A 67,631-nucleotide genomic window follows, 5' to 3' on the forward strand; every position below is an offset into this window, starting at 1 on the left:
TTTGAAATCTAAACAAAATTCCATAAACAAAACCTAATTCCAAAAAAATGTAACAAAATAAGAAGGAAATGTTTGGGAAATCAAATGTTCCAGTAATCAAAATGTTAAAAAAATTAAATAAAATAAAAAGTTGGAACCAGGTATTATGGGATGTCACAGACTGGATGACGTTTGAGTTTGAAGAAGATGAAGCAGACAGATGTTTGATCTGAACTCTGGTAAACGATCTGTCATTCAATCAATCAAAGTAAAATATATCTATTTTGATTTCTGGAAATTACTTTGGTATTCTAAAATGTTTCCTTTCTTTTTTTGGAATTACTGGTACATTTTGGTTTCTTGGTACTTAGATTTTTTTTCAAAATAATATTTTCATTATGAGCTTTTCTTTTTCAATAATTATTGTAATCTTTAATATGTTTTTTGGTGTCCATTGATTTGTTTATGTGATTTTCACTTCCGGGCCACTGTATGAATTTCACAAAAGACATTTTTTGATGCCCAGCTGAATAAATTGCGAATGTTTTTGGGAAAAGAAAAAAAAAATCTCCCTGATTAAAACTTCTATAAGTATTAAAAAAAAAAAAAAGAATGATTTTTTTTTTAACCTCACAATTAAGTTAATAAAATAAAATCTGCATTAATTAGAGTCCAGTATAATCATTTGATCTTCTTGATAGTTAATATTAATACAAATTCAAGCTACATTCAAAGGCACAAACATCCAGTTTTATTCAATGTTAGGAGGAATCATAGCCTGAAACCACACAGAGCTCACGTACATACAGTATGTGCTGTGCTGCCCTCTGCTGCCCACTCATCACATTGCAACCGTTTGTCTCCATTATTCTGCTCATTTATTTGTTAACATTTGAAGGAGCAGCCTCTTCAATAAAACTGATTTTTTGTCTGTCTTACCGTGCACGTTCCACCCACACATAGAGAAGCGTCGTTTGGCCCACACGGCGTTCCATCGATCACCTTTTCCGAGTGCCGAACGTAGAACCTGAAGCCCACGGCGCGGCAGTGCAGCTCACAGAGCTGCTCCTCCTGAACTGAACAGTTTTAAGCATAAATGTGGGTTTAAAATCTGATTTCTTTAGATGCTTCAACATCTCCACCAACTCAGTTTCAGGTAATAACCTGGATAAATATGAATGTTCACCAACTTTAAAGCATAAAGATTTTGATCCTGCACTTTCAAATATTAATCACAACAATAAAAGTCCATCAGATTTGAACCGACTGTGCAGATGAGTAAACGAGCACCAATGTTGTTGACAAGTAAAAGATCATTTCAATAGATTCATTTTCTATATGGAAAGATGTTCTGATAGACAAAATATCCATTATTTTACACCAAATCACATCAAACTTTTTTTTTTTTTAATAAAGAACTTCGTTTGCTTTGTGCTGCTCAAAGTGCTTCTGAATTCAAATACGATGCAAGATTTTTAAGGTAAATTCACATATTTTATCCTGCTCTTTTTTAATAAGCTCTTCAAACTCATATTCCCCCCTTTTTTTAAGATTTGTCCATTTTCCTAAAGGTTTCCAAAAGTTGGATCATAATCAAAGATTCTGTCCGTTCAGGATGTAAACATCATTTTTTCTTATTCAGCTTACTGGATAATCTTGATTTATGATTTTGGTTGTCAAGGTTACAGCCTAGACCAGCAGTGGGCAAACTATGGTCCATATGCGTCCTGTTAAAACTATTCATTCTGGCCCGTCAAACTGGAATATATTACAGTTATTACTCCTTATTAATATTTTATTTTCCCAATAATCCTGGTGTCTAACCATAGATGCTGCACTATAAATACACTGACTTTTATGTAGGTGCAGAAAGTTATTCATGAAGTGCTGGAAATATTTGTTGCTGTTCTGATTTCCCTGTGTTTTCCCAGTTGGACGATCATTTTTTCCAATCACACCACATGAACGCAGCATTTCTCCTGATTGATATTAACCATCGGTGCAATTGGCATGAAAATGAAGAAGAAAAGTCACACTTTAAGTAAAAATTTCAAACATTTTTGTTTTAAAATATATATATATTAACTTTTAATCAAAATTAAAACACGTTTTTATCCAGATTCTACGTCATTTGTTTCTCTTATCAAAACATCTCGGCTCCTTTTCTGGCCCTTCTGACAAATTTTAGAAACTTTTGTGTCCAACGGGTCAAAAAGTTCGCTCATTCCTGGTCTAGACAATTGAGTCTCTTCATATCAAGTTTTGATTTATTGTTTTCTTTTATAAATGGCAATGAAAACAAAAACTATTAAAGAAGAAAAACAAAAGAGATACATATTTATACGTATATACATTCAACTTTGGAAGAGGAATCATGAATTGATTAAAAAAAGGTAAACAAATAAATGTAAAAGACGACACCCGTCCACATATTTACATTAAGAACATATATTTCCAGTTTTATTTCCTACATGTTGCTTGTTTGCTTCCTTAACTTTGTTGTCCATGGAAACGGCACGCTGCTCTGATAACCGTCAAATGCAGCGAGGACTCATGGGAAAACAATTTGTCTTTATAGAGTCGTGAAAACTGCGGCTGTGCATCTCTGCACAGACACCTGCAGGTCCTTTTCCAAAATAAAACCTGGTTTTGGACAATATTTCCATCTCTGTTCAGAGCCCAACAGGTGGAGGCCGCTTTTTAAAGTCAGATTTTACGGGAGGTCATTTCATGTTAAATGGCGTGGCGGTGGGGGGGTTCTTCTCCTCTTTCACCTGCTGCTTTGGTCACGCTCAGAATAGAAAACCACATAAAAACACCTTCAAAGCAAACTGTTGCTCTTTAATCATTCTTTTAATTGCATGAATGTGATCATGTTTGAACTAGAATCTGTTTAAATAAAGTTTACTAAATCATTTATTAATTGTAATATAAATAGACTACACTCAACTTTAATGTTACATTAAACATTTAATGTTTTTAGGAAACTCCAAATCCTCTTTAGCTGTAAAAATCAACTAAAATGTGACAAAAGATGAACACAACAGCCTAAAGATAAATAAAATAAACTGATAAAATAACAGAGTTGTGACACCCCTGCTGTAGATGTTCATCCTCTTGGACAATATAAATTACATCGAGTGTGAGACCTACCCTCATTGAAAGGCTCCCACTCATATAGTCGGCCCATGAACGGCTGCTTGTTATACGAAGAGCACTGCAGCGCTCGGATGTGTCTGCTGGACGGAGGGCAAGCCTGCAGAGGGAGCGGACGAACTTTTATTCTTAGACAAAATGCAAAACCTAATCTGGTGAAAGACTTTGACACAAACAGACTCCACACATAACGTGAAGCTGGGCTCTCTTGACAAAAACCTCTGAAGTTAAAGACCGTTTAGTCGTCATGCACCTGGGTGTGCAAAATGTATTCTCCACATTTGACCCACCCCCTGTGGGAGCGGTGAGCTGCAGACCCAGTAGTCCTTGGAAACCATTTAGTGGCTTAAACCCCCCAACCCCTTTATGCTGAGTATCAAGAAGGGAGGCACTGAGTCCCACTTTTAGAGACTTTAGTTTGACTTGAGTTGAACGCATGATCTTCTAGTCTCAGGGTGGACACTCTACCACGAGGCCACTGAGCTCCTACAAGCTCTAGATCTCCACGAAGTTCGTGTTTAAAAAGGCTTCAGATCTGCTTCACTTGGCCTTCTGTGTCACCTCTCATAAGAAATCAATCTTTGATGGAAGGATTTCATCTAATTCACACAGATAAAAGTTATTTAAAAAAAAAACTGAAATTTAAACCTATGGAACTGTTTGTAAAAAAAAATTATATATATTTTTTTAATGGATGAAGAGTTAATGAGCAAAAAAAGTATTTTATTTGTGCAGAACTTGATCAAGTTTCATCAAAAGAACAGAATTACTTTAAATTATTCTCGCTATCTTAAACAATTTTGGTTCTGCATCTTGTCACCTTTAAATAGAAACATTTCTTTAACTCCAATGAAAACGTAATGATAAATTAATCACTTCATTAATTTGGCAGAAATGTTTTCTGAGTTGTTTTTGAACAAAGAGTGGGAGGAAAAAGTGTTAAAAACACACAAGTATCCTCGATCTGCAACAGAAAACTCCCACAGTGACGACCAGAACAGACTGGACACATGGTCAAACCATGAGAAACTTGTGCAAAAACAATTGAAACAACAAAGATGCAGAAGCTGCTCACAGCTGGAGTTTTCAAGTGTTCCCAATATTTCCACAGAAAATTGGGCTGCATGTGTTCATCATCCTAATGCACACAGACTGATATTGAACTGGTTAATTTTGAAGTACAGCTATGCCTCTCTGTGAACTTGTGCACAAACTAACCAGAAAACTTGTTATTCTGTCGCTTTCTTGTTGTTTGTCGTTTCCATGACATGGTAATGAATAAAGTCCAGAACGACATTGACAATTTTCACATTGATTAAACTTTGCAAAGTCGATAAAAAGCAGGTGAGCACGGGTTTACGTACATTACTGTTGCAGATCCTGTAGTGAGCGTGCTCCCCTGAGCAGGAGGAAGTCGGCAGTGGGTTGTAGGGCCGCTCCTGACTCCTCGGATTCACCTCCGGCTGCACCCTGCCTGTGTCGGACGAGGAGGGCTGGTAGAGGGGCGCCCACACCTGGTTATGTCTCAGGTGTGCATTGGAGTGTGCGGGTCTCCTGAAGTGATGGAGGTTGTTCGGGTTGGTGGACCGGAAGCTGCTGCGCCCCGTCGCTGACGGGTGATGGGAAGTCGCTGCAGCCGAGCGTCTCTGTTTGTGCAGGTTGGGGGACTCAGATCGCCGACCTGCATCTGTCTGAAGAGGAACGTAGAGGCCTCTGCCGTAGCCGTATTTGCCTGGAAGAATGGACGTGCTACGACTGGAAACAGAAAAATCTGCTATTAAAACGTGTCGTTTCACCTCTTTATTAAGAATAAATCCTAAATAGCCAATAGAGATATAAGTTATATTTCCAGAAATGCAGTAGTATGAGAAAAAAAAAAACATTGCAATTACCAAATAAGAAGACATTTACAAGCGAATGGGACCATTAAAGAGGATTAAGGAAAGCTGCAAGAATATAAAATACCAAAGCCCTTAATGAAAATAAAGATTATATTTTTGATCTAAAGTCAGTTCAATAACATTGTTAAAACTTTTACATCAAAAACCCTTAAACAACTATTTAATTGCAACTAAAACTAGAAAAGTTGCATTACTTGCGATAATGATTTTTGCTGAAATAGTCGCTGAAGATGCTGAAGCTTTTTGCTGAAAACGCTGGCGCAATTTACTTTAATTGCTAAAGGGATTTGCTGAAAAGGCAAAACCTAATTGCAAAATGTTAAATTTGCTAAAACACTGTAAATTTCATTGAAAAACTATAAGAGAGGGCTTAAGTTGACCTAAATTTCTGAATAAAATAGTCATTACATTGCTTAAAAATCCCTAATACATGCCAATTTAGCAAAAATATTTAGTGTGTTGCTTAAATATGAGCCAACCTCCAAATTAGCCAAAAAAAAAAAAAAAACTCAGTCGATTCCAAATTAGTCAAAATCATTAGCCTGTTGTTTAAATACGAGCTAAACTCCAGAAAAGCCACAAAAAAAAAACTTTAGTAGACAACAAATTAACCAAAAACGTTAGCATGATGCTGAAATATTTGGTAAACTCCATTTAAAAAAAAATAATAATTACTATAAAGGATAAAAACGTAGCCCATGAATATCTTTAAAGGCTTGTTGCTAATCTACTTAAAATGTTGACATTTGAAGACTCATTCATTTCCTATGAGGTATATTTTTCCTCAGTATTTCAAAAACTATCAAGTTTATGAATTAAAAAAAGTAATATTAGCAGTAATATCATGAACAAGCTGAACGTTTTGATTCCAAGATTTGCTGAAAGTGTGATTTAGTTTTTCATGTGGAAAAACGTACAGAAAGGAGCAGGAGAATCACTTTAATATGAAAGCTTTGAAGCATTCACACAATAAATCATTAAAAGTGAGGTAATGCGCTGCAGAATCCTTCACCACAACAAATTGAATGTGCCACGGTGAAGAACTGCTGTGCAGAAATACCTGAAGGACTGCTGGCCGAGTGTCAGACCTTCAAAATAAAAGAAACTTCATCTGAACTTCAGCTTTTTCCGATTCACCAGTGTGAGCTCTGCTGGTATTTGGCTCCTCCAAGCCCAACTCAAACATGCTCCAATAGCGGGCTGTCAGTGCTGTTTGTTTAGCGGCAAACACAACAGGAAGAAAATCACAACACCGCTAGGAACAAGACAAGCCTTTGAGTGAAACTTGCATAACCTTCTTTCAACCGTGAAAGGCTGGCTTTCCATTCAGGCTTCAAAGAGTCACTTTTACTGCAGGCTCCTCAGCATGCAGCAGTCAGAGTGCTTATCTGCAGAACCTCACCACAATCAAACCTCAAAAATATAAAGTCATATACAGAAACGATCGAAAATGTAAACAGGAAGTCATTAATGAGCAAATATTGACTATAATTTCACATTTGTTTATTGTTCTCTGCTGAAGGGACCTCCAACTATCCAGATATGTAAGTAGCAAAATCAAGTTTTGAGCTTTTAACTGTATTATAGAGTTAATTAGTCACAAAAACCACACCAAAGTGGTATTGTGCTCTATTCACGCATGTCTGAGCATTCCTCTAAAACTGCTCTCTGAGCACCAGCTACTGGGTCCCCACATTTATACGTGTGAACATGGGGGAACAGCCCCTTCCAGCAAGAGGAACTCTATATGCTTCTTTAGATCTTTACTCCAAGTAAAAACTAGAATATATACTGTATAGGAATTATGTCTGGTTGTCTGCAGATAGCTTTATTTCTTATAGAGATTGGAAACAAATTTGAATTATTCTGTTGAAATACCTTCAACTCTGAAAGCATCAAATAAACTGTTTACCAGTTAATATTTGCTCCTTTTCTGTACTTTTTATGTTTACAGATACCTTTGTGTTTTATATAAATAATGTGCTTTTTATGCAAGTTTGCTGCTAAAAAGACGGTACAATTCTCAAACAATGCTTTTCATTTTTAGTTTTTTTCTTCCTGGAAGCAGTTTCAAGTTTGGACACAAAGTGCTGACAGTGTCTCCGTTTTTAAGAGGCTCTAGGAAAACTTTATTTGTGTATTTATATGCATTAATTTGTTTTATGATGCTCATTTTAGCTTTTTATGTTTGGCTTTATTGTGTTTTTATTGAAAAGTGTTGATGTAAACAGATTTTACTGTGCTGTATATTTTTTTATTTCAGTCCTCAAGATAGTTGGTTTTTATCATGTTATTTCATGTCATGTAATGTGGACGGTGGTGCAGTGGCTTGCAATATCACCTTACATAGAGAAAGTGCTGGTTTGAATCCCGGCTGGTGCCTTTGTGTGGAGGTTGCATGTTCTTCTAGGTCCCGGTTTTCTCCAGGTGCTCTGACTTCTGAACTGAATGGACAGTTGATTTAAATTATGCTAGCACGAGGTGCGCGCGCATAGGGGGTAGGGTGGTCCATGGTACACGCGTGTGCAGTCAACAGGCTTTTACCTTCTCGCTCTTGCAGCTTTTCGTAGAAGATCGTGATAAAACAATCTCTCAAAAATGACAGATTGCCAGCTTTGGAGATCGTAAGACGGTTTTATATCGTCATATCGCCCACTCCTAGTTCGATAAATACTTATCTTGCTCAGCCCGCGACCTAAGGTGTGTTTTGGATTTTGGCCCCCTGTGTGATCGAGTTTGACGCCCATGCTCTATAGTGTGCATGTGTGTGCAAGGAACTGTGTCCCTCTGCAAGAGACTGGTGACCCCGGGAACCCCTAAAGGCATGAAGTGGGTTAAGAAAATGGACGGATGGATTTCATAAGACAAAGTGGTCCAGAACTGTACCTGCGTTCACCAGGTCTGGTCTGCTTCCCCCTCCTCAGGTCCATGCTGCTGCTGTTGAGCGCTCTGCCTCCATCACTGTGCAGAGAAGGTCTCAGAGCTGAAATGATGCGGCCCGGATGCTGCAGCTGAACACTGGAGCGCTGCATGTACACCGGCAGACAGGCCCTGCTCTGCTCTTGGACTCCATTTCCACAAGTCCTGGAGCAAGACGACCACGGACCCCATGCACCCCAGGAGCCTGGAGGGCCTCCACTCTCTGCCCTCTGAGGAACCTTTAAGAAACAAAGCATCCTGATCATAGATGTGGGACAGGGCCAGACGATGGGAGAGCCAAAAACTGATAGAAAGCCTTCATCGAGACTTTGATCTGGGCAGATTAGTCGAGACAAAAGCTGGAGTCAGTGACCTCATCTCATCATCATGACTGTCCTGCTCCACCACCCTCCAGCAACCGAGCAAGAAAAAGACCTCTGTTCTGTTAGAAAGCCCACATTTGGCTGATTAGTGTGTCGGCTGCTGGCCCGTATCCCATGGGGTGCCTGCATTTCTGGTGGCCTTAGCCCTCCGAGTCTCAGTGCCAGGGAAGTATTAGCTGTGATCGCTTTGTTTGCGAAACCTGCCAGCAGGAGTCCAGTGCCAGGCCAGCTCTATCCTGGACTTTGCATGGAAATCCTTTTTAAGAAGCACTTTGTCTCCGGTCCAAGCAACTTCTCTGACAAACACATGGCAGTAGTAAAAACTCAGTTGTGGTTTACTTTTAGCAGATGGAGGGAGAATACAGAAACAGTAGAGAGTGCTGGCAGGGAGCTCCTCCTCTGTCAATCAGCCCGGGCTGCTATTCAGCAAACCTCAGACCCCCACCGCCTTCACAGCGTTGGCTTTTGTAACTCAACGCCACTGTCAACTTCGGGTCAGCAGCGGGTCACACAGCCGGACTCGGAGTGGAAACGGTGGCGCTGACTCACAGCAAGCCTTTCTAAGTTACAGGGTGTGCTGCTCAGATTATTAAACACACTTCATCTGTGTGAACCCTTTGGCTGCAGCCGGGTTCAACACACACTTCCTTCTGTCTGAAGCTCACCTTCCTGTGGTCTGCTGCGTGCTGGCCGTCCAGCAGGTCGGAGCAACGCAGCAGAAGCAGCAGAACAGAAACTCTGCAGAAAGAAGACAAAACTACTCACATTTGCATATCTCTAATAGTTAAACATTAGAAATGCTCATATTTTTCAATTACCTGCCAGTCCAGGAGCAGACTTCTAGCATGATCCCTTGAACTTCAGAGTTGGACACTTTTAGATTGAAGAGAGTTTTACATGAGAATGCATCAAAGCAGCACTGCTATCTGAGCATAAATGTCACATTTTAATCACAAATGGAAGATAAAGTGCTTTTTTTTGCTGGGTGGTGGAGAAGATTCTGATGATTTTGCCTTTAAATTTTTTGCGTTTTTGGAATATTAAGATAAAAAATAAACTGCAAACTGTTTGATATCAGAATCAGAATCAGCTTTATTGGCCAAGTACAGGATATATACAAGGAATTTGGTTCCAGTGACCTGTGCTCTTATGCTAAAAAGGTAAACAATAAAAAATAATATAAGATTTCATACTGGACATACAACATATTTTACCAGGTTTAAAGTTGCTTTAGCTTCTCTTTGGCCTATATCTCAGCCTTTCTCACAAATCAGAACAGCTGCGACAATCTTTTTGTCATTTTACACTACAACAATTAAATCTTAAGAGTGTAAGAAGACCCTTGTTTCAAGGGCAAAAAAAGTCTTGTTTTCTGTCTTGCAACAAATATAATTTTAACAATAAAGTTTTTTTAATGGTAAAATAATTGTAGTTTGATAAATCTGTCTAGTGAGAAGATTTTTTCTTAGTGAGAAATTTTTTTTAACTTTTTTATTTTGTTTGGCTTATATAAAGAAAATCTACAGTGTCACTAAAGGGACATCAAAGTTTTAAAAGATGATGTGCAATATTTTTTTTTCTAAAAATTGAAGTACATTTTTTTTTTTAAATTATTATCTGGTGTGCATTAATTACTGACAAAAAATCTGGTTACATACTGGTTAGTAAACAGAATTTTTTTACTTACATTTTTGCAACATTTTTTTTTTCTTTAATTCATTTTTTTTACTTCTAGTCCCTCTAAAAATCTTCCAATGGGGTAGGAATTTTTGAATTATTTCTAAGGGGTCTGTTTTTTACTAGAATCTAGTTAAAAGGAAATAATAGTTATGATGAGTCGAAATCTGTTTCATTTCATACTCTTCACAGTAGAAAAACTTGATTTAAGACTCAACAACCTCAAATTGCTTGATTGAATAAATGTTCATAAGACACCAAAACACATTTTATAAAACACAATTACTTGGAGATTAAATTAGTTTAAACATTAAATTAGTTTTAACATTTGTACACTTTAACTTTAAAATGTATGCCCTTCAAATTGAAGTAATTTTATTTAACAGTTAGTAGAACTTGTGTCTAGATTTCTTGCCGAGTAAAATTAAATTGCATGGACAGATCATTTTTCTGTCTCCTGGTGATTTTCTTCTTATTTTCCTACTTTTTGGCTACTTCCTCTTGTAATGTAGGCTATTAAATTTAAAATGCAGAATTATAGATTGTGATTGGGGGGATTTAACAAACTTCTTATTATAGAAGTTTCTCTAGAGCGAATTCTAAAAATATATCAATTCATGGGTAAATATATGCATATAGATGATATTCTCTTAGCTTTACTGTTAAAAAGTTGTTTAAATCCCACAGTTCTATATAAATCTGTTTCTCTACAGACAAAGTCTTTCTGTCACTAAGCCTCAGGGCCTCACATTTCCACAGACACTTAACTTAATGACTTCAGGCCACTTGACCATGTGAGTTGACCCCTGACCTCATGGATTCCCCTCTTAGACCCCTTTCAGACAGCAGGTCTGAGGTTCATATCTTCCTTTTCCACATAACTCTTGTTTTATTTAGGAAAACAGATCTAAAAGTTCCTAAAATTGTTCTGCAAACAGTAAAGCAACGATAATAAGGATTTGTATTTCATTTTAGAAAGAACAAATCACTGTAAGTGGGCGAAATGATCAACAGTTATAACAGAAAAGTCCTCTGGACTCCAGCTTTCCTACCTGCAGATGGTGGAGTTCTTGCTCCTTCACTGGCCTCTCACGCACGAATCCCCCTCATGCTGAAAACATGGATCCGGGTGGGAAAGCCTCGTGCGCGTTAGATCTCTCCACAGGTGAATCCGACTCGGATCCTGCAGCTCTTCAGCAGGGCTGCCTTTACGCACCGACACTGACGGACAGACGGCTCCGCAAACGCGCTCCGCTGCGCCCCCTGGCGAAACCCCCGCGTCACCTTTGAACGTGGACTTCCATGCAGACGCGGGAGTCTCCTCCTTTTTTCCCACCCTGGTGGACTTGGATTTGCCTGAACTTGCAGGGAAAAGAGGGAATTTAAAGTTTAAGGTTCCTCTGACATGACAGTCCCACAGAGGGAAGCAATCATGCACCAGGACAAATACTTATTTAAATCAATAATAAAAAAGCAAAATATGCTCTCTAGTATACATTTTCTATATTTGCATTTCCATATCTAATTTAATGTGTAAAAGTATGGGTGAGTAATTATTAAAGGGCACCATTTTCAACCTTTAATCTTCAATAATGTCAGAAAAAAATAAGAATAAACGCAAAGTTGTTTTTTACACTAATCATTTTTTTCATAAATATATTGTAATAGAGTTTTTTTTAATAGCACAGCAGAACTCATATGCAAAGCTATTTAAAAAAAAAAAAACGTATTGCCATGCATGCAGTATCCAATATCTCATTTTAAAAAACATGAGAGGAGAGTTCTTATCATCTGATAGCAAATTTAAATAGCAAATACAAACAGAACAGCAAATACTCAGAACAAAAAATAAATGTTTAGGCTTAGACTCTGGAAAGGCCCTGGGTCTCAGCTGAAACTATTCAGACATCTATTGCTTTATGTAAAAAATAATGGAATGCTTATCGAGAAATGCGGGAAAGAATAATTATTGTGTATTTATGCAAATATATATAAATATGGTTCCATTTTCGCCAAAAACACAATGTAACAGATCACCAGATCCATCAATAATAGCAAAGAAATAATGCAAAGTTTTAAATGTAAAACAAGCTCAAACATTACAGAGTAATCATCAAAGACATGCAGAAGATATTGCTTATTACTACAGAGACATGAACCAAATATAGACCAAAAACACATTTTTGGCACAAATAGAACCCCGTACTAATGATATGCATGTGTGCATACAGTGAGCAAAACATATTTAGTCAATCACCAGTTGTGCAATTTCTCCTATACTTAAAATGATGAGAGGCCTGTAATTTTCATCATAGATATACGTCAACGAGGAGAGAGAGAGAAATTTGAAAAAAAGAAAATCCAGAAAATCACATTGTCTGATTTTTAAAGAATTTGTTTGCAAATTATGGTCACCTAAAACCATACAAGAATTCTGGTTCCCACAGACCTGTAGCTTCCTCTGGATTCTCTGTCTTCCTCTTGCTACCTGTATTAATGGCACCTGTTTGCTAAAAACAGCCCCAAAGCATGATGCTTCCACTCCCATGCTTTACAGTAGGTATGGTGTTCTTTGGATGCAGCTCAGCATTCTTTATCCCCCAAACAGTAGAATTCTTTCCCAAAAGTTCTATTTTGGTTTCATCTGACCACAGGACATTCCCCAAATCTTCTTCTGGATCATCCAGATCCTCTCTAGAAACTTTAAACGGGCCTGCACATGTTGGCTTTAGCAGGAGGACACGTCTGGAACTGCAAGGTTTATGGTGCGTTACTGATGGTAGTCTTTATTAATTTGGCTCCAGCTCTCTGCAGGTCATTCACTAGGACTCTCCGTTTGTTTATGGGATTTTTGCTCACCGTTCTTGTGATCATTTTGAAGTCATTGGGTCAGATCTTGCATGAAGTCCCAGATGGAGGGAGATTATCAGTGTATGTCTTCCATTACTTAATAATTGCTCCCACGGTTGATCTCTTCACACCAAGCTGCAGACCTATTGCAGATTCAGTCTTCCCAGTCTGATGCAGGTCAACAATTTTGTTTCTGTTTTCCTTGGACAGCTCTTTGGTGTTGTTGTCCATAGTGGAGTTTAGAGTGTGACTGTTTGAGGTCATGGACAGGTGTCGTTAATATAGATAATGAGTTCAAACAGGTGTCATTAATACAGGTAACGAGTGGAGGACAGAGGAAGAAGTTACAGGTCTGAGAGAGACAGAAGTCTTACTTGTTTGTGAATGACCAAATATTTGTTTTCACCATAATTTACAAATATGTTCTTTAAAAATCAGACAATGAGATTTTCTGGATTTATTTTTCTCATTTTGTACCAATGATGAAAATTCCAAGTCTCTTTTATTCCTTAAAGTGGAAGAACTTGCACAGTTGGTGGCTGACTAAATATCTGTATATTTACCAAGTTCTGTATAAATGTGTTTAGGTTTTTTTTGTTTCTTTTTGCTATTTTATGTTTTAAGCATGCTCAAAATAAATAAAAGGCTTTTATTTTAAAAGTAATATTAATAAATAACATTAAACTAAAAAATACTTTAGTTTATGTATAAAACAGACTCCCATTTTCTAAGCCCCTTGACCACAAAATGGGTCACAGGGACGCCAGAGCCTAACTTATGTCGCAGGATCACTAAAACAGACCTTAAAATCTATTGTGTTACTTCCTGTTTTGATTCATTTTAAACCTGATATGTTCATAATACCAAACAGAGGAGCTCCACAGTCTAATCTGCTGATGAAACAAAAAAGTTATTAAATGTGTTTTGATTTTTCAGAAACTGAATTATTTTGCTTAAATGAAAAATAAAGTTATTTCTTCCATATTTGCTCTAAAATAGAAAAAAACATAATTTATCTTCTTGATAAGTAATAGCTTTAAAATACATACAGACGGAATAATTTTAGTAATTAATCTTTACCCATTCCTTTCATCGTTGTTTTGCAGTCTCAGCAGGTTTAGAAGTGTTTACTCTGCTGATCGTCCACAGTATAACCTGTCGGTAAGTTCCTCTCTTTCTTTTTGTTTCCGCTGTCACCTCAAATTCCCACTTTTCCACGGTTCTTTGAACTCTTTCCGGTTTGCTCGACTGCAGTGAGCCGAGGAGGCTCTTCCCCGCCAGACGGAGGCATCGCTGGCAGCGTTTGTGTCTTTGTCTCCAGAACAGACTTGACAGCAGCAGTTCAATAAAGTGTCGGCACGAAAGCAGAAAGTGTCATCATCAAAGGCGTTTGAAATAAACAAGCTCCATTTTTCTGGAAGGAAGTAGCTTTCTTTGAAAGAAACAGCTTTTTAAAATTTAAGTTATGATTGATGCATAACATTTACTAATCAGAATCAGAGCAAAACTAACACTTCTTCTCTGATAAACTACAGAAAAATGACCAAAAAAGAGACGACTTCTGGAACTAATTAACTTTCCTCTGTGTTGGTTAGGCATCTGTGAGCAGAGCGTCTGTCTCCAACGGGGCAGATAAAATGGGACAACACCTGTCAAAGCCTTGTGTGTTTGCATGGAGGTGTTTGACACCCCCATCCCCTCACAGTCATTTCTGCTGACTTGTCCTATCTAATAAGGATTAAATCACTTTTGTGAGCTTGATTTAGAGAAAGGAGCATGAACACATGACAAAGAGGTGACGCCTTTTTCACCTCTAGGGACATTCCTTTCTTCAGAGTTCACACCAATCATTTTTGGGACCCTGTGTTGGTCAATGGGAGACCTTGCGAAAGCGAAAAAAGCATCATTCTAACTTGAATGTCACTGAAACATCTCAAATTAAGTGTTTGGAGTATGCACACCAACGCAGCATCAATGCAGAATCTTTTAATCCTAAGTACAATACAGAAAAATCTGTGGTAAACAAAAATCAACTATTTTATGACAGGCAGGAGAAAAATTAAAAAAGAACATTTATGAGGCTAAATGACAGAAAAATCATTCTAGTCTCCAGACAAGAGACGGCGGTCATTTTAAGCTGATGCTCGTGACAGTACAGGGAGTCATTCGAAAGGCTTTTAAAGTGCAGAAGATGCTCCAAACAGGACAACGATGATGAACCACACGTGAATAGGTCCCTGTAAGTTTCTTCAAGTACAATACAGCTTCCAACTCTGAGGAGTTAAACTCTGTGTTTTCAGTGGAAATCTACATTCAGTCAAGATGCAGATGTCCTGACAATTCTTTTAGAAGAGTCTACATCCACCTCAAGAAGAGCCTCTGACTGATTATTGATAAATCACTAGGTGATAATGCGTCAAGGACATGGTAAAAAGCAGAGAGAAGCAATGTCCACAAGGTGCATGTGACGGCTACGACTGAAACTTTGGTCCTTTTCACTTGGTTTCGGAGAGCTTTGCTAGGCTGGTTTGGCGGAAGGCTGCTCGGTCCCTCATCTCCAACACACAGTCCCCGACCATCTCTGCAAACATGGAAGGCCAGAGTTTATGTAAAGCCTCGCCCTTCAGGTTCGTGTCTGATGCTCTTTGGACCAAGTCCTGGAGGTACTGATCGATCATGGACGCCCGCTCGGACGACTCCACAGAGCCCTCCTGCAGAGAGGAGACACAAAACAACAAGCTGGATTCACAAACCAGCTCAACCAGATGAACTTTTTCACGTTTAATCGACGCTTTTCACTGTGACGGCAGACGAAATGGCTACAGGGCCAGAAGCGGGAAATCTTTACTTACGGCAAACCTGACAGCTGTTTGAGACAATTTTACGTAAATAATAAAAGTAACTTTACCAATTTCAAAAGAAAAATGTACAATAATTATTTTATAAATGTCCTGCTGAACTGTATTTTTATTTCCACTCTAAGATCGTTCTCAAATCGAAATACAAATGTTTGAGATCCTCCAATATTGGATGTTTTATTGAAAATATAACCTTCCATTTGAACAGATAGTATTCTAACGGGTTCTATTTTGGCTGATGCTATCTCCACGTACTTTAAGTGCGATCGAGCACAAAACCCAACAGAAATTCATGTTGGCCACATTTAACACCGTTGTAAACATGATCAAAAAGGAGAAAAAAAATAATTGCCGTTTGTGGTTAGTAGGATTAATATGACAAAAAGATGTACATTTATTGGAACAGAGCTGTGAAAACAAAAAGCCTGGAGCAAGATTTGCAAGATTTGCAGGATTTGCACCGCTTTGATGTTTCTCATGATCAGACTACATCCCACTGTTGGTGGCATACGTGTGATAATAAACAGTAAAAATCAAAAGACCAAGAATCCCCCTCCATAGTGCTTCCTGCGTGTCCGGTGTGAACACCAAATGCTGAATGCATGTTCATGAAACCAAATACAGCCTGTTCCTGAACAGCATTCTGCGTAGAGATCTGTAAGCAGTTTTTCTAGAGCTTCATGTGAAAATCTTAAGTTTTCCAAACAAAAACTGAGGTTTTTTTACAGAATGCCCTTATGAACAAATCTCACTTCAGAAATACAATTGTTAAGAGCTCCCACTTTAATGTCTGCGGACTCAATGAAAAGCGCTCAATCACCCATGATAAAATCAGTTTTTGATAAACATCAAACTGAAGAATTAGAGACTCATGTTTCAGAAGATGCAGTTGAAATCAGGTTATTCTGCAGAGGAAATGTAAGTTCTGTCAGGTAATGACAGATAAAAACATGGTTATTTCCACATCTGCCCCGGGAAGAGCAGATCAACCACAGTAAACACACTTTGATGACCTTCGAGTTTATTGCAGTAAATGTGGCTGAATATCACTTACAGCTATTTTTAAAACCCAGCTTGAGTTTTCTTCAGCAATTTTTCGATATTGACCTCTGCCTTGTTGTTTATGAGCTGAATAGTCAGATTTAATAACCAGCAACATCTCTTGAATAAAAAACATATTTAATTGAAGCTGCCTAAGAAAGAGAAATGTGGAAAACATTTGAAATAGCAACTTATTATAATGCCAAAAGGTTCTACGTGAATTCAGTGACATTTATTAATCTGGAAGAGTCTTTGGAATTTTAGAGAAACACAGTGAGAGCAACCACTTTAGTAAAAGTCTGATACAGATGACCTCCTTGAAAACGAGATGTTGTATCTCAAGAGGCTTATCTTCATGCTTAAATGTTTAAATAAATGAAACTATGTTTGAAAGAAGAAACTTTAAACAAAGAGTGGACAGACCAGTCAAACCACAACTCAAAGAATCCTCTGAGAAACAGAAGTGGAGAGTTCACCGAAAAACATAAAAACTTGTCTTATGCTTGACAAAAACCTCTGGATCATCCCCAAAACGTTTAGACAAATACTCTGGGACACTCTGGAAGGTGTGTGGCCTCTTGCATATAAAGGCTAAATTCAGAACATTGCATCAAAGTGTCTGGAGTAGTGTTACATTAATTATAAATTCTCTGCCCAAAAATCTAAAGGGGAGCAGTTACTTTTTGGCAAAACTTGACCAGCATCTATAGAAACTGTATTTTTGATTTGAAAAACGTTTGATAAGCAAAAACGTTTTAGGAAGGGGTTCATTATCGCTGCCGTCTGTCGTGTCCTCTGTATGAAGACTGACCTCTGGGCTCTCAGTGTTACAGTCCCTGCTTGGGTAGTTGAAGAGCGCTCTGCTCAGGCTTTCACCCAGGAGTTTCCCATTTTCTCGCAGGTCGTCCGGACTCAGCCCCGCCCGCCGGCCACGCCCCTCCAGCAAGAACTGCAGCTGCCGCTTCCTGCAGGGAGAAGACAAAAAAAAATGAAGACAGTAATGAAAAAAAATTAAAATGTTTCAATCTTTCAGGATATTGAAGAAAAAGTTTCCAAAGCATGACGTAAAGCACAGCAGGTGTTGCAGTACGACACTATGACTCTGAGGTTTTGCTCCAACATGTTCAGTGGGTCAGAGCCAACATGTAGACGGAGCTGGAGGCAAACAGTATATGAGATGGTATGGATTCTAGAGCGTCTACAAAGTACATCAGCCTTTAAAGAAAACTAAACGAACTGATTGCCTGTGAGCATGTTTTGTTAATTCACAACTGTCCAAATCAATCAATAAAAATATTTTTTGTAAGGTATTGTATTAAATTTAGAGAAAATCTGCTTCTAGAAAAGATCTTAAAATGGTTCTCATGCAGTTAATGTTTGTACATTATTAAATTACTGTTGTTTTGTACATTTATACAGTATATCATGTTAAAATCTGCGTCCGATCATTTTTTGATCTATTGTAAATTATGGTTGTGCCGTGTTTAGTCAAAATCGAGGACATAGTTTCTGCAGAGCGGCAGTAGTTCATCAGAATTTTCATTTTGAGTTGTGGGCGGGACTGTTAGTGTGGAGTCCTCCCTGATGCTGAGAGCTCGGAGTAGGGAGCTTGTGGCCCTCCCGGTGCATTTTCTGCGCACTAATAAACTCATTTTCAAACGTCATTTTTTTCATCTGCTCCTGATTCACAATGATTTGAATAAAAAATACCCAGAAATTGAATTTTGAGCTGAATTTTCTTTATAGATGCCTCCCATTGTAAGAAAAATGCCACAAGAACACGGTAAAGCACCAAAAACACAATTTTCATCAGAATAGATCCTTAATAAAATGTTGCTGATATAGAGTTTAATAAAAATTCTTTCCTAAAAGTAATGTATATTTCTCTTTTATTGCATCAACCATCTCAACCAATTTGCTGATTTTACATAAACCACAAGTACATTATTTCTTTGACAAGAATCCCAGTAAGGAAAATTTACAAGCAGTCATGTTCTTTTGAAGGACATTTTACTTATTTTTTAATTTAATTTTAATCTAACATCTTCCCACCTTTGAATCAACCAGAATATTGATTTTAATGAAGGTGACACACAGCTTCAACTCAGGTTGTTGCAGCTAATGGATGAAAAATCTTTGTGCAACAAAGATTTTCAACTTAAATGAGAATGGTCAGAGCACAAGAATTGAAATAAAATTGTTTTAAATTCTATGCTGTTGTCTGATGTCCATCTAAAATGAGTGAAAGTTTGTCAATTCCAGCTTTACGGTTACAAATGCAGGTATTTTTCAAACTGTCTGATGTATTGATACTAGGATCATACTGAAGTGTTCAGACATGAGACCTCATCTTGCGATTAGAACCTTTAAAATGTCCCTTCTAATTTGTTACAGAAGTTAATCCTTCTCGAGTGGGTCAAACTACTACACAGATGTGGACTGACAGAGTGCCAAAGCATTGTGGGATATGTGGGGATAGCTGGGTGTTAGTAAGTTAGTGTGACACAGAAGTAGGACTCATCTCGCCGGACAGCCTTCAAACGTGATGTGAGTCTGCAGCGTGACGTCTTACACCCACAGGGCTCTGCTTAAGTATATATGAGTGAGCATGTTTGGTATTAGAGGTTACAGTCATTGTGAGAACATATCAGTGTGACAACTTTACAACAATAAATAAACTTTAAATAACAAATCTACCATTTAAATGTGTTTTTTATGTTCAAAATGTTTCTTTTTTTAGATTTTAATGTTCACATTTTTTGCTTTCTGGATAGGAAAATTACTTAAAATGCTTCATCATCTACTTTAAAACTAAATGGACTCCAAATGAGCTTTTCTTTTTTCTTCATTAGGGGTCACGGTCAATTTTTTGTGCGTGACAAGTGCTGTAATCTTTTTTTCCAATAATGTTTTTAATCATCTCAGAGTGACAGAGGTTGTTACTTCAGAGGGAGAAGAATGTTTGTGTGCAGCTTCCAAGTACCCACCCTTAACCTGAGACATATTGTCTAATTCCACTGGCTCCTCGGTGCCAGGTCGTGTCTCACTGCTACACACAGGCATGCACACACATGTGCAGAAGCCAACGTCTTCCGAAGCCAGAAGGCTCTGAAAAATCCACTCATTCTTGATGCAGTTGAATACCACACATAGTCCAAATCGAGCCGGGTGAGGAGGAGCTGGTAAAGTGACGCTGTGGCTCCAGCTCTGGCATTGGGTTCTCACCTTGACTCCTCCAGCAGGAGAAGGAGACGACAACGCGGAGTTTCCGTTGCGGCCACATGACCGAGTGTTCCAAACACACGCTCTGCGCTGATCACATCATTCATGGTCACCTGAGGTCGACACCAACACATACAAAGACACAAGACAACGCCCATTCACTCGTCTGGAGCTGTGAAAGCAGGTGTATGAATACACTTAAAAGTTGGTTTTTCAAGTAAAGTCTTAGAAATGTTTGTGTTCTGGATAAATTCTTAAATGGGTCAAACCAGGCTTAATAAATGAAGCTAGCACTGGTACGGAAATAGTTCCACATGCTGATAAATATAGTTTCTTACAAGCCAGATATGAAATTCATCTCATGTGTCAAGTGAGTTAGTTATAATTCCCAGTCCTCTATACAGCAATGTGTTTTTTGTAGGGAATTGATAAAAAAATTATCTAATTAATTGCAAATCTGGAAAAATATATCGAGATTATTTGCAGATAATCACAATATGAATCACACACAAAATTGTACATTTAGGATGCTTTTTTAACCCTTTGGAAGCTAAGAGTCTAAAACTCAGTTTTTGTCTACTTTGGAATTTCCCTCTGTATTTTGAATTTGAAAGATCACCTGCTTGCTTATTTGGTATCATTTTAACCACCACAACCTCTCTATTGTGACAGTGCCTTTATTTGTCATTTTCTTATTTTGTGTTCACACACTAGACTTAAAATCATGCAAAAATAGAAAATTCCATCTGGAAAATTGATATTTTGCTGTGTAAACCCCAAAAGTCTTTAACAAACTGTTTTTACAACAAAGAATGAAAGTTTTAGGTGTAATTTTATAGAAACAACAAGATAGAATTTGCAACAAACTAATTAACATGTTTTTGAATGAAAATACAAAAAAATCCAGGCTAAAGTCCCAGATTTCTTTGGGCCACATATATTTCTGTTGATAGAGGAACATGGCAGAACTCACAGCTCCAGGCAGCCCAAAAAATACGAATTTCTCTCCAAAGAGCGCTGCTGTCCATTTTACTTTTTTTTTTTTTTTTTTTAATTCTGCCTTTTTTTTTCTTCTTTTTTTCAGCCATTTCTTTTTTTCTTATGAATTGTCTTTATTACAAATTTTTGGGGTGAGAAGCTTGATCCAGCTGGATTTGAGTTTGGCTCGACTGGAATCTACACAGGTGGGGGCGTGTCTGTCCACTCTGAACTGCTCACCTCAAGCAACGTTGGGCGCGGGACTTTTGTTGAGAACCGTGGAGTTTCTGCAATTTTTAGACAACACCTGTGCTTGTTATTGTGGAAAATTCATGTCGGTCCCCAAAATAGAATAATGGTCGGTTTCCTCTTTGGATTTCTCCGTTTCGCTACCGCCCCCCATAGCAGGGGCACTGCTGCTGAATTACAGCCGTCAGATTGACGTTTATCTTGGCTTTATTTATTAAAATAAAAGATTGCTTTTGTCAAAAAACTACAAATAAATGACATATTATCTCTTTAATTAAATACAATCTCCATCACAGAATCCATAAAAAAGTTAAAGTTTATTTTAAATGAATTTTTATTACTCTGATCTCACAGCTGCACGACGGGACGTCATTTATGATTTATTAATCGTGTTGTGTTAATGCGTCAAAGTTCACAGCTCTACTTCTTAACATTTTAGAACTATTAAAGCTAGACAACACCAACAAATTAAAATTTAATATAATAGAAGAATTCTGTCATGTTTCTGTTTCCACTAATCTGTCAGATGATCAGGAGAGTTTTACAAAATAACACTTTTATTTGCCAACTTCTAAATGTATTATCGAGTTAACCTAAAAAAAGGCTCATGCCTCACCTCCTGGCCATTGATCCTTTGGAGGTTGAAGTGGTACAGGCGGTAGATGACAAATGAGCGCCACAGAGTCAGACTGACCACCGGGTTGCCCTCAGGGTGGACGGTCAGCTGATCCAGACGCCTCACCTGAGCCAAGGCCGCCAGCTGAGGCAGGCGGCTGATGTTTGTCTCCAGGAAGATCAGATGCTGAGGAAAAATGTAGAAGATGGAGAATATGTGGGATGAATAAACACAATCGGGAAGATTGCAGGAAAATAAATAAAAACTGTAAAAGTAAAGTTTAATTGCTGCACTGAAAAAACAAACTTTTTGCATCAGTAATATATACTTAATTATTCCTCATAATATTTACATAATTCAAATATTATGCAAATGCATAGAATTTTCTAGTAAAGAAGTTAAGTTTATATTCATAAATGCAGTAAAATTTAATCAATAATTGTTAGTGCAAATTGTTACGAGGATTTTCTTAAGTAAATCTTATTAGTTTTTTTTTCAGTGTGTGGTTCCATACTGTTCTGATATTAGGATGAGTAATATGTTTATCTCAAATGTAAAACGTTTTCATTCTTTTTTTTTTATTATTTATTGAAAGAAACACAATGTGAACTCACTGATAGGTTTGGGAACTTGACCCTTATTCTCGGCAGTGAAGGTACAATGGCGTCAAAGTTGATGTAGCGAAAGGTTATAACAGTGACGGCCCCCGCTGTCTGAACCCCCCAGCCCCTCTCCAGGGCCTCCAGCGCTCCCAGTCCGAATAAACGCAGGGTGTCTCCATCCAGCTCTGCCAGGTGACTTTCAGACAAGGACAGGCTCTGGACGCTGCCGCTCCCCGTCTCCACAAACCTGGAAAAACACACCTCAGAAGTCAGAGCTGGTATGTTAAACACAGTTTGTTGAGTGGTGCAGTATGCTTTTTTGAGCACTTGAGCAAGTTTGTGTTTTTCTATTCTCCAATACAATGATGGAAGTGAAAAGAGATGGATAATATATAATTATAGAGCAGGAATCACTAAATAATAATAACTTAGGTCATTTTAAACATGTGAGCAGGAGGAATGGATGGACGGTGAAACTTGTTCATTCTTGTCAAAGAGACATGTGAATGGTCAAGAGGCCTCAGTGCAGGACAAAGTAAGAAGATAAACTGTCAGACCCTTGAGGATATTTCTGTTAGTGTTGGAACAAGAAAAAGTCCTGTCGATGATCTTTGACATCTCTCAAAGAGAGACATAATTGAATCTTGAGTTCCTTAAGGTCACGCTCTGCTTTGAGGTTTCTATTGTAGCTACAGAAATGGTTAAAGTTGTTTACAGCAGCAGATTACAGTTCCTGATGAACATAAGTATGTGTTGCTCTTGAAAACAAACTGCTCATTTGTATGCAGAACCACCTGCCAGCGTCTCACTGAGAAAAGGGAATTTTCAGCAGTGGACATTCCTCAACTTTTGAGTACTTGTAAATCACTGATGTGTGTTTGTGCGGTTAGGTTAGAGGAGGGGTCGGGGTGTGACTTTAATGGATGGCAAGAAGGAATGGGAAAATTCTGATCAAGAACTGGAAAAAAGAAGAAAAAGGACAACTAACAACAACAGATTTCCCTGCTGGCATTCTTCAGAAAAACAGTTAATTCTTATTTTTCTTTCTGGTATTTGTGGACAAATAAAAACTACAGACAAATGTTGTCTCTTTATTTAAATGACCTACATAACTGTCGGGAGGCAATGCTTGTTAACAAGGAAGCCACTGGAGAGACAGCCACACTTTTTCAGTTAACATCGGTAGGACTAAAGATGAACATGTCCTCGTGTCACAAGTTCACCCTCAGGTCAGCAGAGCTGACATGTTCTCAATAAAAGATATATATATATTCATGAGGCTCTGTCCTTTTTACACTAATAAGCTGTTTATGGAAATGAAGGTCAGACTGTTTGCATTTATGAAACTTTGTTTTTGTTATTAGAACTACAGATCCTTGATGATCAAAGTTAACCCTTTAACCCTGGAGCTTTAGCACCAGCTTCACTCATATTCAACATTTTACAGAAATGAAGTGCTTACACAAACACTGTAATGAGCTGATTCTGATATGAAGAAAAGTGACTTTGCAGCGTTTTGCAAAAACATTTACGTAAGTTTGTAAAATGTTAGTAGACGTTACCATTGTTATCACTAACGTAGTTTACTAATCTAAAGTTAGTAAAGTGTTAGTAAATGTTACCAACATACATTTTGTAACATCACTAACTTTACTAACATAGTTTACTAATGTAAAGTTAGTAGAAAGTTAGTAAACATTACCAACATAAATTTAGTGACATCACTAATGTGAAATTTACTGCCATAAAGATGGTAAAGTGTTAGTAAAGTCTACCAACATGAATTTAGTAACATCACTAACTAAAATAACGTAGCTTACTAATGTAAGGTTAGTAAAGTTTTAGTTAAAGTTACCAACACAAGTTAACTAACATCACTAACATTACCATGAAGTTGGTAAAGTGTTAATTAACTTTACCAACATAAATTTAGCATCATTACCAATTTTAAGAATAAGGTTTACAAATATAGTTAGCAAAGTGCTAAGTGCTAAGTTTTTACATCCCTAACTTTACAATTGTAAAATGTACCAACACGAAGTTAGTAGTATTACTAATTTTGCTAACATAAAGTTCACTAATGTAAAGTTAGTAAATGTTAGTAAACTTTACCAACGTAAAGTTAATAGCATTACTACATTTACCAACAATGTTTACTGACGTAAAGTTAGGAAATTGTTTGTAAATTTTGCCAATGTTATAATTTTAATATCATTAACGTTTTTCAAAGTGATAAAGTTAAAGTGTTGGTAAATTTTACAAAAAATAAAGTTCTTAACAGTTGTAACATAAAGTCTACAAACGAAAAGTTCATAAAGTATTATTAAACTTTACCAATGTAAAGTTGTAAAGTTATATACATCACTAACTTTATTAAGGTGAAGTGAAACGTCACTTTTCTCTACATCAGCATCTGTTAGAATGCAATTAATTTTATTTATTTTAAATCTCTGTATTACAATTTTTTTTTCATATTAAGAGCAGTTTTGTTGCATCTATCTCTTATATAGTGAGGGTAAAAGCAGGGAGGGCTAAAAAGATAAGTATTTTCATATTTTTAAAAACTAGCCCTGGAGAATCCACAGGGTCAATTTTGGCTTCTGTTTTTGTTTGTTTTATTCTATTTTTAATTTTAATTATTGCCTTTCAATTGTTAGTTTATTGATCAGGTTTTGGGTTAGACATAAAAAAATTATAGTAAATTATGAGTGTACTTTTTAAGACAAACAACACAACATTATCAAATTCTAACAACACAGAAAAATCCTAAAACATTTTTTTACGTTGATCTGACAGCAAATAAATTACATGGTTGCAAAATCCAAGTCTTTCAAAATCAAATTCCACTTGGACATAAATATCAAACAAGGCAGGGAGCTCCAACTCAGTAAAAGACATTAGGACATGTCTCCGTGATGAATGGATTGTGAAAGGTAGTGTACAACTCCAAGGTGGTGCAGATAATTACATATAAAGGTCACATAAAGAACGAGAGTAACTCCTGCGTGTCTGGAAACGTGCCAGCATCACAGTCAGCACCGTGCCGTATGTTGTTCCTACACCATGGCAGCTGAATGGTTGACGTGTGGGCTTGAATCACGCTGTGGCAGAAATCTACCAACATGTGCTGAAGGAGCAAAAAAAAAAAATAACACAAAAAATGAACTCAGGAATCATTGAGTTCTAGGGATTTGTGAACTGATTCAGTCTTGACTATCTCACTTAATCCTACAGGGCTATTAAAACGTTCATCTGTCTCTCAAAACCCCTAATCCCCCCCAAAGACATAGCTGGTGCACATGTCTACAACTGCCTAAATAATGAGAGGCAGTCACACTGTCTGAGCTGTCATTACAACAGCATTCCAGCTTTTCACTTAAAACCCAAAACAAGTCCTGCAGACATGCGAGTTCAAAGTCATGTTAAGTCTGAGCATCCTGGCTTTTCTCAGCAGTTTTCACTGTTTCGGTGTCTGAAAATAACCCATTAAGCGATCTCTACACAGGTTTTTGTTAAGTGTATAAACAACAAGAGGTTGCATCAAACGGAACAGTCGCTGATCTCAGAATTTCTAGACGGGCGCTCTGAGAGAGTCCGCCTCCTACGTCTCTATGGGAAATGAGGTAGAAACTTTGGTGATTCGCTGCAGAAACTTGTGATGCAGGATCATGATTGTCTTCCAAACTCAATGAAATCAATTTGATGCAAGTCATGGAGCTCCAAATACATTGTACATGAAAGGATGAAAACTTGCTATTTAGATTTACTCAATTATTTATAATTGCCAAACAAAATTATCAAGAGGACACATCTGCTTCTACAAGGCCTCTTTTTTCAGCTCATCATTATCTGAAGTACCAGGTGTCCTTATGTTGTAAGTTTTTAGTGATTTCTGCCAAAACCTAAAATAGCAAACCAGCCTGAAGGTGTTAGACCAGCCACTGTGACCTAAATTACTGTGTGGTAAAGTGGAATTTGGACAACCACACTGACCTATTAGTTGGATCCATTTACATTTTTTCAATGATTCAATGCTGAGTTTAACATATTTTGTGTCAGCTTTAACTCCATGAAAAAACTGAAAGAGAGGTAACTGTTGATGTTAATGCTGATTTAATTAATTCAGTAAAATTGCTTATACCCCTAAAAAGAAAAATGGAGACATACATCAATGGAAACCTAATTCTTTTGGTCAGAGATTTTCCATCCTGGCAGTGATGTCCTACATTCCATGTTTGAGCACAGAAGTGCTGCTCCGTTTTTACAAACAAACTAGTAATTAACAGACTATTTTAAGTGAATGTAAATAGCAGATGACACAAATAGTATTAGTTTGTGTTATGGAACGAAGTAGCACATTTGGCCCAATTTTTTTCAAGAAAAAAAAACATTTTTTTTTGTCTTAAAGAAGTTTTATTTAAAGAAAAAAAATCTTAGTTTAATAAAATATGTCTTAGAGACCAAATCTTTGATAAGAGAAATTTTAACGTACATTTTTAAGACTTTTTGAAGTGTAAGTAACCTGTCAAGCGAATAACACTGAGTTCATGTGAACATCTTATTTGTTGTTTTCTTTTACTTTGTACAATAGATATTTTCAATTGTAAAAATATGCATTATTTTATTTTTAATAATAATTATTATTTTATTCTTCTTTTAGTCTTTTTTCTTTTGTAATTTATCTGTTAGTGTTTTTAGTAAAAAGCACATCGATCTGCCTTCAGTGAGCCAATAATAATTTCAGAAATTGGTGAAAAATAAACTATTCTTTTATCACTGTAAGTGAGGACAATATTCACATTAATTGGTGATCACCATGAATCATGGGGACAATTAAGCTGAGACGATTTTATTTGTCATTTAAGATTTACACCACAAATTAAACGTTGATGTTGTTGGCTCAGAAAGATATAGATGTGATACAGAGCGCTTTTCTTTTGACTATCATGAAAAAACATTATGCTCAGCAGAGCGATAAGTTATATAAAGTAAATAAAGCATCTTCTGGTGTTGCAATTTACAACAAAGAATGTACAGTGTGTGTTATGTAAAGAAACACAGTCTTTATGATGATTCACAAAGTTCAAAATGAGTGAAGTTCACGTATCCTCTGTCTGCCTCTGTGTGCTCTGCACGGGGGTGGACATTGCTGTTTTTCTCAGTATGTGACGCCTCACCAGTGAGCTGAAGAGCTCTGCACAATGTAGGCATTACAACTCCAATAATCCACAGAACATATAGATTTTCCTCCCACGCCTCATTTTAGGAATTACAATATTTTCCACACAGACCTTGTTTCAGTTTAGTATAATTAAAGTCCCAATGTGAATTATTTTTACACCCAAACTGTTGCTGAAATTACAATGAATCTTATGGGGAAAAAAATGATACTTAAGGATTATAGCTTTAGGCTCATTTTTGGTGCAGGAAGGAGAGGCCGTCTTTGAACATTTTTAATAATAGAGCTTAACACAGCCATCACTTTAATCTCAGCCCTCCCTCTCATAATTCATCTGTAACTGGATTACAAACAGTGTTAGAGTAAATATCAGTCCTGAGTGGTCCCATTAGAGTGTTTTCAACTCCTAAAGGCACTTAAAAAAAACACAGACATGTATGTGCTGTCCAGACACTGGGAAAGTCTATGTTCCCAAGAGATATTAAAGACCCACTCCAATGAAAATCAAGTTTTTAGTCTTTGTAATATGTTCTTGTAGCATTTTTCTCATGATGGACATAAATAAATGAAGATTAAAACTGAGTATGAAAACCCACTGCTTGAAAAAGCTCAGGTTTGTGATGTAGCAAGATCAGACTGCAAAAGGGCGGAATAAAAAGTCACTTTCTAAAAAAGTATGCGTCTGAAAGTGTTTGGAGGGCCGGGCAAAATGTGGAGAGAGGCCGGCTCCGACCCACAGGCCGTAGTTTGGGGACTCCTGCATTAAAGTCTTCGTTTTTCTCGTCTGAGCTGCCAGCTGGCTCAAAACTCTATGGCTGCATAGCTCTGATATTGCTCTCCATTTATTTTTTTCTACGCTAATGTTAGCTTGAGGTTTGATGGGATTGTAAGCTAGCAGGAGAAAGTGTAAACAAAGGAATGCTGGGATATCAACATAAACAGTCCTGCCTACAACCCAGCAGGCAAATTTCTAATGAATACATGCCACGCTGCAGAAAATATGTCTTAAAACCTGCACCGTTTTTTTTTTTTTTTTTTTGGGGTGTTAAAAAAAATTAATAATCATGATTAAAAGACGATTTTGAACAATTTTTCAACATAAAAATATACAGTTGAGTGGGACTTTAAGAGGTCACTAAATCACAAAAGATTGATGAGTTTAACAGTTGTTTTTTTTTTTAACACAGGTCATATTTTTGGGGCAAATGAATGCTTACGATAATGCAAACAATACCTTCCCTTTTTGTTTGTGTTTGCTTTGGATTTGTTGAAAAGCAAAAAAGATTGGATGGGGGGGATTTTGAAGCAAATTAATGTAAATTAAAGATAAATCTCTACTTTGAGTCATTTTTTTCCTCCTCTTCCTTCCTTTTTCGACCTTAAAGCTGTTCCTTGTTTTGCTGCTTCCTTATCCTTAAGTTTTAAAGAATCAGCGACTACACCGCGCCCTCCTCTTCCTCCTCCTCCTCCTCTCCTCCACCAAGATTCGACAGGGGCTGCATCAGGCAAGAAGGGTGCAGCACCAGACAAAACTATTGATTATGTCAAACTTCTGAGTTATTTTATTTATGGTTTTAATTATTACATTTTTTAACATTTCACACGAAATGAGTGGTGTGTTGAACTGCAGAAAATATATATATCATTGCAATTTGGCACCCTCTCCAGCGGATACGCCCTAGGCGGCCGCCCAGCTCGCCTATGCCCAGAGCTGGCCCTGCCTGGATGAATACAAACGTCTTGTGTTTTTAGAAGTGTAAGCTAATGTGTGTTTAAGTGAATTTGTCTTTACTAGAGTGTGCAATATAATTATTGAATGGAGCGGACAGCAAAACCTAGAAATAGTTGTAGTATTTCTCCTCTTACTTTGGATCCCGAGGGCTGTTTGGGCGGCTGTTGGTACGGAGTCGGATCTCTGTGCCACCTGGTGGTCGCTCAGGTCCTGAGCCTGGACTCACCCGTCTGTCATGAACAACAAAATATTATAATCCGAACCCCTGCAAAAGGACGAGACACCAACACCACCTAATGAAAAAAAACATTTTACCCAAAAAAAAATACCTCTTTCAGGTTGAAATAGTAATCCAAATTTTACACACATCAATCCATTTTATCATAAACTTGGCCAATTTTTTTTATGCTTTTATTTTGTCTTTACTACTTGTATAATTCCTATCATAGCACATCTGTTTTCATTTTTTAATACCCCCCTATTTCATTCTTTTGTTTTATAATTTGGACTACACAGCACTAGCTTTAAATGTGCCTCAACAAAAAAAATGTGACCTTGACACACAAAGAAAGGATGAGAGAAATTTCATCTGATTGTATCTTTTCATCCTTGGAGCAGGAACACACTCATTTTCTAACAAGATTGCATCTTAATTAGATTTTGCTGCTCTGGGGTTTGTCATTTCATCTCATTGATTGCTTTCATTGTTTGGATCTAAAAGTCTTTTTTGAGTTTTGGTCAAAACTCATAGAATTTTTTTTAAACATCCGCTTGTGAAAAAAAAACATACTAATTTTGAAATATTAATAATTAATCCTTGTGGAGTATGTGCACCTGACTGTCCCAGGTGGACTTTGCATTTCATATTTATTGACCGTCCAGCAATGAAAAGGGAAGTTAAGTTCACACAACATGAATCGCATGAGGATCACCTTGGTTCTTCCGGGGAAGGATCTTGTGCAACTCCGTTGGTTTGTGCCGGGCTGTGGCTGGGGCTGTTCTCCGGACTGACATCCTCCTTTGTGCCGGTGGTGGGTGCCAGCTCCATGCAGGCCCTGACACCCTCCCACTGCTGTGCTGCATTTCGAATAGCAAGGCGCCGCTTCTCCTTCATGAAAACAGCGTCCAGACACAGAAAAGGGTTCAAATGACAATGATCATGTAAAGAATTCAACAAGGAAAAAAACTCTCACTGCCATTATATGATTTTTAAAAAAAGTCTCTCATATATTTAATTGAAAACAACAAAATAGGGGTGATTAGAACCATCATTTCTGATTTTTCTTTCTATCTAAAACAGATTTGTATTTTATAGTAAAGGAATATTACATAATGCATTGTAAAGAGGAATCTTTTTTCCTCTCAGTTGCTGTATTTGCCCACTTTATAGGTTCAACAGTGGAATGTGCCACTCCTCAAGTCAGGGGTGAGTCATATGAAGTAATTTCTTGAGAACATTTTGCTCCCATGGCTTTGACATTAGAAGAATCATTCTTAAGAGCTGGGGATTATCTGGTAATAGATTACTGATGAACAGTGGCCTCAGCAAAGAGCAGCTCCACACAAGACTGAATACATGACCACAAATGTTCAAATGTAAAGTGAGGCTGAAAAAGTACTTGTCAGTCAACAATTTTGCAAGTTATTCCACTTCAGAAGATGAGAGAGGTCTGGAGTATTCATCATAGAAAATTACAACAGTGAGAGAGAGAATGTAAAAAATAATCCACAAAATCACATTGTTTGATTTTAAGGAAGTCATTTGTATATTGGTGCAGAAAATAAGTATATTTATCTACAAATAAACAAGAAAAGAGTTGTCAAAGAACACCAGGGACAAGATTGAAGACATGACAACTGTTGGAGGAATTATTGGAAAATTGAAGAAATACAAGATCACTGACAATCTCCCTCTTGGAGCTCCATGCAGGATCTAACCTGGTGGAGTACAAATGATCAGAGAAGAAACAAAACAGATTTACAGGGGAACTAGTCAATGACCTAAAGAGAGCTTGGACCACAGTAACAAAGGTTCAATAACTGCAGAGCTCCAAAGGTCCCCCTGCTTAAACCAGCACATGTGAAGGCCCGTCTAAAGTTAGCCAGGGATCGTCTGGAGGATTGGGAGAATGCCATGTGGTCAGATGAGACCAAACTGGAACTCTTTTGTATAAAAGTCTTTGTTGCTCAGTGACAGCCCCAAAACATCGTTGCTGTTGAGGAGATCTGCATGGAAGACTGGACCAAAAAAAAGGAGCTACAGCGAAAACCTCATGAAGAGCCAAAGGAAAGGTTTGACCTCTGTCATCATCAACCAGGGTTACATTACAAAGTGTTGAGATGCACTTTTGTTACTGACTAACTGCTTATTTTTCTGTACCATTATTCAAAAATCCTACAATGTCATTTCCTAAATTCTCTTTTATATTGTGTCTCAGCTGAACCTATAATGAACATTACAGATCTCTCGTCTTTTTTTAATGGGACAACTTACAGAATCAAATACTGACAGATACTTTTCTGTGCTCCAATTTACATGTTACAAATATTTAAATATCTCCAACAATTGTGATAATTTTGAAACAGTGACCCTCTAAACTTCAATTAGTCAAATTTATCATTTATGATGAGAATGTAAAGTTAATAAAAGAAACAATATATGTATTCAAAATATAGTTTTAATTAGATATTAACAAGTATGGAAAAATGAACCACAACAAAAGCTAATATATCTGGAAATTTGGTAGAGTAGAGATTTGTGTAAATTAATTTGCTGATGGATGAATGACAAAACATCAAAATGAAAAAAACAGTGACAAAAAATGTTGATGTATAATGGCACACTCTGATGAAGCAACTTGAATGAGTGAAGATTTTAAGCCCAGAAGACTTCACCTGAAGTTAATGTCACCTGGTTAAACAAAAACCTTCAGTAAACATATAACAGAACAGAACAGGACTAATATAGTATTATATGAGTTTTAGTTTTACAAAAACGGCTCCAAGTTTCAGCTCCAAAAAGCCAATCCAGTCCTTAAAGTGAATATTTTTTCGTCTTGTATCTAAAGCTGAGCTTTGAGGATGTGAAGCTGCTTTGTACTGATCTCCTGCCACCAAAGCAGGCAGATAAAGACAATCGTAGAAAAGAAGATCACAAAGTACCTTATGAATAGTCTGCTTGTGGCTCTTCTCCTTTTTTTCCTCCTCTTTCCGAGCTTGTACACCTGCCATGCGCCGATCCTCGTCCTGAAAAGGATGGATGGTGCAATCAGAGTGTTGCTCCATTCAGGAGTTCTGAATTATTCAGAAGAGAGCGAGAGGGGGGCACAAAGGGTGGTGTCTGGAACAGTCGTTTCTGCATCAGGCGGCAACCGCTGCTGAGGCTGAGACCGTCTCCCATCAACCAACTGGATAATCTGTCTGATTTTAGTCTCAGATAAACGGAGCCCAGCTGTTGTGGAAAGCCAAAACTCCCAGAATGCAGTGCTGCCAACACAATCTGAGAGTGCGGGCTAATGACAGAGGGATATTCAAACGTCTGTGGCAAGCTAGCCCTGCTTCGGCTTTACAGAGAAGCACAACAGAGTCTCTGTCATGGAGGAGACAGTCCCAGTTTGCTCGTTGAGACACAAAGCAGAAAAGTGACTTTCACTTAAAAAGGTGCTTCTGTAAATATAAAGAGCGAGTGTGGCGGGTGAATGTGGCTCGTTAATATTTTACGAGTTTATGTTTAAAGTTGAAGGTATCTAATGTGTTTTTAACATCTGAAACTGACTCTTCTCAAAACAGAGACATTTAAGCAGCCTTTTTTAAGAATTTAAAATTTTATGCTTAAACACAAAATCGTTAACATACTGTGACTTTTCAATTGTTAACACGATCAACATGATTCCAGCAGATTCGGCCCTCCAGGTGATTCTATCCGGCCCTCCGGATCATTTTATTTTATTGTTATGAATGGCCCGATGTTATCTTGTGCTTATTTTTTGACTTGTATAATTTTGACAAAACAAACCTTTATGGAGGGTAAAATATTGATAGTTATTTAAAGTTTAAATTGATTTATTCTGAAATAATATTCCGACCTGTTTTTATTATTCATATTAAGTTAAAAATTTTAAGAGTTTTTAAAGTTTTAAAACTTACCATTCTGCTAGCTTTTTGGACTATTTTGGCATTTACTAAGATTTTCTTAGGCTATTTTAGAGTTTATCTAATATTTCAGCTACATTCTAGCTTTTTTTTTTAGGCTAATTTGACATTCAGCTAATATTTTAGCTGGCTGTCAATTTCAGCATCTTCCGCTATCAGCACCAGCTTCTTCAGAGGCCATATTCACAGGTAATGCTACTTATCCATTTCATAATTATGTTTAAAAGTTACGTTTTTAAAGTTTTAAAAATGTAGTTTCAGTGTGTTCAGTAAATGTTTATCCTGTTCAGCCTTGATCTGGATTTTAGCCCCTTGTGCGATTAAGTATGACCCCCCTGCATTAAATGTTAGCATCAAGCTAGCAGACTTTACCTTTATGTACTAAATTGTTCTCTATTTTTATGAGTTGATTATTGATCTATTAAGTTTAAATTGAATCAAATCAATCGATTTTATCAACCCAGAGCTGATACAACATAGAGCTTTAAAATCCTCAGTGTGTAAAGCATTTGGTAAGTTATCATCTGCACTGAGACTACAAGTCAATATGTCATCTGAGGATTTAATACCATAGAAAAAAAGTGGGTTATTTCTAACAAGTTCAAGGAAAGGTCATTTAGATCACGGCTAATAGGCAGACGGGAAACCCTAAAGCAACAGCCTCCTTTCTGCAAAACTAAGGATTACAAGTGATCCTGAATCCCGAACACAGTTCCCTAAATCTCACAGGGGAGAAATGGTTGATTTAGTGCAAGAAGGGTTTTTGAGTGTGTTTCAGAGTATGTTTTTTTCTTACAGTTTCAGAGATATGTTTTGAGGGCAAGGTGTGTGGTGCTCGCGGATTCCTCTGGAGTACAAGCTCAGACCTGGGCGCTTTTTGCTTGGCGGCTTCTAAAAGCACGCTGATATTTTACTGTAGCACATTGCTGGCACACCACAGACTTGAAATGAGAAGAGTAAATGCTGTTTAATGGTTGTCTATGGTCACAGGTTTCGTTATGGCTGATGGGGAAGTGCAGAATGTGTTAGTCTACTAGTCTAATCAGCAAAAACAAACAACTGGACACCTTATTTTAGAGTAGACTTCAATCACGAAATTACCCATGATGCAATGAGTTATTTGTAGTCACACAGATTTGTCTTACTGTGACGCGCTTCATGTCCAGCTGTCTCAGATGAAGCACACAGCGCAGGACAGCCTGCTTGTACCATGTCTCCAGGGCTACAGGATTCCCATCCAGGGTGAGCTCAGAAAGGGAGTGAGACCTTCCAAGGCAGGCTAGCTGATCAAATCTAGAATATAAGGAGAGTTTTTGATTTAAAGAAATGTTTGACTTTAGATCTCATTAATAAAAATACAGCTACAGGAGAAAATATGTGAACCCTTTGGAATTACTTGGTTTTATGCATAAACTAAACAAATGACTGTGTTCAATAAAAATGTAAATTGGTGTGATTAAAGCAGGCAATTTTTTTCTCCACTGTTATGATTTACATTGAGATAAAAAAATAAAAAAAAAACATGATGTGTCTATTTTGTACAGAAATTGAGGTAATCCTAAAGGGTTCACATACTTTCTCTTGGAACTTTACATTACTGAACTTAGCTCTTGCAGTGAGTGACATTTATAATACAAATTTATGTTCACTTGAGCAGCAATTATCTGATCTTTGAAAGTAGCCTTGATTAATAATTTCCTTGAACAATTTGCCTAGACTGTGACTTCAAGTCTGATGTATGTTTTGATGCTGCAGTGAGAACTAGAGCAGGTACAGCCAGGAGTAAAGATGGAGAAAGAACTGTTCTTTTTGATCCTCTTCTGCAATACATCCCCTTTGTACATATCAGCTCCATAAATAGCAGAGCTCTGCTACTCTCTTTCCAAACTGTGGAGCTGACTTCCTCCTGATATTTACTTCTCTCCCTCTCTGCTCCCTTTGTTCATTTTCTGCTGGGATAAGTGAGAACTGTTTTTGTTTGCAGCAAAGACAGAACTCGAGTCCAACTGGAGTTGGTTGCCAACCCAATATTTTCTCAAAAGCCAAATCCCGTAATGAAAGCAGCTGCAAGTGTTCAAGAATATTACTTAGCAGACGGTAAAGGTCAAATAAGAAGCGACTCACTCACAGTTCTGCTTTGTTTCTGATTAATAAAGCATCAGCCTTTATTTAAGGAGGTTTACATAAAATATGATTCATAAATACTAATATAAATTAGATTTAAAACAGTAATTGTCTAATTCTTTCTGCTGAATGAGGCGGCACACCAAACTGATGAGGGTGCTTTCCAAATCTACCTAGCAACAAGATCATTCTTTCCAATTGACACTTTAAAATGAGTTCAACTATTTCTAATAACTTTAAAAAAATGGATTAATTATTTTAAATAAATACGTTAGAATGTTTCATTGAGAAAATATCACATATAGTGATAATTTATACTGAAGTTTAGAAGTAAAGTCACATTATTTATGTCCCCCTACAGTCCTGTTTTTGTTGGTGCCTTAGATCCTGAATTAAGTAGACAATTCGGTGGCACAAAATGTCAGATCAGGTCTGTCACAAAAGGTGCTCATGGACAAGAAGATCGTCCCACCCTGACGCCCTGCAGGTTTATTCCGTGACAATAAATATCTTTACAGTCAAAACGGAAATAAAAAACACTAAACAAATAGAAACCAATACAGGAAAAAGAGCTCACAAAGGGGGAAATATTTAAACTGAAGCATATGTGTAATGCTAATACATGTATTCTTATGTATAAAGTGTGTTTTTTAAATACCTCTTCTCATAATGCAGCTATTAAATATATTTAGAGAATTTAACACAAATATTTCAGAGAGCTCCACGTCGAAGTTAAAAATAAAGAATCTAAGTTGTGTTTTTTTTGCTTCCAAAGTTGACAAATACAAAGTGTGTAGATGTGAGTGTTTGTTATCTTTGCCTGCAGAGGCAGAGCTGGCAGCGTGGCACTGTCCGGCCACCATTCCCATCCCTGCCCTGTGGGAAGGAGGGAGTTAAGCAGTCTTACCTGATGATGTTGTTGCAGCTGAGAAAGAGACGCTGCAAGCAGGGCAGGCGGTCCAGCTCAGTCTACAAAGAGAGAAGGACAGAGGCAAAACGGAGAGATGGGTGGATGTGGAGAAGGGGAGATGCTCTGGAAAGGGGCACCGCATCGTCACAGCTCTGTATCCTTCTCCATTCCCTCAGTCACCTTGCAGCTCTCTGCTCCTGCATTCAGCATCTCCATCCTCTCTGCGCATGCACACACTCGCATGGAGCATGCTGCCCCTGTCTGCACATGGGGAGGAGGGGCGGCGCAGAGAGAGAAAATGAGAGAGCTCGAAGAGAACGGGAGAGGGAAGGGAGAGCAGAAAGTGTGCTGCGCTAATGCAGTGATCCTCTGCTGCAGGATGCTAACTTGAAATGCTAACGAAAACAGCAGCACAAACAGTGAGCAGGCAGCAACACTACTGCACTTCCTCATACCAGAACAGCAGCAAGGGGAAAAAAAACGTTAAAACTGACTGGATGGGGGTGCTTATTTGACCAACAGGCATGCTATTTTTTTCCCCCAAAAAAATCAATGTGGACTTTAGTAAAGGGTGGGGTGACGAGCAGCAGCTGGCCAGCTGAACAAGCAGGGACAAAGGCAATGTCATTACCACGGCGACTAATCAGATTTCAAAGTGGGGGCATATTATGTTCAGCTGCATCAAAATCTGACTTGTGTGCATAGCAAGTGCTGCACATGCTGGAGGCAGTGAGGACATTCCCAGCAGCAGTCTGAATGAGCTGTGTCAGCGCCCACCCCATAAAGCAGCAGCCAACGCCTCCCATCCTCCTTCATCTTTGCTGCCTCTGACTTTTTAAACCGGCCTGGCTCTCAGCTCCTCTGCAGAGCACGCAACAATGAAGCTGAGTCACTGTTTACTTTGAAAATCTACTGGGATTTCATAAAGTAAAACAATATTCCAAAAAAAGATTTGTGCCACCAATTAAACTGTTGATACAAGAAAACGCACAAAGAAAAGAGATTCATGTAAATTGAATTTAGTATCTAAACTATATTTGGGAAGGCTGTTTAAACAAAGATTTTATGTCTCTAAAACTATAATCCACGCATGATGCAATGCGTTTGATCAATGTGTTTGATCTAATCAGAAACATCTAAGCTTCAGGTGTGGAAGCACACAAACAGGGACTGTCTGCAGCTCATACACCAAATTTCAGGTCAACATGTCATCAAAAGAAGTTTTGAAGATCTTGGAAGCAGGGATGATCTAGGTCCGTATCATTGACTGTATATAGCCTTGTTTCCACTGAGTGGCCTGGTATGGAACGGTAAGGAGTGATGCGGCACAGTCCAGTTAATTCTAGTGAGCGTCTTCACTGAGTTAAGCCTCACTCCCACTGAGCGGTTTGTTTTCACCGCTAGCGTGTCATTGTAGTGCAACAACTAGAAAAGCAACAACAATGAACCTGTGTCCAAATTCTTTCCCTACTCACTATATTGTGTGATCACCTTTTTGTAGTGCTGTCCGAGAAGTTTCCAAGAAGTCTTTGCGAAAAACTAGCATGCATTGATGCTCATTACACTAGTGAATATAGACCACAATGCATTAGGGTGGAACAATTCTTGCGATAAAGACATGTTTAAGTGTAAATTTTTAATAAACCATCCACATTTTCATCATCACAACACAGAGGAGTCACAGATAGGCGTTGTGAAATGTTTGTATTGATGTCCTGTCCTATCCGGCGTTTAGCAAAACGAAAGTATAGTAGTGAGCATGGTAACCGAAAACCAGCAGGCACCACGTACTTTTATTGAGGCATCTGATTGGCCAGTTTATGACTTGAATAATTTTCACTCGAGAAAAAAAATCTTCTAAAAACTTGTATTAAAAATTTTAAAAAGAAAGGTATTAGTGTAAGAATTGTTACTCTGATAAATATAATGACTGTGTATTTCTCTCTAGAAGTCAATGAGATGTTGGCGGGTACTCAGTCCAGTTCTCACATACAGTCAATGGTCTATATACATATTGTGTAATATAACAGTAAGTGGCTTAGGTATAACTGCAATGTTTGATTTTTACATTGAACACAGTTGAAGAGTAAAATGTAGATTTAGTTTGAGAACAGCTTTTAAAAAAAAAAAAAAAAATTGAACACTTTGGGGAAAACGCGTGTACAAAAAAGAAAATCTACTTTAATTTATCTTTTATCTATTGATTATGAATTTTCTGTTACTTCGACTAAAATGCTACATATGTAACAGAATACAGTATAAATTTAACCCTTTAACACCTGAGGCATCACCAGTGAAGCTTAAACACAAAATGTTTAACACACTGTAACTTTTCAACTGTTAACACGATAATTCCAGCAGATTTTGAAGGAGAAAAGCGGCTCGTCGAGCCGCTTTTCTCCTTCAAAATCTGCTGGAATTATCGTGCTTATGGTTGAAAAATTACAGTAAATCAAAGAACATAAACACTGGAGCTTCGATGTTAAAGGGGAGCAACATTGCTTTAACTTACAAGTCATCCTTTTACTGTAAACCAGCACTGACTGCCTTCCACTTTCATCCATGTATGGATACTGGTGAAGCACCAACCACTGCACACTCCCACAGACTAAATATAGCATCCCCGTCTCAGACAGAATGATGTCACCACTGAGCCGATGAGCCGCACAACAATCACCCACCAATGTGGCTCCTCTTTCAGGCAACCTGATCGATCAGAACCAATCAGCTGAGAGGATTTATGAGGATGCACACATCTGGGCTGCAGTGTGCAGTGTGCATTCCTGCGGTTGTGCATTCACTCAAGTGTCCGCGCCTTCACATTCCCGTCTCCGCTCCCCTCTCTCCCTGACAGCTTGCGTGTCTTGATTTTTCACACTTAATCTGAGCGATGGCAGAGGAGTTACTCCACGAGTGCAGAGAAACGTCTCAGTGAAACGATCTGTGTTGCGTGTAACAACGCAGAATTCAAAAGCGCACGGGAGCTGTTCCAGCACGTACGGGTACACGTGGATGATGATGAGTTTTCTGAGCGCTTAGGGTGTTGAGGTTCTTCTGGCAGTTCTCTCAATGAAGGAATCTCAGTGGGATAACAGAAAGAAAACAAGTGACTCTGAGAGTGTGTGCTGAAACTGCAGATTCTTGGGTGACAGAGGTCAAATATATAATTATTTTTTTATGTTTTCTTCTTTTATAAAATCTTGAATGTCATTGTTATTAAACATTTTTCTGATTTTAAATCACATAAATTACACCTTGACTGGAGATATAACTGATTCCTGTTTGATCAGGGGTCTACAACTTGAGGCTCCAGAGCATAATGGACCTCCATTGTGGTCCTTTGGCTATGAAAAAATGCTCAAAATTTAAATAAAAATGAGTTAATATTTTTTGGATTTTGGATAATTTAGTTTAGTCATTTATATTTAGATTTTTAGAATATCAGATGAAAGAAAAATTATGGTAAAAGATTTAAATTAGTGGTTTATTGTTGTTTTCCTTTATACTAAATTAGTATTTTTTTTATTTAGATTCTACTTAATGTTAGCAAAACTCAAAATGAGACAAAAGATGAAAAGCTCAACGAAAAATTACAGAAAATGCCATGTTTGACTTGGCTTTCTTAGATGTGTCAAAAATAAATAAACTTAAAATGATTAATTATGGAAACATAAAAAGCTTTAAATTCAAGTAACGCAATATTTAAAAGTTTCATTTGTAAATAAATGGCTTAATGGCCACAAAAACATAAATAAAGTGTATTTGTCTAAACATTGAGGTGAGACTTTGTGGCTCGTTGGGTTTTGGTCACTAAGTGGTCCAAATGGATCTTTTAGCGCTAAAGGTTACAGAGCTCTGCGTTAGATGATCCTTTTTTAAGTCGCTGACATGACTTGAGTTTCTTAATCCCTATAAATATTTCAGATTACAACTTCTGACTAATATGTTAAACAGAAAAAACACTTTCAGAATAAATGTATCCAAAAACCAATACCAAATATACGTTGAATGCGAGAATGTTTGAATGCAGATGAATTCATGGTGGAGAAGAGTTTTTTATTTTACTTTTTTTTTAATGAAGCTTGTTTGCTTAAAGGTAATTTTGTGCTTTACATGTTTCATCATTTTCATGCTCATAACTTTTCTTCACAAAATAAGTCATTGTTTAATTATGGCCTTAGACTAAATCTAAGACTAAGTCTTTGTGGTTTAGCTAATGTTTCTGAGCACACAGATTTATGCTGTCTGTTTACTTCTAGTTTATTTGTTGACAGGTGTCTTAATTCTTTTTAGGAAGTGAACCTCGGGTGTTTTGATGTATCTTAGAGCAGAGATATGTCTGAGCGTTTGATCAAACAGTTTTGTTTACCCGATCGGATCATGATAAAAAATATTTTGGACAAAAACTTAAAAAATCTGCAACTTTGTGAATTATTTACAGACCTTGTTATATTATTAACAAGTTAAAATAAACAGCAAATTTAGATTTCTAAGTTTGTAGTTTCAACTTAATTTACAGAAACTCTGTTTAATGACAGGAAAGTGTAAAGAATTCCAATGGATTCTATCATTTAAAATCTCAATGACGGAAATAGCAGCTCAAAGATTATTGGCTGACAGGTGTAGATGTCAGGATTAGCCATAAAGAGTTTGGAATTAGCTCGGATTTGGGTACAAACTCAACCATGGATTGAAAATTAGAAATTTCAAAAATGAAAAACCTCCAAAGATCTTAGACTTGTAAGTAATTTCGTATATTTCTTCAGATTTGTTGCTGAATAAATCACTCATACTTATGCAAAAATGTTTTTTACTTTACACATTACATAAAAAATTAAATGAATGATTTGTGCAGACATTTAGTTAATTTTGTTCTGATTGTTTTGCGTTCTTGTAGAGCAGAAGTGTTTATATTTTTGTTTGCTGGATTGAATCTTTCATGTTATTTTTTTGTTTTAACTTGATTGTTGTTTCCATTTAACATTAAAGTTTGACAACAGAAAACCTGAAAAGTGTGTTAAAAGTTGACCTTGTTTCATTATTTTATGCTCAACTACTTTTTTTTTGCGCTTGTGCCTGGATTATTTTTAGCATTTATATATAAAATCAGAAACGCAAACCGTAGAAATCAACAAATACCTGAACTTTTGATTGTAACAGGGACAGAGTTGGAGCTTTTTTTTTTTTTTTTTTAGCAATTTGCAAAGTTGTAAAACTCTTTCTGATAAACAAACTCACAAAGCTTTATTCTTGCATGAACCGCATGAATGAACCAGAAGAAAATCATTAAATCTGTTCTGGACTTTCTGCTGATCCAAAACATCCTGTTTGGTCCGCCTTCCGCTTTCTAAAAAGCAAAAGCAGGAACACCTGGATGTGCTTATTTACCTCGTGTCTCACAGAAACACTTGGCAGCAAAGACAGTTAATGACAGAGACTAGACAGACTGCTGGTGGGTTGTGTTTTCCCTCTCCTGCTTATCAAATAGAACTTTACATCTAATAATTAGGAGCTCATAGCTTGCAGGCAGGGGACAGAGTGAGCGATGGCTACAGCTTTCTGTGTTTTTATTTTCATCCTAAAAACCCAGAGGAATGATTTGAGGGATTTGCATACAAATGAAGTGGTCTGTTTTAGCACACCGTGCTCATTTGAATAAATCAAGACTTTAGAGAATGGAATGTGCTTGTTAAAGAATATCAGTTTCTCCCCTGCGATGGAGACACGGAGCCGGAGGTTAGGACTGAAATGTCATGTCTCCAAGGGTAACACAGACAAGATACATTTCACCACAAGCTTTCGGAAAAACAATTCCTTCTGTGTTGTTTTTGAATCTCATCCCTTGTGACGGTATAATTGCATCATTTGATCCGATCACAGAGAAAAAAAAGAGAACTCTGTCAGCAAAAGGCAAAGAAAACTAAAAACTGAACATTATTTTTGGCAACAGAAGAACTGTAAGTACCTAGTGTGTAGTTAGAACTTGAATGATAACTGTTAACTGAGTGTTTTTTGCATTAAAAACTCATTTTTTTGGTCTACTTTATTCCCAGTGGTCTTTTAATTATGATTATGCTAGTAATCATAATTACTAGAACATTTTCTACAATCCGCTTCAGAAATTCACCTCTGAGTTGTGGGTGGGACTGTAGACACGGAGCACCCCGCCTCCTCTTCCCGTTCCTGAAGGCTCTGTTTACTTGCTCTCCCACGAGCTTACAGCCCCTCACATTCCCAATCCAAAATAAGCGATGCATCACAAATAAACTTTTTTGCAAACAGCATTTTTGCATTTGCTCCTAATTTTTAGAATGATTTGATAGTTCAAAAACAAATTTAACCGCCTTAAAATCTGGACGTTGTGAGCAGGTTTCAGACTTCTAGTTCTCTAAAGGATACAGGTTTCTCACCACAGCACAGATGCAGTTGTGCCTCAGGTTAAGTTCAGTCAGAGAGTCGAGGCCCTGGAGATTTTCCAACCTTGAGATGCAGTTTCCTGAGAGGTTCAGTACCTGCAGTTCATCCAGGTGAGAGATGTTTTCTATCCTGCAGATCTGATTGAAAGCAAGATGAGAGACAAAAAGGTTCAAGTCACATAAATAAAAGACGCTGATGATGCAGACCATCATCTCAAATAACACATTTTCAGCCATTCAATGTCCATCAAGCCGTGACTCCCATCTGAGTCTCAACATAACAAAAACGTAGCCAGGGGGAAGTCGAAATCATATCCCGTCTGGTCCACCTGTGTGTCTGGAAGATATTATTTGGGAGTGCCGGTGACATTTTACATTCTTCAGAAGAATCCCTGGTGGCTGTAACAGAGAGACGGTGTGTTTCTGTCTTCCAGTGAACACTTCACATGGGAGGCATGAGGGGCAACAAGAGTTCAAGGGTTCTGTCAGAATAAAAGTCTTCCCCAGTGATTAGAAAGATGTTGTGTGCTTTAAGGCTATATGGTAGGAAATAAAAACTGAAAGGATCAATAATGTTGAGGGTAATAGTTCATGCATTTCTTCTGGTAGTAAATTGATTTGATTCCTAGTATTACTGTACTCAGAGGAGATTGTGCCCGAGCATGACCTGGATTTTAATAAAACTAAGAGTACACATCGTCAACGTGTTTTTCATACATTTATTTATTAAGATCTTTGAGAATCTTAAAACCAGCAAATATTAAAAGCTTGCCAAGACTCTTATCTGGAATGTTTAACAGCCAAATTAACTTCAAGAACCAGATTGTTTTTGCAATTCTTCTTTCTAACCGTGTATTTGAGCGAAAATTTCACCCCAGTGAAAGTACATTTTTGGGCATAGTGAATGACATCCCCCAAAAATTATGACATCACAGCAGCAGAAACTATAAAAATAAATAAATGGGGCCAAATCTAGTGTGGCGCTCAAAAAAATATTTCAAAATTCACTAACAAAACTAAAAAAATCATGTCGGGGACACCCAGAGGACGTTTTGAAACTATTATGGGATGGCCACAAGAGCAATGGCTTGGTGGCCATTTTATGGCATAGTGAGAAATTTGGTAATTTTCACATTTTTGTACAGTATTGGAAAACAAACTTGATCGAGCATTCTTCACGACAATTCACACACGACAGTTTAATCTTCAACCACAGCTGAAGTTTTGCTGATCTTTGACCTCAGGAAGAAGCCGCTATCTTGAATTAAATTTTTTAGTAATCCTCTTTAGTACTAGCTATAAATCTAAACTCCTTCTAGGGATTTCAAACCACCACATCATAACTCCTCCAGCTTCACTAGGAAGCTGCTTGGGAACAAATATTTGTAGATTTTGAACGGCATAAGTATGGCAAGTTTGCTAAATTGGCTTTTGTCTATTACCCATAAATCAAATGGTAAGGAAAAACAATATCATTCCAGGTATATTGATATCAATTTAAAACTTTAGTAGCTTTCTTATTTTCATTATTTTAAAGATATTTAACAAAAAGATTAAACTTATTTGAAAAAAAAAAATTAACTATTTTGCAAATGCAAAAAATTACCAAAATTAACTAAGTCATTGAACAAAAATATAATTTTATTTTATTTGTCAATACAACCAAACTGAATATTACAGTACATAAAAAACTGCATTGAATGGTTTGGTGGGAGCCATCTATTTGTATAAGTCTCCCTATGCAAAAATAGTTGATCAAATAACAATCATAAAACAGAAACTTTGAAGTTCCAGAGTCTTGTTCTACATATTTGACATATATTATCTTGAATACTGAACACTAAATGCAGAAATCCAGGGATAAATATAAAAACTGACCTATTTTATTTCGGCAGAAGAGGAAATTACAAAAAAAATGGATCTAATATTACAAGTATCTCTTTTTTAAAAACTTAGGAACAGTTTTTTTTCTTTTTAATTGGTAGAGGAAGTAGTTTAGATGTCAGGGATACTCTTAAAGTGTTATTATTGGACTTTAGATATGGAAAACAGACATTATAAACTAACAAGGATGGGAGTTGAGGTCAAATTAAGGAATTTTGTACCTTTGCTTTGATCAATTGAATTAGATTTGGAGATAAATGACTCTTGACTATTCCATAAATGTGCAATCCAAATGATCTCCTTACTCCTTCATCCTCCCATTGCGACATTTCTCTGGTAAAAGCATAAAAACGGAATGACATGACAGTGAGTCATGTGGAGGGAAAACAGCAAGCAAAAGTCATCTCATTCAAATAAAGAAGAGCGGTCTTGAAAGGTGTACCCGAATAAACCTGACCCCAGTCAAACTTCATCATCCTCACTGACGAGAAACAGGAGGACGTGTGCATGAGGTTAGCAGGACTCTCTAATTGGGTGATTCCCTTTCATCGTCTGACACAGCCTGTGGAGTTACTGTGTCCGGAGGCCATTTAAGTCAGCAGGAAAGCAGCGCGGCATATTAAAGAGATGGTTAATCCACAATGCTGGGTCCAGAAGATTGGAAATAAAAGCTTGATTTGACAGTAAAACACTCAAATGAGATGTTAGCCTCGCTGCACGACGGCGGAGAATGACAGAGATGATGGACCAAAGCAACACAAAGGAAAGAGGAGCGGCAGCTTGTGCTATGTGGGTCAGTTCATAACCTTTTTCCATTATATATATATTATTCAGTTAAATTGCAGCCACACAAAAACAAGATTTAAGGGTCACCTGGTCAGCTGAGAACAATGGATTTATCACCTGCTCCACATTTTATGCCTTAAGTTAACGTTTTCATCCCAATTAGACAAAAAAGTGGTCATGTAAAGAGCAGCCAACAGCAGAAAGAGAGGAAGTCTGAGCAGAGCTGTGGAGGAGCTCTCCGAGGAGGCAGTGTGGGCGGCATGCTGGCAAAACACTAATATGACCCAGGGAAGACTCTCCATTCTCTCTGCTGCTTCCAGGAGCTGCGGAAATTCTCATCTGGCATCATTTGATCTTTGAAGCTTTCACTATAAAGAGTGGAGCTACAGTGGGGAGGCTGAGCGCGCTCCAACAGTAGATTTAAACATAAATGACTAAAAAGAACAATAATGTGTGGCTGCTGGGAGCCAGAGCTGAAAGCGTAGCAACAGTTGAGCCTGTTTGATAAATTAAGCTTAGGTCACTGGAGAAATGATCGTGGGAGTAAACCCAAGCCTGTGAATTCTGACAGTTTTTAATTTTTTTTGCTCTCCATGAGTTCTAAAAAACAAAGAAGTGCTGCAATTTAAGAAACTAATTGCTTAATTTATATCAACATTAAGCCTGATTATCGTATTGTAGGCCAATCGGCTAAGATAAAGGGTTCGGTTTAAGCATGAACAGTGATGCCTCCTGCAGTCATGACACTTGTAGTCAAATGTAGCGAGGAAGGAAAAGCATAAACCAACTCCTGCTGAACCTTGCAGCTTCGTTGTGCTTTAAAACTAACCCTGGTCCTCAAATACTCCAGTCCTACATACTATTTCCCCCTTCGTCTGACTCTCCTGATTCAAATAACTGACTCACTGTCGGGTCTTTGCAGCACTGATGAGCTGCGAACTCGAGGACCGATTTTGGAAAACACTGCTATTAAGTATTGATTGGCACAGCTTAATGCACGCTGCATGTCTAGAGACACTTACATACCTGATTGTCGTGCAAATCCAGGATGTTTAGTCTGGACAAGTTCTCCAGGCAACAAATTTTCTTGATTCTGAAAATTAAAAAAAATATATCATTAAAATGTACTGCAGTATATTTCAATTTTATGAAAAAAGAGAAAACACGTCAGTGTTATTTAAAGAATACAAGTACAACTGAAAATAATGTTTTCAAAATTATATTTCATTCAATGTATATGCTAAAAGACAGACAGATTTAGTGGGAATTATAATACAATTCTAGTTTATGTGTAACTATGACAATTTGAACTTAATATAACGTTCATGACTCGTTGCATCAACCAACCTGTTCCTCCCCAGCAGGAGGACTCTGAGAGATCGAAGAACTTCAATGCCAGACATCTCAGAGATGTAATTGTCATACAGGTTCAATAAAATGAGATGCTGCAGTTGTGATAAATGCTGAATTCTTGTGATCAAGTTACGCTGGAGGTTGAGAAACTGGACTTCATTCGTGGAATCCAGTTGAGGGAATTTTTGCAGAAAGCGCCTGTAGAAGAGAAAGTGCACAAAATGGAACTTTAAAGTTTATATATGAATTTTCTAAATCATAAATTAATCATAAAATATATTTTTTGCTGAGTATGCTTCAAATTGTTGATATGTTTCAGTTTTAACTGCCACAAAATGATAAACATTGACTTTGCCGCCATCTAGTGGTCATTTTAAACATTTTCCAATTTTTTCATGCTCGGATTTCGCAAATATTCCCATTATGCGACACTATTGGTGACCAGTACATTAACAAATACAATTCATAACCGCCGAAACATGAATAATAAAAGAAATAGTACCTGTCTAAGTCAAGTTGGTGACAACTTGGAACAACAGGCAATTGGGTGGAAGAGAAAGCAGCTGCAGTGTTGTTATCATTTCCTAAAGAGACAACAGAGTCTTTAAAAAATAAATCAGAGACAGACAAAATATACTGCATGTATTCAAATTATTATTTTGAGCATACAGAAAATTAATGCAACATGAATTAACTTTATAACATTACAAATATTGTATTTGAAATAAACATGACTTATATTTACACATTTACCCGATGGCTTGTGATTTTTTACAACAAGTTGGCAGTCAGTGGCCCCTTCACTGCAGGTTGGTCTCCTCGATTTCCTTCTTGCTTTATTTACTGCATGTGGAAGGAGGCCAGCACCTGCTAACAGTGCTGCACTCTGTTCAGACAAACCTGCTCTGTCTGCACTGGCAGCTCTGCTCCGGCTCCATGTGTGCAACCTGCTTCCTGCAGAGAATGCTGAACAGTAGAAAAAGTCCTCCATGAATCTTGAAACTCACATTGTAAAAACCGAAAATAACATTACTGTGATGAAAGGGTGAAGGAATAATTTGACATACTTGGTTTCTTCTTTTTCTCAATGTTCATGTTTGTTTTGTGAAAAATTTCAGTCTGTAAAAAAGTAAACACATTCAGAAAGTAACAAACTTGTACACAGTAAATCAAGGGTCTGCAGAATTATTGAGCTTCATTTATTTTTTTAACAAGTATTACATTATTTTAGGAGCTATGAATATTTATTTTTTAAAATCTCCACATACATCTGGTCCCTTTAAGCATTGTACTACAATTTTGGATTTTAAGGAGATCGTTTTTGCAATCGCACATTTTTAATCTCATCAAACATACCAGACTTTTCTTTTTAATTATTCAGATTTTTTTTTACTCTTTATTGATGTTTTAAGATATATTTTTTGGAAACTGGTGCTTAATCATTCACTTGACTATAGTATATATATTGACTATAGTAAAAGATAAAACAAAGGGAGTTCATCAAAAAAGAATTGAATTTGTCATTGTGTAACTACTTCTGTTTAGTACATCTGTTATTATTGGTGTTAGTAGTAGTTGTAACATTTATATATATTTATATATAGTTTATTTTATTGTTTGTATTACTATTACTTTTAAAGTTCATGCACTGTATGTTTGCCTCATCACTCACCATTGTCTGTGCTCTCTCTGGTGCACGTGACTTGACATTTGTGAGGTGTAACTTGCAGCTGTTACCCTATAAGGGAAAAAATTAAATCATAGCAAAATGAGAGCAGACAGTTTTGTTTTTAATTACTATTGTAGTTAATTGTAAATAAATAAATAAACAAATAGATAAATACCGCGAGAATAGGAACGTCCGTCGTATCACTCAAACTGTCGGCGTCTTTTTCAGAGACACACGTCGTCTTTTCTGTCTCCATTCAGCCGAAGTTTGTCAAAGTTTTTTTTAAATCTGTTTTGTTTTCCTATTTAAGTTATTAAATTCCTCTAAAACTATATTTAAGTCAAAGGCATCACATTTATTCTTTATCTCTTCCAAAACCCGATATCTTTCAGTGCTCCAAAGCTACAAACATCGTCGAAGAACCGAACTGTGTTACCATAGTAACCAGTAAGTTAGTACTCCGACCTCCCGTGTTACAAGAAAATCCTTCCGTGTAGAAACTAGATCGTTCACTTTAAAAGAAAGTCCTTGTTTTTGTTTCTTACTTTTTTTGCTTGTTTGTTATTACAATAATAAATGGCCACTTTTATTGCTCTGTTCTTGTTATTTTGTAGCTAGGATGTTATATTTCATTTAATTCATTCCATTTTATATACCCAATCCATAATAAACAAGAGTCAACCATACATAACAAAACAACAGTGTAACACAAGTGAAGGGAGACAAAGACAAGTTAATGAATATCCCCCCTCATCACTATATAGTGCACTATTCAGGGAATTTGGACACAACTTATTCATGCCCCCTTACCAAAACAAAAAAACATAACATTGGCCATTCAGGTCACATGCATCTACATCATTAATTATATGTTTTTAACACAACTTATAATTTTCAATTACTTTTTTTTATAGAGTCTTTTTAAAAACAATTTTTTTTTTGTGAGGTTTTCATTTCAGTCGTCAAAGAATTCCACTCTTTCACTCCTATAAACATAAAAGCTCTTTGGCTTAATGAAGTCTGTGCAAAAGGTAAAGAAAAGTCTCCTTTCCCTCTGTTATTGCAATCAGTAATTAATTTAAATTTCCCACAAATATGCTCTGAAACCAATCCGTTTCTGATCTTCCACATGGTCATCGCTGTATTTAACTTTGCAAGATCTGGGAATTTAAGAGTTTAAGTGTTAGATTTTGCAAAGAGATCATGGGTATGGTATCTTGTTCCTGTATGATTTATAATTCTTAGAACTTTTTTTCTGGAGAAAATGTAATCTATTGGTAAACCTTTTACAAGTATTTACCCACACTTCATTACAGTAGCGAAGATATGGGACAATTAAATAATTATAATATAAATATATATATATATATATATATATATATATATATATATATATATATAGGGTGTCTTTATCAAGAATATGTTTTACTTGAAATAAAATACCAATGTTTTTGTCTATTTTCCTGCTTATCAATGTGGGATTTTCAACTAAGTTTATTATCTAGTGCCACTCCTGAAAACTTTATTTAAGAAACATTTTGAATAACAATTTTAATATTTCTACTTCCTTCATAATTTCTTGTTCCGAAAATGATATGTTTAGTCTTTTTTACAATTTAAAACCAATTTATTGACATTCATTTATTAATAACTCATTAATTTATTCATTTTTTCACCCATCTTTGTAGAATAACCAGTTCCATTTCCATGTTTGTAACAACTAATTCTAAATTATTCCCAGAACTGTAAACAGTCGTATCATCAGCAAATAAGATTTGAGATTTCACAGATGTCCTTTATAAATACTATAAAAAGTTTAGGTCCGATTACCAAACCTTGTGGAATTCCAGACAATACAATCTCACATTTTGATTTTGAGTTATTAATTTGAACGTTTTGTTTTCTGTTTTCAAGGTAACTTTCCAACCATTTAAATACAATACCTCTTATACCATAATTGCACAATATTGCTAACAAAATATCATGGTTTACTGTGTCAAATACTATTTGTAAATCAAGAAATAAACCTACCGTAAAATGCTTCTTATTAATTGCAGCCAGAATCTCGTCTGTTAAGTGAACTACTTGACTGAATTATTTAGTTTTTTACTTGTAACTTAAATGTTTTTTGGCCCATTAACTTGAAATTTTAGGGATGTTTTATGACATTTCATCCGTACAACATTCAGCAAGCAGAAGCAGGGTCAGCAGGGACCCACAGGTTAATATTTAGGCCGACCATGTTTGCTAAGCTCCATCCGTCTTGTTTGCTTTGGGCATTTTACTGAGAACCAGCGAGGGTCAAAAGTACATTTTGACCAATTGTGTTACCCTAAACATTACACCTTTTTCAGAAGAACCAAAGCACATGGCTTGTAGCTACAGCTTGGCATTTGGACTTTTCTCAAGTATTTGGAATTGAAAATAAAATGTTAGTCATAAACGAGGAAAATATTCCTTAAACCATTAAGACTATTTGATTAGACCATGACACACGAAAAATACAACAAAAAATATTAAGCATTTTGTAAAGCTTCTTATTTTTTTAGGGAATATTGTTATTATTGGCAGATTTGACAGAAATCCCCTGAATGAGGATGTTTGAGCAAACGTTCTGTAAAGCCTACAGGAAGATTTCTTAGAATCCAAAAATGAGCACTATGTGAAATTCATTTGAAAAAGAAAGATAAAGTCCAGTGAATAAAATAATAAACAAATAAAATAACATTTAATAAATGAAGTTAAATTAAATTAAATTAAATTAAATTAAATTAAATTAAATTAAATTAAATTAAATTAAATTAAATTAAATTAAATTAAATTAAATTATAAATAAGGGGGCTTGTTTTGGCAATTTTGTTGTCATAGTTTTTTTTTTATCTGAAAATAGCTGTTTAACTTAATTTTTCCACCAAATTGATTTTTTTTCTACTCCCTATCTGAAATTCTAACCTTATTGACAAGACAGGTTGCTGTGATAAACACCATAGGGATGCTCAAAAAATTATTCTGCAAATGGACATTTTCGCACAATAAGAAAGAAAAGCTTCACGTCCAGCATTAAAAGCTTTGTTCCATTAGTGGCTTTGGACAGTGAGTCACATACTGTATGTTCAATCAATTTAATAAAAAGTGCTGTATTAATCTTAGCAATTAGTCTTCTTATTTCAAACACATTTTACAGCATTTTCAATAGTAGACTCAATTTGTGCATTAAAATATCATTATAAATGTCCATATTAATCAGTGAAGCTTTATATAATTTAGTGGTAAGTACATTTGCAGCTTGAAATGAAATAAATCTGAAAAAATATAGTCATTTTAAAGTGTTAAGATTGTTGGACATCACTTGTTAAAATCCCTTTTTGGATTAATTCAAAGCATTACAGGTAATGTTAATCTCCCATGCTTCTGGGTTTTTGTCGTAGCATTAATATGTAAGAGGTGATCCTTATCTGCACTTTTCCAGCTCTTTGCTGCTGCAGCACCTATGAGCTCCAAATGAATTCCACTGTGCATTTCCAGTCTATTTAATCTGGCAGTAATAAGCGGTTGTTGAGAGAAGACAAGTGCAGCTTCATCAAAGGGACAGCCCACACACTGCCTGTCACGTCTATTCATGAAGCACGAGCTGACACATATGATGGGAGGTGATCTTCGGCTGCTTGACTGACAGGATATGCTTGTAAGTCAAATTTAATCTCTACAGGGTATGGATTTTTAACTTTTTATTTTTAACTTTTTATTTATTTTTTTATCAAAGATCAATTTCAGACAAACATTTAGTTTCACTCACTTAACGCTAAACTATAATTTGCTCAAAGAGCACCAAGAAAAATAAAAAAAGCATTCTCTGTCGGCTCACAAACCAGTGTTTTACCTTCTGCCACTTCTTCTTTTGTCTGTCACATTTTCAGTTTCATTTGTAAACGAAGGAGAAAGCTTTTAACAAATAACAAACGGAAGCATCAAGGCAGTGCAAAAAAAAAAAATGATCTCAATTTTGTTTCACTGCCTCAAATAATTAAAGAAAAAGGAAATATTTGATTTGTTATTAGAAACGGATGCTTTTTTATTTTAGGATCTTTGGAAGTTTTTTGTTGTTCGAAGACACCATTAGTTTTGTTATCCTGGAGATGTTGTAATGTCTGGATGACTCATAGGTCAGAATAAAGTGCTTTAACAAACTGACAAACACATTTCTCCTTCAAAGTAGTCAAGTTTAAAGACTGCACAAAAATAAGTGAAAAAAGAAGCAAGAAAGTTACATAGATAAGATCAATTTAAAGGATGACAGAGGGATTTTTCTCACCTTGAATAGAATGAGAAGAGAACAAAGGTGGCTCTGGAGGTTTGTCTTATTATCTTCAGAAACACTTTTGTTTTATCACATTGTCGGCAATCTGGTGTGTTAACTTTGGTTTATTTTACCAAAATGTTGTCCTGTTGAAGAACTGTATGACCCCAAAATACACGTGCTGCTTGATATGTCGTGCCAATGTGGTTAAAAATTTACTTTTGTTGGAAAATATCAGGGAGACATTTCCATTAGAGATATCCTTATCATGTAGATGGCGTTCTGCCAGTGTCTGGTCTGGCATTGTGCTTTTACTGGTGTGAAAACGCCAGTCTAAACCTGCAACCTTTAACAGGTCCAGATTCTTACCAATGAAAATCCAGCAAAGTTTCATCTCACTATTTAGAAAAATACTTCATTTTTTTGGACATTAATCCAACCATTTGTAAAACGACACTTTTAAATATTTACAATTGTTAAATTCAAACCTGATTATATTGCTCTACAAATAACAACTTATTTTACTTTAGCCAGCAGGACATTCAAGTTCCTTTCAAAATAAAATCTATTCTGTGTCAAATAAGCAGCAGATTTACTTGCATTAAAGTAAATGTAGATTAAATCTTTTTACCATCAGTTTGCTCAGTTGACTGACATTTAAAATCTGAATATAAATGACACAAATTAATAAGCATTATTAAAACTACAAACCTTCATATTGTCTACATGTTTTTTTCAAAGTAAAAGAGCCATAATGCAGAGATGAAAGATGTGCATGTGACTCTGGAGCTTCAGGTTTCAGACCTCTGATCTAAACAATCATCTTACAGGGATTTTAGTCTAAAACTAAAGCCTCCACATTGAAAATACCCACGTTTGAGTTTAGTGTACAGCTAAATGAGTGTTTTAAAAAGTAAATTAGTATTATCAAGTAAGAAATAAAAAACACATAGACTGAGTCTTTAATTTGTGTCTTGATGTTTTTTTGTATTTATGCACAAACAAGGCTTCAAAAGTTTCAGTAAAGAGTTGGAAAGAAATGTTTTCATCTGAAAGTTGAGCGCCATCTATAAATATTTCCAACAAAAGTTTGCAGATTTAAAAAAAGCATAAAAGTGTAACCTTAAACTAATGGGAAAAAAGTTTGTTGTGATTATAGTTTGATGTGAAAACATTGAGTCATTGAGAACCTAAATCAGACAATTGATCAAAAATTGTAGATTAACTTAGTAAAAATGAACAAAAAAAGAGAATTTCTTCTTCTATGTCACACAGCTTCTTTAAATATTGCAAAAAATATAGATAAATACATATTCAAACGGACATTTATGATAACAGTTGTTATGGTCACATGGTTGAGCGATCACTGTGGGAATCTTTTATCAAATAAAGCAACATAAGGTTGATTTATTGTTTGTTTGCACTGTTTTTATTGCACAAAGTGCACAAACTCTACAGAAAGAACCTTAGAAATGTAAACAATCAGCCAAGTTATGGCATGTAATGCAAATAGATTTACTTATTTAAATATAATTAATATAAAATATAAGCTTATTTTATTTATCTAACATCATAAATAAAATATTCTCCCACATCTTCTGTACTCTTCAAATAGGGAAAAAGATCCCAGCTTAGCTGTATAACAAAGATGCTTATGATTATATCACATAATTTGCAACATTAAAAAAGTAAACAAAACAAAACATGGGATAATGCAAGAAATTTTCTATTTTTCATTCATTTTTTCTAGAATTATCTAATGTTTTATGCCAGCATTTTTTTTTTCTGTTTTAAAATTAACAAAAAGTATGCAACAAAGCATTTGACGAAGGGACTAAAGGGGGCTCATTGTGGCGTGCATTAACTTTAAGAGATTCTCCAAAAGTTAATTTATTAAAAACTAAAATAAATAAGTTTGTAGGCTTGAACATGGCAATAAAGTTTCATTTGCTTGCAAGTTTTTCTAGTTGCTATTTATTTTAATTATTTATTTAAGATTGTCACTAAGAACATGTTTTTTACAAATTATTAGGAAATATAATTGCAAAAAGAAAAGAAGTACTCACAAAACATGTTGTTGATTGATATAATTTATCATTAAGAGGAAAAATTATCGTTTTTGTTTAAAAATAAATTTTTTTATCTGATTAAAACGTGCAAAACTGTATTTTCTGTCAGAAAATGTCAAACACTGTCAGAACAGGGTTTTTAATTCCAGCTAAAGCCATGAAAAAACCCAGTAAAGCCCCACAGACGGTCAATTAAAATCTCAGAGGGAGCAGAAGAAATGAAAAAAAGGAGAATGAGGAACAAATAAGAGGTGTGATTTGGAGTTCCTGTCTAGAGATTTGGAAGTGGAAACAGGGAGGGAGATTGTAATTATAGTAAAATTGGAAAAAAAAAGGTGAAAATTAAAAAAAAAAACCTCGAGATGAGCAAAATCTGGACTCTAAAACAGACCTAAGAAAGATGTCTCCTATAATGAAAATCGTATCTGTCGGTGAGGTTGAGCCATGGAGAACAACCTGTCCTCTAGATGTTCCATTTTTTGGCTTTTAGGCTGTCCTGAACTTCACACTCTGATTATGACACTTAGGGATGGCTGTAGACAGATGAAGAGATAACTCGTCCACACAACAGTGAGGCAACCAATAAAAGAGGAAGTGCCAAGGATTATTAAAAAAAAAGGTGGTACAGTGACAAAACCACCTCAGTTCCTCATATATGATTCTTGCAAAGAGTTCAAATCTTATTATAAGAAGTTTCAAAGTATTTTATTAGGTTTTAAATTGTTTTCTTTTAGCTCTACACCTTTCCAAGTTTTTCTTCAAAATCAGTTGAGATTTTTTACCTTATTTAGACATCTTAACAATAGAGAAGTTGATTTAAGACACAAATAGCTTGATTTAAGAAATGCTGTATGACATTTTTTAAAAACTTTTTCAAGTGATGACAGTTTATTTCCAGTATTTCCTAAAGCTAATAAAAAAAGTATTTTCGTTTTAAGGATATTTTAAAGTTCAACAAATGTTAGACATGCATTCATTGTCAATATTTTAGAAACAAACAAACAAAAAAATATATAATATTCTAAAAATAAGGGCTACTTTTAGATTTCATGAGAATTTATAAAGATGACCAAACATGTATTAAGATCCAGTTCACATTTTGTTCACCATTTGTTCAAAAATTAGTCATTTCCACTTAATACATTTTTTTTTTTTTTGCCATTGGAATCAAACGGAGCAACAATTAGGTACATGAAAACTAGAAAAATACAAACCATTTTCTTAGAACTAGCAAAAAAAAGTATTAAAGGGCTGTATAACATTCAGTTTGAAGTGATTCTATCTTTAGCCTTGTTTCCACTGAGTGGTACGCTACGTTCCAGTTAATTCTGGCGAGCATTTCCACACAATTAACCCTTGCTTCTTGGTGAAGACCGCTAGCGTGTCATTGGATCATTCTAATGCGACGACAAGAAAAGCAACAACAATGCAGGTCATTCAGCCGCTCATCTTTTTCTTGCTTTACTTTTTGTACATCGCACATAACAAGAATTTAATGTTGTTTGAAAGAAGATTTCAATTTCATCCGAATTGACTTAATTTCGTTGGAACCATAGGCATTTTCTATTGGTGACGTCAAAGCCCTGTTTAGTCCATTTTTATTTACGTCAATGCATACAACCGATGGGGCCCTCATATGTAGGGTTGGGTAGTGTTTAATGGGTCCGTTTTACAAAGGAAATGCTCAAAATACTGAACCGTACCGGATCGTTCAATGGAAATGAGGCTGTAGTTAGCTTCTTTTTTAGCCTATTTCTTCCTTTTTTAATGCTTGTTTACTATCAGATTTCTTGTTAAATAATCAAGTACTTACTGCATGGACAGGCACTTTTACTGCTTTCTAGCAGTTTATTTCTTCTTTTATCATCTGAGTAACATCACCAAAATTAGAAAAAAAATTGTGTGTCCCCACCTGACTTGGTAAAACAATGCTTTTGTGTCCAGTTGGTTGGGTTATTGTAATGTTTTCTCAATGGGCTGTCATCACACAACTTATTCAAAAAGCTGAAGCTTCAGTTTAGTCAAAAATCAGGAAATATGACCACATTAGTCCAGTTCTAAGGACTCTGAACTGGCATCCAGTTGCCCAGAGAACCAAGTTTAAAACAGCCTAGCGCCCAAGTACATGTCTGATATGTCTGATATGCTAGTTCCCTGCCGACCGCAGGCAGAGGTCTTCTTCAGGTTCCGAGAGTCAAAACTAAACATGACGAGACAGCTTTTCAGTGTTTTTCATTAAATAATAAGAAAAGTCTCCATGAAAGTGTTTAATGTTTATATCTATTTGAAAAACTTTCTTATTTTGAAATTCACTTAAATGATTTTTACATTTCTGACTTTTAATTGACATGTTTTATAAACTGATTTGTATTTCTTTTTGTATTTTTTTATATTGCACATTTTGATTTGCCCTAAAGGTACAAACTGTACTTCATAAATAAACTTACTTGCTTAAGATTAATATTCTCCTATTTTTAGGCTACCTCTTCTCTTATTTGTTTTCATGGTGATGTTGCTGGTTTGGGAAATCTCTTCAAATTTGCATTTTAATTAATCAAAGTAGGACGCTGCAGTATTTGAATAAACTTGTCTAGAGGGGTAAGTGTGCCAAAAAGAAACTGTATCCTTCAGATAATCAGTAACTCCTTTACTCCCCTGTCTTCTGTCCCCATGTTGCATGGCATGTGGTGCAGAAAATGAGTCAGACTGCCCACCAGCTGCGAGTTTTTTTGCCAGCAGGGAGGAGTCAAGATATTCTGTGTACCAACATTTAGCAAGAATAACTTGACACTTAAAAAAACAGCTAAATTAAAGCAAAAACAAACGTGAGCAGCAGAATCTGTGTCAATCCAGGCGAGGTCGGGTTTGATGAGTTCACTGTGCCTCGGAATTTTCAGAATCGGGGCCAACAACGAGTTGAAAAATATAATATATGTATTAAAACAAGCGCAAAATATATCTTTCCAAACTTTTTAAATGTAAAAAATACGTAAATAAAAGTTGGGACTGTTTTTTTCTAGCGTGCTATCAAAGCTGTGATCCAATTAACGGCGCGCGTGTGAAGGGGTCCTACTCAGGAAAGCAATTTCCCAATTAGGAAAAACACGTGCATGTGCTTCCCTACTTAGACACGAGCAAATGTAGCATTCGGGTCTTTACAGAAACACGTCGTGAGTGAAAGTCGAAAAGCTGAAGAAAAAAAAATCCCAAAATGCAGGCTTTGGTGAACGCCTTCATGCGCTGCCTCTTCTTCCTCTTGCCCCCTTCTTGGCTTTGTGTTAGCTTCTGCTTGTGGGTTGGGAATGATTGCGAGGAGACGCTGCCGCGGTCCAATCCCAGAGCTCGTTTCAAAAGCAGAAAGCCTCTTACATATGAGGAAGTAGCAGCGGCGGTGCAAGCACACGGAGGCTGTAGCCCGTCGGTGTCTCCGGCTCCAGGCTGCGTCTCGCTGGCTGCTACAAGCCCCGCTGCTCCTCAGGGCCCTCCAGCGGGTCGGAACTGGATCGGGGGTCTCTGGCGAGCCGTGGAGCGCATCCTGGGAGCCCCCTGGATTTTTCTACGCCATCGCTGGTGCCCGAAGACTCGCCGAGCGGCTGTGCGCGCCCCGTATCCTGCCTGTGCCTTCAGCTCCAGACAGATTAGGAGCTTCCAGGGAGGCGCTGCTGCTGCCGAGGACGGGACGGAACCAGGTGGAGCCACCTTGACGCGCGCCGAGAACATGAGTGCGACCGCGGAGATGCCCGGGCTGAGCCCAGCGGAGTGCGCCTCGGATGCGGAGCAGGGCGTCGATGAGGTCATCACCGTGGAGCAGCTCTCGCAGGAGATGGGGACGGTAACGATCACGGTGGCCATCCAGGCGGCGGAAGACGAGGAGCCGGAGGAGGTGTCCTCCAACAACCTGGACTTCCTCGGGGCCAGCTGCAGCGAGGACGAATACGGAAGACACGACAAGTCCAGGTACTTGGGGGGGGGGACGCTGCCTCCTCATCCTTTTTCGCAAAGCACTGTATGAAGGAATGCGCGTAAACACGCAGGAACAGCCCACTTCTGCGTGGAAATCTGAACAGATTGCGCGTAAAAGTTGTCACTGTGGTAAATATGAGTCTATTCTCTGCGTAACAAAGCTGCTTAACCAGATTTGGCTCCGATTTTTCTGTCACTTTATGAAAGGAAGTCTCTCCTGCAGGTGTAGTACAATGATTTAAAAAAAGAACAGCAGCATGCTTTGCTTTCTGACAGCAGCTTCTGGCTGCCAAGTGTTGCGTGATGGGATGCTTTGGCTGTTAAAAGCACCTGTGAGAGCCGTACAACCAGACACCTGAGCGGCTCTGAGGACGCCACCTTCTCTCTAATCTAATTCCCCTGCGTCATGGCCTGCTATTTTTATCCTCCAGCCTCTGGCAGGTCTCTGCACGGACTGAGTGCGCAAACAGTGAGTCAGGGCCAAAGGGGCCAAACAAATGCCTCATCATCACTATAGTTGTTGGTCACACCTCCGAGACGCGATGGGCGTTGGTGGCACGTTTTTCCACACCCTCTTAAAAGTTTGTGACCTCTCACCTGATTGCTCCCGTAACGTTCCTTTGGAGTCGCCACTCTGAACTCCCTTTGAAACGCGCGCGCCCGTTTGCTGACATCTCTGGGGTTTGGAGTGGAGCGCGCGCCAGCTGTGCGGTCAGCGGCCTGGGAAGCTGTTGTTGTCCGAGGATGGGGAGGGTGGAGGTGATGAGTCATCCTCAAAATTTCAGTCAGGCCTCGACTCCAATCTCCAGCGATGCTTCTTGGAGTCTGCCAGCTCCGGCCCTCATGTCCAGGCAGGGGCGGACTTATTACTTTGGGGGGCCCGGGCGAACAATAAGATGGGGCCCCCGCAGTGCTTGCATTAATCATTTTTTTATTCTTAATAAGATTAAGACGTTAATAATAAATTGAATTTCTTTAGTTTGTCATGTTTTATTAAAGAAGGGAAAATACATAAACATACTTGAATGATGAACAAAATAATACCCTATGTGAATACATATTTATATTCTCAAAATAACAATTTTTTTTGCCCCTCATTTTCTTTTTGTCTTTTTTCATTCTTTACTTCTTTCTTTTTTAGTTCATTTGATTCTGTTTTTCTTTTGCACCTTTGGAGGCATAGCAACAAATTATTTCTTTCCTTTAATTACAGCTGTCCGATTACTCCTTTTGTTTTCTTTTCAAACTCTTATGCTATGTCCGAATCCCTTCACTACTCACTAAATAGTGTGACCGTTTTGTAGTGCTGTCTGAATCTACAATTACAAAATCGAGTGCCCTAAAGATTTCCCAGAAGTCTTTGCAAAAAACTAGTGTACATCAATATTCTGTGCATAAGCAAATATGGACCACAATGCATTGCGGTCGAACAAATTGTTAAAAAAATGGCTTATATTTTAAATAATTAAAAAAAAAAAACTTAAATGTTTTTATCATCAGAACAGAGTGGAGTCAGACGCCATGAAATGAAATGTTCGTATTGATTAGATTTTCACTTCATGATATCGGTGAGCATGGTGTCCAAAATGCTTTTAAAATCCAGGAGTCTATATAGTTTTTTTTAGTAGTTAGGGATTAGGGTGGGAATTCAACCTTAGTTTCTCTCTGCTAGCTAACTTGTTGACAGAACATTCCATTACTGCAAATTTGTGATGGGGGATGAAACACTTTCTCACACTACTGTGCCATCTCCGTTATTTATTATGACAGAGTGAAATAAAGATGGCCACAAACTATTTTAGAAATATTTTGCCTTTTCAGCTTGGGGCCCCAAAAGTGTTGAGGGGGCTCAGGTGGTCACATACCCTTGCATATTGTAAGTCCGCTCCTGCACGCAGGATTATGTTTTGGTCAGCTGAGTCAGGTTGATCTGGCTTTGAACCGCGAGGATTCACAGGGCAAATCTGGATGCAAGAATGAAAGAAGCTACTCTAAAGCAAGCAGATATGATACGGCAACATAAAAACTCTCTCGCTTTATGCACTGAATTTGCAACATTTTTCACTTCTAAACACTGAGCTATCTTTTTTCTCTCCATGAAAAAAAGTCTCGGCTGACCATGTTGTCTTCCCACACACAGTGGAGCGGGCACCAGCGGAGGGGAGTTGGAGGAGGAGAGCTGGCAGCCCCCGGATCCAGAGCTCATCCAGAAGCTGGTGGCTCAGATCGAGTACTACCTGTCGGATGAAAACCTGGAGCACGACGCCTTCCTGCTTAAACATGTCCGACGCAATAAACTCGGGTTTGTCAGCGTCAAGCTGCTCACCTCGTTCAAAAAGGTAACCATGGCTGCAAATCACATGGGCAAAAGCACAAAGACTGCAAGAACACTAGAATAGCTGACTTGTTTGGACTAATTGCACACAGAGCCTTGGACATAATGAGATAAAATATAGTGCACACACACCACATGCTGATCGCTGAAGGCCCATTTCAAACTTTTGAATCCCTGTCATATTTCTGAGCTGATAATTGGAAGTCCATTTGAAATATTCAAATATATAAATAAAGGGCATTCATTTATTAAAGACCCACTCAAATGAAAATCGTGTTTTCATTGGGCTGGGACTGGGTTAAAAAAAAAAAAAAAAATGTAACAAATTAATCGCAAATCAGGGAAAAAAATTAATCGTGAGATGTATACAAATACAGAATTTACAGACCACTTATCTGCAAATAATCATAATATTAAATCACACACAACTGTACATTTGAAATGTTTATTTTGTATTGGTGCTTTCAATCGATTAAAAAATTAATCAAGATTAATCATACTTTTGTGTTAATCGCTTTTAATCGCAATTTTTAAGTGTTTTTAACACATTCTTGTAGCATTTTTCTCATGATGGACATAAAGAAAATTAAGATTAAAACTACATTTGAGTATTTTTTATTGTGTGATTGCTTGGTCAGCCTTCACACTATGATTCTCTTGCTCCTTTCTGTGAGTTTTTCAGCATGTAAAAACTTGATCACACTTTCAGTGATTTTAGCAATCTTGGTTTCAAAACGTTCAGCTTGTTCAGTACATTACTGCTTGTATTCTTGGTATTCATAAACGTTAGTTTTTATGAATAAGAGTCTTCAAATAAAAAAAATGTAAGTCGATTAACAATAAGCATTTAAATACATTAATGGACTATGTTTTTATCTCTTATAGTTATCTTCTAAAAAAATCAAGTTTTATAAACTTGCTAATGTTTTTGGCTAACTTGTTATCTACTGGGGCTTTTAATAGGTGAATTTGGAGTTTAGCTTTTATTTTAGCAACAGGCTTACCTTTTTAACCAATTTAGTTTACTGAGGAATTTTTAGTCAGTTTTGGAGTTTAGCTAGTAATTGAGCAATGTGCTAGCTTTTGGGGGCTAATTTGGCATCTATTGAGGTTTTTTAATGCTAGTTTGGAGTTTAGTTTCTATTTTTGGAGTTCAGCTAGTATCTAAGGAACACGCTAGTTTTTTTTTTGGCCAATTTGGAATCTAAGGTTTTTTGGGGTAATTTGGAGTCCAGCTCATTTTAAAGGTACACACTAAATATTTTTGCAAAATTACCATGTTTTAGGGATTTTAAAGCAATTTTACTACATAATTTTAGAAATGTAGGTCAAATTCAGCCCCCTTTCAAAATTCTTTAATTAAATTTCCAGTCTTTTTGCAAATTTAACATTTTGCAAATAGCTTTGCATTTTCAGCAAATCCCTTTAACAATTAAAGTAAATTGCACCACCAGTTCTTGCAAAAAGCTTCTGCATCTTCAGCGATTACTATCAGCAAAAAGCATTCACACTAGCATTATCACAGGTAATGCAACTTTTCTAGTTTAAATTGTTGTGAAAAGGAACACAAAAAATGCAGTTTGATAAAGCTTATAATTGTTATGTAAAAATCTACAACCTGCACAAGCTCCATGCTTCACTCAATTCTGATGCAGACAAATCGATCCATGTCTTCGTTTTCCTCGTCTGTTCAGCTGGATAGCTCCAATATTTTTGTTGCACCAGTAATGTTTGGTTGTGGTTGTGAGAGGCTGTAAGCTAGTGGGAGAGCATGTAAGGAAAGGGATGATGGGAAATGAAACCACAACTCGGTGTAAAACTCCTGCGCGTCCTAAAAAACAACTTTTTCTTTTTCCCAAGAAATCATAATTAAAAGACAACTGGTAATGCTTTTAAAATGATTTAAAAATATAATTGGAGTGGGACTTTAAAAACTGGAGGACCTGTGTGGATCCTCATTCTGCAGGAGCAGGTTAGATTGAATCTTCTGAGATGAGAGCAGCAATTTTGGAAGTCTGGTGTCAGGATGACTGTGCTCAATGATGTTCTCACTTTATTTCACAACAGCAGGTGCCACTTTAGGCTCATGCATGCAGAGCTCTTGGCTCATTTAGTCACATTTATTTATGCCACAATAACAAATCTGTCCAAACAGGCTGATGAACAAATACAACAGGGGTTTTTGGCTCTTTTGAACCTCACATAATAACTAAAATAAAGCTTCATAAATGCACTTTAAGAGGCAAGCAGTGGTCTTGAATGGTTCTATTTAGGTTTGTGGTGGGATTCGTTTTAGCCTAATGGATGTGCAATATCCCCCGTCAAAGGTTTTGTGTTGCCATAGTGACACAAGTGTTGTCTTGTTGCAGGTGAAACACCTGACTCGTGACTGGAGAACAACTGCGTACGCTCTGAAGCACTCGAAGATACTTGAGCTGAACGAAGAAGGCCGCAAAGTGCGGCGTAAATCCGCGGTGCCGGTCTTCGCCAGCGAGTCACTGCCCAGCCGGATGCTGCTGCTGAGCGATCTGCAGAAGTGGCCCGGCTTGGCTGCTCTAACCAAAGAGAACGGGAGCGGAGAAGGAGGAGCCACTCAGCAGGAGCAGCTGATGAAGCTCCTGCTCAAAGAGTTTGGAACTTTTGGCGCCATCTCCTCCGTGAGGGTCCTGAAGCCTGGGAAAGACCTGCCGGCCGACCTGAAGAGGCTGAGCGGGCGCTACCCTCAGCTTGGCGCAGAGGAGTGCGCTATTGTGGAGTTTGAGGAGGTGGAGGCCGCCGTTAAAGCCAATGACGCCGTGGGGAGTGAAGATGGAGGAACCAGCTCGCTGGGGTTAAAAGTGGTTCTAATTGGAACCAAACCGCCTAAAAAGAAGGTACCCAAAGATCGGCCCCGCGAGGAAGGTGGGATGCGCAAGAGTCGCTCTCTGAACAGCAGAGTCAGAGAGCTCCAGTATCATGGAGACGACTCCGCCTGCAGCTCTTCAGAAACGGAGAGCACCCCCACATCGCCCAGGCTGGCTAGGAAATCCCTGTCCTGCAACAAGCTCAGCCCCACCACCGCTGGCATCAACTTCCAGAACAATCACCTAAGTCCTGGGATGTCGCCACGCAACAGCCCCTGGTCGAGCCCTCGCGCCAGCCCATGTCCTCAGCGCAAATCCCCTCACTCCCACAAGTCTCCCCTCGCCAGTGAGGGGAGGCTGAGTCCAGAGGCGGGGCGGCGCTGGGCAGACTACTCCTCAGACAGCAGCCTCACCCCTTCAGGGAGCCCGTGGGTTCAGCGCCGCAAGCAGGTGGCGTCTCAGGAGAGCAGTCCCGTCGGCAGCCCCATGCTCGGGAGAAAGATCCAAAACGCCGACGGGCTGCCACCCGGCGTCATGAGGCTGCCGAGGGGTCCCGACGGCACCCGCGGCTTTCACAGTGTCACCATCGCCGAGAGAGGGAAGTCTGCCGCCACTCAGACTTGATACGAGGCGGACCCTTATGCATTTCTCGCCCCTTCCAGAAGCAAAAACGTCCATCAGAAACTCGGGCTGATCCTGGCCATGTTTGCCCCCCACCCCTCCCTCGAACATTTGAGACTGTGTAGATATATTTTTGTCAAGTGCGTTAGTTTTCAGTCTTTGTTATATTTTTATACGGCATTTTGCGTTCCCATGGTAACATGAGGGATTTACCAATGGAAATCAGAGTGAATGTAAACCGACTGAGAGAGGGCGCCGCAGGAACGGACCGTGCTGCCTCCATCTCCTCTGTGTGTGCTGGTTGGGGTGAGCGTGACAGAATTCCACCTCGTCTTTTGGTTTTGAGTGTCCCATTTGATGTGCAACACCCCCCTCCCCTCGCTGCAACATTGTCTGGACGGTGTTTTAAATGTGCAAGTGGCACAGGCACATGGATTTGATAGAGATATCACCATATGCCTTCTCTGTGTTAGTCTAATGTGAATTCCACTCTAAGGTATTATGAATTGAAGCCATTATTGCCATAAAGGTTGAATTTTTGTTTTTTTTTTCATTTTAAGTTCATTTTCTGTATGCTTTGGCACTTGCTAAAGGCAGGTAGCTGCTTTATTTATATTTTTTTAAGCTCTGTTTTCCTTATTTGTTTTTGCTTTGACATGTCTGAGCTCACATTGACGTTTGAGGGAAGTTGAGGACTGGCTGAATAGATGCACATGTGTTTTTTGCCTTTACATCTGAGCTGGGGCGTTTGTACATTAAAACTTCTATTGTACAAATAAATCACTGAAATTGCCATCGCTTTGATTTCTTTCTTGACTTTCTGTTGTCTGAAACGGCTGTGATGAAATCCCTTCTCAAATGTGTGTAAGGAAGCAGGATTAGATTGGATATTGTGATTGTGCCAAGATGGTTAAAGAGATCCCGGACTTTGTGGACGGATTTGGCAAACAGTTTATAGGTGTTAGAAAAGAAACCTAGATGGTAAACTCTGTCGAAATTGTTCTGCTATTCTTTTTATTCAGTGTTTTCCCACTTTGTTGCTTTGAAAGCATCAGGAGTTGATCCATTTTCCAGCTTCAGGGACAATCCTGATTCATCGCCGCTCTGAATTGCAGTTTCAAAACACCTTTCAGTGATGTTGCACTTTAGATGGCTGTATTTTACCGTCATTATTTTCAAGAGATGCCCGGGGATTGAACTGCTGTCTTGCGGTGGGAAGAAAAAACACTTTTTTTCTGTCTCAGCAGGACTTTCTGTTTTGCTGCATGTGTGTTGCAGGGCTGTGGCTCTGCTGCAGGCATGTTCACAGCATGACCTGATCTGCAGGGGATGTTTTCTTTCACATATATAGAGTAAATCACTCTGGGTTACAATAAAACTCCCCACAAGTTTTTATTTTTTAAAGCTTTGTTTTCACATTGATTGGCCACCCCTTTTAATTAGTGCGAATAATTGCTCCATTGTGAAACAGTGTTTTGCTCCAAAGGTACAAGGATGGTGAGTACTGTTTATAGGCAATGCAATTTGCACAATGTCCTCAGGTGGACCCAACTTCTCCTTAGCAACCACGCAAATGTGAGTGTGTGTACACAGTGGGAGCTATGAGACTTTGAAATTCATGCGGTGGCAGCTTTGTGTTCATCCACAGCTTGTTGGACAAATCCGCTCCTGTAGGAGTGAACACAATGGGAGGACTCGATCTGTGCGGCTCGGCTGGATGCTGAGGGTCAGAGCCTGCGCTCCAAAATCCAAAGACGTGGCGGGACTAAGTGGGAGTAGCGCAAGAGAGGGATGAATAAACTTTTGTTCTCTTTTTGCGTGATTAGCAATTCAGAATGAGGAAGTCGTGAGAGCATCAGTCTAAGAATAATGGCAGGAATAAGGACTGGTTTGGAAAAGGGATCACAAAATACAGCTATTATTCTTTGTGAAATTCTATATAATTACTATTAAAGGTAGTTTCGTGGTTACAGAAAATAGCTCTAATATAAAAAGATGATTGCAGATCCAAATAACATTATAGCAATTACTTATAATTGCACAGAATACATAAATCTGAATAAAATTTAGCCGTTTCATTTTAGACTTGGTTATTTTCTGGGGTAATTTTCAAGATGTGGCAATTAGAGTACTTCTATTAAAGAAAGTGTTTGTGTGAAGGGTGCTCCACAGTGTGAACAAAGCACTGTTTACTGTAATGACTGCAGCCTATTATTTTACATGGTTTTAAAAGCATCGCACCATACATTAATGTACTCCTCTGACACGGACACAGGCTGTTATTGTTTATCAGCGTTATGCCAGTTTACAGTCGGAAAAATCTCCCTCAAGTGGGCACAATAACACAGACTAAAGTCATTCTGGTGACTGTCAGTCAGAAAGGAGTCTTTTTGTGAAATAATGAATGAAAAGGTATGTTTGGAGAGGAAAGGGTACAGTTTAACCTTTAAACACCAGAGCTCTATGGAGCAAAATTTGGGCCAATATTATTTGAAACCCAAATAAAACTAATAGAAAAAAATGTAAAATATCCCAAACTTTCTGCTATTCTAAAATAAACTTAATTATTTTCTGCTTCAAATGTTCTGTTTTTTAGGTTTCAAAACTCAAAATTTCAATTTTAAATCTTTTTTTTCACGTTCAACTCTTTTTCCATTTTCAAATCTGAAATTTTCTTCAGTAAGGACGTTTTCAATGCCTGTGTGTAACACAATAAGATGGCGCTTTGAACGGGGTAGAACAGCGTTTTGGACGCACAATTTGTACGTGATAAAACTAAGCTTTTTACACCCATTTGGGACAATTTCAGACGATGATAGTACAGACAATACAGCCATTTTTAGACCGTACTTATCCAAGTTCTCAGA

The 67,631-nt window shown here is 37.4% G+C and overlaps 3 protein-coding genes across 4 annotated transcripts in view; 1 reads left to right on the forward strand and 2 right to left on the reverse strand.

Moving 5' to 3' along the window:
• LOC112161231 (thrombospondin type-1 domain-containing protein 4) overlaps positions 1–11,496 on the reverse strand; it is a 47,303-nt gene extending 35,807 nt beyond the window's left edge. Inside the window, exons 1-7 of the mRNA XM_024296286.2 lie at positions 11,068–11,496; positions 9,157–9,211; positions 9,004–9,076; positions 7,923–8,194; positions 4,500–4,890; positions 3,133–3,235; positions 919–1,055 (exon numbers count right to left, since the gene is read on the reverse strand). Of these exons, the coding sequence (XP_024152054.1) occupies positions 919–1,055; positions 3,133–3,235; positions 4,500–4,890; positions 7,923–8,194; positions 9,004–9,076; positions 9,157–9,185 (1,005 nt within the window). The 5' untranslated portion in view covers positions 9,186–9,211; positions 11,068–11,496. The remainder of the gene's footprint in view (positions 1–918; positions 1,056–3,132; positions 3,236–4,499; positions 4,891–7,922; positions 8,195–9,003; positions 9,077–9,156; positions 9,212–11,067) is intronic.
• Positions 11,497–14,836: 3,340 nt separating this feature from the next.
• Positions 14,837–49,095, reverse strand: LOC112160811 (leucine-rich repeat-containing protein 49). 2 transcript variants are annotated; one of them, XM_024295630.2, is made up of 18 exons: positions 48,812–49,088; positions 48,640–48,705; positions 48,035–48,086; positions 47,721–47,933; positions 47,470–47,551; positions 46,962–47,165; positions 46,641–46,707; positions 42,939–43,082; positions 36,526–36,587; positions 34,640–34,787; positions 32,505–32,588; positions 30,275–30,450; positions 29,477–29,572; positions 22,444–22,678; positions 21,830–22,015; positions 19,990–20,099; positions 17,576–17,729; positions 14,837–15,576 (listed from the first exon to the last, which is right to left on the reverse strand). In XM_024295630.2, the coding sequence occupies exons 1-18, from the start codon at positions 48,890–48,892 to the stop codon at positions 15,361–15,363; spliced, it is 2,376 nt and encodes a 791-aa protein (XP_024151398.1). In that variant the 5' UTR covers positions 48,893–49,088; the 3' UTR covers positions 14,837–15,360. The 2 variants fall into 2 exon arrangements, 1 of the variants encoding a protein (XP_024151398.1); XR_002921740.2 differs by lacking the exon at positions 14,837–15,576 and having other exon boundaries at positions 17,593–17,729; positions 19,990–20,112; positions 48,812–49,095.
• An 8,890-nt stretch (positions 49,096–57,985) lies between these two features.
• Positions 57,986–65,559, forward strand: larp6a (La ribonucleoprotein 6, translational regulator a). Its single transcript, XM_024295939.2, has 3 exons — positions 57,986–58,959; positions 61,106–61,304; positions 63,670–65,559. Exons 1-3 carry the CDS (start codon positions 58,214–58,216, stop codon positions 64,765–64,767), a joined length of 2,043 nt encoding a protein of 680 aa, XP_024151707.1. The 5' UTR covers positions 57,986–58,213; the 3' UTR covers positions 64,768–65,559.
• The last annotated feature ends 2,072 nt before the right edge of the window (positions 65,560–67,631 follow it).

This window comes from Oryzias melastigma, linkage group LG3 (assembly GCF_002922805.2).
Source record: "Oryzias melastigma strain HK-1 linkage group LG3, ASM292280v2, whole genome shotgun sequence".
Lineage (NCBI taxonomy): Eukaryota > Metazoa > Chordata > Actinopteri > Beloniformes > Adrianichthyidae > Oryzias > Oryzias melastigma.

What these genes read in the sequence shown, in the direction of transcription:
- LOC112160811 (XM_024295630.2), bottom strand. Translation starts at nt 48,892, where the DNA reads ATGGAGACAGAAAAGACGACGTGTGTCTCTGAAAAAGACGCCGACAGT. An exon ending in ACAAGCAGACTATTCATAAG is followed by an intron (nt 30,451 to 32,504) that starts GTACTTTGTGAT and finishes GTTTTCATGAAG; the next exon opens with GAGAAGCGGCGCCTTGCTAT. An exon ending in AACAGCCCTCGGGATCCAAA is followed by an intron (nt 22,679 to 29,476) that starts GTAAGAGGAGAA and finishes GTGTTTTTCCAG; the next exon opens with GTTTGTGGAGACGGGGAGCG.
- larp6a (XM_024295939.2), top strand. Translation starts at nt 58,214, where the DNA reads ATGCAGGCTTTGGTGAACGCCTTCATGCGCTGCCTCTTCTTCCTCTTG. An exon ending in GGAAGACACGACAAGTCCAG is followed by an intron (nt 58,960 to 61,105) that starts GTACTTGGGGGG and finishes TCCCACACACAG; the next exon opens with TGGAGCGGGCACCAGCGGAG. An exon ending in TGCTCACCTCGTTCAAAAAG is followed by an intron (nt 61,305 to 63,669) that starts GTAACCATGGCT and finishes GTCTTGTTGCAG; the next exon opens with GTGAAACACCTGACTCGTGA.